Source organism: Bombus terrestris, chromosome 7 (assembly GCF_910591885.1).
Source record: "Bombus terrestris chromosome 7, iyBomTerr1.2, whole genome shotgun sequence".
NCBI classification, from domain to species: domain Eukaryota; kingdom Metazoa; phylum Arthropoda; class Insecta; order Hymenoptera; family Apidae; genus Bombus; species Bombus terrestris.
In genome coordinates this window covers 21,541,606-21,613,694 of record NC_063275.1, presented here as the reverse complement: position 1 = coordinate 21,613,694, position 72,089 = coordinate 21,541,606, and the positions used below count along the sequence as shown (strand labels likewise).

Here is a 72,089-nt window from a genome sequence, read left to right as displayed (position 1 = left end):
TAAATAAATAGATTTAAATATCCATTTTTGTTAATTGACTAGCGTAAATGTTACTACTCATTCTACTACAAAAATAATCAGCTATTCAAGTACAGCAGGAATAAAATGACCATAACAAAATGTAAAAATGATGAAAGAAACAAATGCGTATATTTCTTTGAGATAATTTATGTGTTTATCGTTATCGAAACAGTCGGTTTATTTTAATTTGACTCTGTATCAACGATGTCTTAAATTTAACATTAAAACTGTCATAATGATGAAATTGATCAATTCGCAATTTTTCATAGTAAATTTTATAGATTTAGATCAGTACATTTTCGTGGAACTCGAATGATGTTTTGTAAAATATATGCAGAACTCCTTGTTCTTTTCTTCGTAATAATTTTCATTTTGATTTCTTCGATACGATTTTCGGACTATAGTTATTCCTGCTACGGTTCTAGTGTTCCAGAGTTAATAAGTACACCGACAAAAATATTCTCTAGTGTGGCAGTAATTCAATTCTGCCAAAAGGAAGTTGAAAACCACATAGAAATAGCAATTTGCACTTTTATTGGACAGGTTCGTTTAATTGTTTCCACATCGTGGGAACGCCAGACTCTTTCGCTATGCAAAATCACCCGTGTTGTTTCTCTCCTTCGTTCATACCGCGCTATACTCGACATATCGTACATACGTGGTACATATATACGTTCATATTCTCATATCAACGAGATACGATTTTTCTATGGCAAATAAAAACCTATGGTATTTTAATTGAACCGTAAATGGCTGACGTTTCTTCGACTTATACCATTATACACGAGATGGAATATATCGGGTCATTGAAGGCAATTTGTCCTTCGAACCGGTGCGCGTTCTCTGCCTGCTAATTGGCAGCGTATGAGAGACACTGAAGACACTCTTCGTTATCGCTCGCTAATTGAAAATTCTTCGCCACGTTACACGGTAACGTACGCGAAAGGGCAATAGCTGAAAGAATCCAGTGTTGTTTACTCGAAACATCGGAAACAACGAGGATCGATGAATTCCAATAATCAACGTGAAACGCTCTACAAATATCCAGAATAAGATGATACAGCAAGAATCCTGATTCGATTGGCTACAGACGGTAGATCTCTTTCTGTTGAGTGTAGCTAATTCACCGTTAATTATTTTCTGCTGAGATTTCTACCTATCACCGTTCGAACTATTTAAAAAATTGTATTGATATACCGAACGTACAGATATTTAAATTCCAAAATTGTTACTTAAATCGTTGATAATATAGCATTACGTATGTTTTAATTAACAAAATCGTAAATTAAAATTTCTTAACATTGAAAGCGTTACTTGTGCGTTCAGGAACTTAGGTATTTTAAGCTACGTTATCGCTCGTGGAGTGCCGAAGCACCACGCTCGCGTTTATAAATCCATAATTTAATAGCTTGAAAGTGACGGATTGTTTAAAATTGAACAGGAACTTTAACGAAATAAGCTTTAAGCAAATAACTATATTTTAACAATTTAATTAGAAGCGAAGAAAACTTTTAAACTGTTGCAACTTTTGCGTTACGAAATATGCCTGGTCACCGAGCTCAGCGTTACAACTTTTATCTTCCCTATCTTTGTTTTGTCCGTCTATGCCCTCGAATTTCACATAACAAAATGCAATTTATTTATTGTCCAATAAGAAAAATTGTTATCGACTAATACCAATAAAATTTGATTTGATTGGAGCTTTAGCGTAGAGAAAATCGAGCGATTTATGCCTTGACAATGTTCTTTCCTACGGCAACAAAAGCAAATAAGCAAATTGCAAGGTGATTGTAGTTATCGCCGATAACAATCTTGACACTTAATCAATAAATCTGTGATGAAATTCCTTTGTTCGTTGCATCGGCCACGCTGCTCTACGATTCATTTCTACCGCGCTAAGAAGCTAAGGTGCGAGCTAAAGGTAATTTCACATGACTAACGGTATTAAGGTAGTATTACAATCAGGTTCACGCGGTAGCTTAACAAAAGCTAACAAATATCTAGTGGAAAAGAAGTTCGTGTCACTCGATCCTTTCGAAGATTCGAATAAATCTTAGGTACATTGTCCATTCGTCAATCAATGACGACGAAGTGTGACGAATGTAAAGAAAGACTAAAACACCAGCATATTAATGAAAGATTAGATTAATTAAAAATTGTTTATTGCCTTTTCACAGTCTTTTATCATGTATTTCTCAATGTTATTTACTTAATATATTTAATAAATATAATATTCCAAATTGGCTCAAAATATCACATTGACAGAAGCTAAGGAACGAGTGGTTTATTCGAAATAAGACATAGCAAGAAATTTAATGAAACTAACGTTGTAGTTAAAATTTGAATTTAATTGTCGTTTAAAGTAACTGCAATTTTATATGGACTTCCTTTAAAAAGATATTTTTCCTAAAAATAGTTCTATAAATTTATAGTACGTACTACAGTCTGTATCTCCTTCAACTCGATCGCTTCAATTTCATTTTTCTCGATCATTCATACTATTCCGTTGGTTGAATTTAACGAATGAAAAGTTATAGATATTAATGTGTTGAAAACGGATAGAACGCGTACAAATTATTTTCAAATTACAGAAAATTATAGAGAACGGAAAATTGTTCATTGGGTTTAATTAAAAGATGGATCTAACGAAAGAAACAGACTTTAGACGTTGAGATAAATCTACTCGATTATCATAGTCTTCAATTTATGGTGCCTGCCGATATATATCTACGATACCTGTAACTATCGGCGAGCTTCGAGTAATTGGGATACAATATCGACGACCTGGAGTACTGAAATCATGGGATCCAGTACTGACAACGCTTGTGTAATTGGTGTTCGATAATTGACGACTTTCAAGTGACTAGAACTCGATAACGAGCCACGAGTCATGGAGCTCGATATTGACGACTTGGAGATCACGGAATCCAGCATCGAAGATTCCCGTGTAGTTGCGATTTGTTAGAACCAACTTTTAAATCGTTACCGCCGATCCTGAAATTGTGGTGTTATTTGTAACCTTTCAGATTAATTGTTGTTAACCCTTCAGCTTGGAAACTTTCAAATCGTGGAATTTAACAGTGAACTTCCTAATTTTTTAACGCTGAGGCTATCCAATCTATCAAAGTAACGGGTTTCACATTTCGATTATTAAAACTGGTGCTTTTGGTCAAATTAATGTTGGCTTTTATCGAAATAGAAATTAATTATGTTTGTTATATACTTTTAATTATAGTCGTCTATGTATAATATGCAAATGCTCTTGTTAAATTTATTACAGACCTTTATTGAACTAGAAATACGATGATGTGTATCTATTTTATTTTTGATAAAATTTATTAAAATTCGTTATATAAAATTATTATTGCTAAAATGAATACTGACTTTTATTGAAATAAAAACGTGATTATATGATATCTGTCTTATTGCCATTATATTATTTCAATTACACAGCATAGTTCGTTATACTTTCGTCTACATTTCACGAACATTTGCTAGTTTTAAGCATAAGCATCAATAAAATCGATTTGTGGTAAAATCAAGAAAATATAGTATAATTTAGTTTTTCTTATGTCACACGCTGTTAATAAATATCAATTTCATTTTATAATTACTGCATCTACCTATGTTTCTCTTAAGCGTACTAACAATTTATGGACGACAGTGTATATTATTATACATCGATAGCATCAGCATCAAATTCTATAAATATCGATTATCTCTATGTATGTAATCAGTATGTTGTGCGATAAACCATTTTTAAGTTATGAGAAGTGTGTCACTTAAAAGTCCCAGAAACATTGTCAAAATTGTGATTGTTTTATGTTTCACTCGATTATCTCAACTTCTATTCGTTTCATTTCCATATGAACAGACACCGTGAGAAAGTGGATACTAAAATTTCACTTAGCATATAAGTTTCTGTGTTTCCCCGGTCTCTAAGTAAAACCAGGATTATACCGACATGAACGCCGCTAGTTCCTCTTTAAGTTGCTTTATTTCTCACTAATGCATGCTCTAATCAAAGTTCCCAGCAGCCAGTTCGCGAGTATATTCCGCTACTTTGCGTAAACCATTAATCCCAGCCACTTTATACAACTGTTACGTTCTCCAGTTTCCCAGCCAATTCCTCGATAGCAAAAAACATATAAAATCACTCAAGATTATCGATTCTTTTCCAATATGAACAGATCTTAATGTCAAACGAGCAAATATCTGTATCTCTAGAACTACTCAATTTTACAATCTGTTAGCTTAGAGTAGCTTGATGCGACAGGCCGTGTGAAATTGATTGACCGTGAGATCTTGGAAGATTTTATAAAATTCAAATATAAATGCAACTTGAAAAATATTAGTTTATAATTTGAAACATTCGGATATCTCAAGTTTGAATATTCTTTAACCCAACAAGTTCTTATTATTTAATGTAATTGGAAAATTTTTTATTCGTGGAATCTAGAAGTTGGATTAAACAAATTAAAAGTTACAATTGGAATAATAAGAAGTGTCCTAGACACACGAATTTCATTATAAATTATTGCTGTGTGATATACAAAATTATTTCACATATTTATTTTAAACTCGAATTATTTGCTAGAATCGTTTGAACTTGTAATGGGCTATGGATCCTTCTACATTCGCCTATATTGTTATATAGTAGATATTCCAACAACAAAGTTCCACCAAAATTTTCAAACACCAGAATATGTCATTAATACACTTTACTAATTCACGCGACTCATTAACTCCAACCACTTGCTCTAACAAACTGCTCGAACAAAGTTATCCATTGCCAGTAGACCAGGCCAATGCTTCTACCATCTGAACAATTACGGCATCGATCCCATCTGGTATCTTATCTTTTCTTAAAACTTACAGTTAGACTATAGATGTTCCTACGTTTATGGGAAACGTAGAAGTGTAAAAATTTGCAGAACGTATAGGATATACGAAAATATGGAAACCATCTAATATACCGAAAATATTCAAAATCATCAAAGCATCTAGAGGATGAAACGTTCCATTTAGCTTCCATTTCTTAAAACATGAATTTGCATAAACTTGTGCAATTTACTTATAGCAATGGATCGAGGTGGACAAATCAAAAATCTAAGGAATGCAATGATTATTTAAAAACATCCAAAGTATCCAAAATATTGAAAGTCGTTAGAATATTTAGAGGGTGAAATATTTCATTTAAATTTCATTTCTTTACACGTGTTCCTTAAAATATAAATTCGCGTAGATATCTCCAGTTTACTTATTACGATGAATCGCGTGGAAACGATTATCTGCACAAATCGAGAGAATTTCTCAACGAACGATTCGACTGTCTATGCGAATTATCCTCGAATAATAATCATACTCCTCAGCAATGGTTCACTGCGTGAACAGTAGCGCGCGTTCGTTTACGCCGATGAGTATCCACGATCAAGTTTACGATGTTCCCATTGGCAAGTTTTTCGAGCGAGCATTTCGAATTCCATCGAGTTCGGGACGTCTCGAAGACAGCTGTAGCACAGCCTTTCATTGACCGTTAAATCCTCGGCGTCGCGGCTGTTCGACCGATGATTTGTCAATCGGCCGATTAAAGAGACGACAGAATGCTAGTTCGAAGATCACGCCACCGATAGAGATCCACCATTGAAAATATTCTATCGCCATTTAGCCGCAACAATGAAATCCGTCGGTGGCCGCGTGCTCGTAAAATCCACGTGGGTCACACGAACTGCGTAACGTAAGTTCGTTTACTATGAATCCTGTTTGACGTTTGATTCATCGCGCGCGTACTCTGGCTGTCGATAGTTGAGTATACACGGGTGAAACCGTGGATCGAATAAATCATGCTTATCAGAAAAAATGGTAATAGTTTTATTTGGCACGGCAGAGTTTACAACGTACGTATATGGATGTGCGATATAACAAGAACTCATTTTCTATTTAGCAGAGTTTAGCTGTGGTGTTTGTTACGGATGTAGGAATAATACAAGTAGCATATTCTTTCATATTACTTGTTCTAAAGGTGCAGAATTTTATTCTAAATTCTAGATTAGTTCTAGCTGAGAATCTCAATGACAGGCTTGTGAAAGCATCCAAGAACTTGTGAAAAATTATTCCAAACATATTATACGCGTTGTACAAAAGATTTTATATAATATACAACACGATACAAGCTTATTTACTTCTCAAAAAATTGGATTTCTTAGTCGTCGTGTTATTAGAGATTTTGTGTCAATGAAATTCTATCCTGGTTTTTAATCGTTCATATTTAATTAGTTATATAAAAACATGCACATTAAAATGTATTACATACTGTTAATCGTTAACTTAATTCAACAACTTCCAGACTGAATTGCATAAAACGCATAGAAACGAGCATCGTAATGTTTACGAAAGAGCAATAAACTAGTTCATTTGTGTATTACCTAATCACGTATTGAACTTGAGCTTAATATCGATCGCAATCACGAGTATCGGTATTTGTCTTTGTGTTATAAAATCGATAAAACGTCTATTATTCGTGGCATCCCTGGCATTCGGAGCTCATTAAAACCACAGTCGCACAATGACATTTAAATAAAACGGTTTTCCTTTCACCAGGAAAACACGATTGCCTTGGAAAGGAAAGTTCAATATGCAAAGGGTTAATTCGCTCGTTAGCATCGCGTCCTTTTTCTCGACGCTTTAATTGTCCGTGCGCTCTTCGGCTCCTTTCTCAGAAACTTGTAACTTTCCCAACGATTAATCTCGACATTTCCCTTTTCTTTTTTTCAGTTTATTATTTTTTCTTCTGCATCTTCCTGGTTAAATCGACCCTACGGTTTGCTAATGTCTTTTTTATTTACTTTATTTTTTATTTCCTCGCTACTTTTCATCGCTAATTGAGTTCTTCCGTATCATTCCTTACGTTGTTGAAGACGTAGTTATAAAGAAAGCGGAAGCTCGTCTTTTTTTTATCTTTAAATACAATAAAAATATGGTAATTGTACGATAGTATTGAAAAATCTGTTGAACAACCTTAGGAAGCTTGAGGATAATTTTGGTTGCTACAGAGGATTATTCGGAGACTGTGGAAATTTATGAATTTATAATTAATTTGAAATAAATTAATACCAAAATAGAGAGTTTATTGTCATTTAGATTTAAAAGACGAGACAAATCTCTATGTAGTAAATCACTGCTTTAATTGTTTCCACGTGATATGAATTTCATGAATATTTGCATAATCTTGTTACATTGCCTTTCAAAAGTTTATCTGCTTCTAACTCTAGTTTTCTTTGAACAACCTACTTACACAAAATAATATAAAGTAACGTACATTGTTTTTATGAAACTTCATTTCTAAGTGTATTTCGATATTATGAGTATATTACTCGAAAAGGAAATAAATCTTCGAATAAAATCTATCTTTGAAATATGTTTATTACTTTCAAGTATTATCTACATTACTTCGATTGCTTTTAAACATCGAAACCATGACACTTGCTATAACGTTGATATCAAATTGATGAAATAAATCTCTGTTTAAGTACCCTATCTCTATTTACGTTCACAAGAATAAAAAAATGTGAATTTGCATAAATATCAGCAACCTAATTACCAACAACATATTCATTTTCATATTTTATTCATTGCCTAAAACGACTAGTTAACAAGCTTGCTTATTTACAAAATATTCTATTCTCTTCATTACCAGTGATTTATGCAATCGACTCTGTCGCAAGGAAATACTTGTCGACTGTATAAAACGACAAGCTGGCTTCATCTGGCCGACTTGAATCGGATTAAATCAGTTTCATAAACACACGTCGTGCCTGTGGCTACCGCGTTCTCCATATGCAGGCAATATCATTATTTTTCGTGTAGGTTGTTGATGATTAAGGATCCGGTGTAATCTAAGAACAGAACTCGCAAATCCTGTAAATGAGCCCGAAGACATCACCTTCTGCAGCCAGTTCTAATTAACATAGTTGTAACTGGTACACGTTGGCGGTGAGTTATAGCCGAAACGAGATGAATAATAATATTCAAATGATTAAAACACGTTCTCATTTCTTCTTCAGAGTTTCGATGAATGTGTTTCTACATACGTGGCTTTTTAATCGTTCCGCTTCATGTTTATGTGTATTCTCTTTTCTTCTTTGAACGATATATAATATTAGTTTTCTGTGTAATTATGTCATCACATGGTGAACGTTCTTGAAAAGTTAACGATAAGGATGTCTGTTATAAAACTGGATGATTTCGAGCAAAGTTGATCTGAAGTTATTAACGAGGACGTTGGTTCTGTGTAGTTAATTAAATTCTGTAGTTCGTACACGATCGCTGTAAATGATAATTTATATGATCCGTTTATGTGTTACTGGAAATATCAGTAGTTATATATTTCGGAATTATATATATTACGAAGATTATTATATTAAGTTCGTTATATTTATATTTTTATAACGTAATTTGCATGCGTGTTACGATAGTGATCAATTAACTTATGTTTTAAACAATTATTATTCAAGTTAAAAATGATGATCATTGTAGTAGTAGCATGTCTTTATTCTTCTTAAATTTAAATTTTTATCCCCTTCGCAACTTTGTAAATTTTAAATCTTAAATAAAGAAATATAGCTATCTAAAAATTGTTATTATGCAAAAGAAATCTAAATCTAAGAATTGTTTACATTTAAATTTACAGTCCACAGCATTGGCATAATACAGTAGAATGTATTATTGCATTTAACGTAGTATAGTTTACGTATACATAATCGTAGCGAAAATATATATAATTATGGAAATATTTCATTGAAATTATTTACAAAACCGACAATTTACACAGAAACCAAAGTTGAAGAGGTACAAATACACGCAATCCTCCTAAATATTCATCTCATTCCAATATTGTTCTTCCAAACACCGTTTCTCAGAAAAGCTCGTGCAGCTTAAGATCCACAAATCATTTCCACAAAACACCATGGCGACGTTTATGCTGTCCCTTGCGCAGGGACCGTACTCTCATCGTGAAACATTATGCTCAAAGTATACAGAGATGTATAGGTCTTTTAATGCAAAGATTCTTCACGCAACAATTAAGAAGATCTGTGGACGAGTAAATTCTTTATCACCAGCGACTCGGATATGAGGAAAGTTCTGCGGTTGGCTCGAGCATACGGGAAACTTTTAAGCTCCCATCAGGTATCCGTCGTCCATTTAGGGATGAGATTTCTGGATTATAACTTTCAAGCCACGCGGCTATTAATTCTGTCACGTAATTAATATCTGGCCGATAAAACCAGCGTGAAACTAATCAGTGAACTTCGTCGAGGGAACCTGGTATAAGTTTGTCAATAATTATCGATGAGGCGGATCGGAATGAGACTTAGTCAATGGAATTTGAAAATATTAAACATATCTGTTATTAGCGTAGACTACGTTCTGTTAATGAAACGAAGTAAATATTTAATAAATAATTAGATTTTTATATTTGATAACTTTTTAAGATGTTTGTAGATTTAATTCATTTTGATTGAAATTAAACAAATTGAAACCTAGGAAACCTATCGATTTTCCTCAGTTACGTTTTTAATTTATCAATAATTTAAATATATAAATCGTATATACGTAATACATGTAGCGAATCTTTAAACTTTTATTGAAACTAATCCGAGTATTTGACTTCGGGAACGCAGGAAACATCTTGTAGAAAATGTGACAAAGCCGTGAAGTATCTAAATTAAATATATACGAATTTCTTTAATAACAAACCCAGATAACTTACGCACGAGCTTATAAAGAAACTTCCAAAGGGACTAAAAATTATATCTCGACAAGATTTCCTTGAAATAATTATAATTTTCAATAACCATAGGTAGCAATCCTAAAGCTGATACATTTCTCCTACGTCGCATCAGAAATCAATTTTCATCCCTATCACCTGCTGAACAACAATTCTTATACATAGATCAACGACCGACCAACAAAGCATCGATACAAAAAAGCTCTTCGAGTATCTAACATTCCATTTTACGAGGACGGCTCCAAAAAACTTAAAGAACCATTACAAAGCGCGTTCCACTTCACACTAAACGTCCACCCTTCACCGGAACACTTCATCCTTCACGCAGTACTTTCATGCACTCCACGATACTTTTTTCTGTCCCGACAAAAGGTCCTGTCAAGTCTTCTAGTGTACTTGAAGCGGCTCGGAATCGTTGCACGTATTCGTCACGAAGCAGCCACGAACGAAGACGAAGGAATTAGCGGTCAAAGCGGTTGATTTACTCGCACGACACGTTCCACGTGGTAGAAACAGGAGACGTGGACGACAGGACGCGATCCCATAAGGCTAGACGCGAGCTCGAGCTAGATTAGATCGTTTAATGGCAGGTGAAATCGCGCGAGCCCGCAACGTCGTTAATATTAATTGGTCGCGTTTCACGGGGATTTACATTCTGTTCTGTGATCAGGAAATCGTTGTCGGGACACGCAGAAATAATCGTCACGTATTGTCAACGACGTATTGCTTCTCAGGTATGTTTGCCGTGGGCCGCGGATCGTGGCAATAGGTACGCGTGCCGGAAGTCGAGGTACCCCGTTTTGAATCCTGATTATTCCGTGCCCGTTTTATTTCGTGCCTGTACCGTGTATATTGGTAGATCGTTGCGGCTTGATTAGCTTCTCATTGGAAATCTATTTGCTAATTCATGCGATGCCACTTACAACGAATAAAGATGCTTGATAAATGAGATTGTCTGTTTGGCGGTGCGGTAGGGTAGGTAAAGATTTCTTGTTTTAATATGTAGGTTAATTAAGTAATTTATCTAGTATATATATATTACATGCTAGGTTAATTAAGTCTATTTATTTATAGGACCTTTTCTATATGTAAATTTTTGATGCGTTAAATCGTATTTTCAAATACAGATATAAATACGTTATAAATATTTGGTTGCAATTATTATGCGCCCAACGTATTACTCGTATTATTTATCTTATACTTCTATAATAATTCGAGAAATTTAAAGGTTACATATGAATTTGTTGAAGAAGAGATGAGTTCAAGATAGTAAAATGAAATCACAGTATCCTAGCAGAGTATCGTAGACATGTAACTTAAACTTCGTACATTTTACTATGACAAATGAATCTTCCAAGACTTATGATGGAATTATACGTACATAGAAGGCTTACGTTACAATATAAATCAACGTTAAAATTAAATTACCCTTACTTTGGACGACTATTCACGATACTGATCATAAATAACATAAAAATTCATTCAATTTATTTAACGAGGTACTAATCGTAAAAAACGCATTCAATATTAAACACGCGCTGATATCTGGAACAGCACTTCCTCCAGCTAAATTGCATAACGATCGACGAATGAAAATAAAGAATATCGCACGAAGTCTTTTTCTATACTCCGTGTTACAAAGCCATAAGTAAAAAACTTTGTATAATATTCTTCTCTTGCTTCTATTTGCAGAATAAATTTCTGTAGCGTGGCCAGGACATTTCACAGAGTTGCTTCCACGTTTCTATGAAGTTGCACTGTTGTAGAAAATACGTTTGCGAAAGAAAGACACTTTTCGGACAACCTAATACATTACCGGTTGTTCTATAGCAATGTTAAAAGAACCAATTCATCCCAGAGGATCACCATAAGCAAGGTACATGGGAATAGGCGATATGTGCGCGATTATGCGAATCCACGGCATTGCAGCCGCGGATAGAGAAGCTGGAACTGTTCTAAGGACGAATGTATTATTGCGCCACGAATGATACGGCGCGGGTGGTGTGTTACCTTTAATGATAAAGCCGTTGTTGTACGTGCCTGTTGCTAGCGGCTGCATATGTTAAACAACGTTGTATTAGCATATCCGTCGGAGTTCGGCGCCGTTCTGTTCGTGATACGAAGCCAGCGCTGCGCTTCTCGAGGGCACAGAAACGAGTAATTGAGAATTCGACCGATCGCAACGATCACAGTTCCGCGAACCATCGTATATAGCCTAACTTTCTAACGTTCCCCTGTATCAAACGGCAAAGGGACCGATGCCAGCGGTATTTTGCCAATGATGATCTCGAAATATAGAATAGCGCAGAGATGTTTGTTCCCTAATGCTGTTGAATAGCGGAGAGGCTAGTTCTATCGGATGTCTGAAGACATAAAAGAGTTTCGCGTAGAGAATGGATCGGAGTTACAGGTTGATAGATTGTAATGTTTCCGTGAGGAAATTTTGAGGATAGAGGCTCGGCGATGGTTGATAGTGGAGTTAATTTGTGAGACGGTATGCCGGAAGTGTGGATGGATCTAAAGAATAGTTGGAAGAGGTTATTGTTGGATATGGTTGGTGACTTGATAGTGAAGTTTCATGTTAAGCAATTGGAAATTATATCTTATTTGGTGTCTTAGACGTATCACACAAAGCCTACAAGTACTAAAACTTCCTTATTTTTGATTATTTGGTTGTTGAAGTTCTAATTGTTTTATATTGAGATAACATTACACGTAATAACATTTAATTTCACGGTGAATTCATAACTCAAAGTGTTTAATAAAATCAGCGAAAAACAGATACGTGTAGAACGATGTTCTGAACGTTCGATTTATGCAGCATGAATAGCTCTCAACGCATCTACAGTGTTGTAAGATTCGCTGGTGTTTCTAAAACACGAATGCATGCGAGCACTTGGTTGGTCAAAGAGTTCTCACTAGCAACGGCTTCTTGTTTCTATAAATTACGCTTCTCATACGCGGTGTATCGTCGTAATAGATATAATACACGCATTAACAAGCAGACCAGCCGGCATATGGGAAAGATTTCCATGCGGTTCTGTTGCACTGAATAAGCTCGTTTGTTCGATAAACTGCGCGGGTTGCTTGAAAACGTTCGATCAGCGCCTGGTCGGACTATTAATTAAAAGCGGTTGGGTCTCACTTCGTTAAGAGCATCCGATGCGTCATAAAGGCGCGCACACGCAAGGAAAAAAGGAAAATCGTGACCTCAGGGACGAGGAGGACACGATGCAAATAACCGCGGAAACCACTGCCTGGGATCGTCTTGTTAACGCCCTGACTTATGGCTCGTTCACGCTACCCGTTAGTACGGGGTTTTGATGCCAATGCGCGAGACTAGATTCGATCTATGCTGAATACAGCTAGTGTAGTTACGATGTACAAGATTAATTCGTATTCATAACTTAATTTCGAAAATCAAACGTGAAATTCAAATTTATAGAATCATATTTAAAAATTCATACCTAAGAATTTCGATTGAACGATGCCTGTTTGGAGATCGAAATTTTAAAATTCACGCTGGAAAATTAAATTTAAAAATTCGTCTTTAGAAGTTCATACTTTTGAATTCAAATACGAAGTCAATTTGATAAGTTTGACTACTTCTGATAAGTCAGACTACTTCTGTTCCTCGCTTTATTACATGTATATCAGAGAAATGAATATGTCGAAATATCAGTAGATTGATTTTCGAACCTGGTTCTTGCCGAATTATTATAAATTCAGAATGCTTCAACATGACGAATCGTGTCCTTCGTTTCTATATATACTCCTTTGCATTTCAATTCATCTTAAAATTCTAATAAAACGAGATTCGAATTACAGCTGGAAGAAGGCGTGCTGTCACGCGCGATTCCTGCGTGTACGTACTAAACACGTGATAGACGTCGAGGAGGAATAACGGGCGACTCGCGTTTTCGGCCCGATCGAAAGTTCAAAGCGAAGCGACCCAAGAATCCGCATAACGATCATCGTACCGTCATTCCTCGCGAGCGTATGCGTGCTTGCGATTATGCACGCGAATTCGTGGAACGCCAGTGAAACAAAGAGGATCGTTTGCTTTGACGTGGTTTACTTTTGTTTACGTTGCCACGGAACGAGATTGATGAGTTTAGAAGAAGTATGTACTTGGTGTACTTGTTGAAATTAATTTGATCTAAAGGATTTTCTGTTTGATAGCGAAAGAGGAATGCAGATTATTGAAAAAATGTTGATCGAATATCGCAACCAGCTTTTCCAAAAGTTACAAAACTCAACCTATAATTTCCATTAAATTTCTAATAACCTATCAACAATTTTTTAATCTGTTTATTTAAATTATAAAGTAATGTACTATTTCGATTTTACTATATTTTAGATTTGTTCATTTTTACAAGTCGATATTTGAAATTACTTATATAAAGAGCAAACAACAACGTTAAATACACGTGTCATTAATATTTCATAATTTACTTACGTATGTTTTTTAATACTCGTATTCTTCTTTACACTTTCGCAATTTGATGTCTGAATCCTGTTTATAGACATACGTAAGTATTTCGAACCGAGAAAATGACAGTGACATGACATACTCGACAGAACGTTCTATTTCTCAATACGAGAGCCCGTATGTTTCTTATATTATAGATTCGTTTCACTTTCAGAATTCTTTTCTTATACCTGTTCCAGACATTCTACTCTCTCTATTACGCGACACAAATATCTATTAATAGTATTGTATATTCAGTCTCTGCACCAATTTTTTTCGTACTCTTCAAGAATAAAGCTTGGGCAAAAGATTTTGGTTAATAAAAAAATAAATTTCACCGTCAACTAATTTTTTTTATGAATATCGTCCATGTTTAATTTCTCATTGCGCTCATTTTCTATAATTGGGTGACTATCTATTGAACCCCCTACATCCTCAGTTGTATTATTTCTGATCTTTATCACTGTCTTCGAACTAAATACTGCAAGACTGTTCGAATAACGCGTGTATAAATATTCCCTACAATCGTCGAAGCATAAGTGCGTACATAAAGTTCTAAGAAATAAATATTTTCAAATATCTTCGGAAAGTTTTGAACCTTGAAACCTAAACATATTTAACGTACAAAAGTATTTCGATAAAAACGGTACTTTAAAGTACCGTAAGAACGTAAAAGATGAAAATTAAACCTATTTATACTTTCAAAATACAGTGTTTGCTTTCTTTTATCAACTTCTAATATTCCTGACTTAATCTCGTGTTCATATTTAAGCCATAAAAAAGACCTTGTGACGTGACATTTACGAAGTTTGATTAACGTAATCTACGAGGAAATGGAAAAATAAAGTGTCTCGTGATCCGACCACGGCGTTCGTTCGGCTTGCTAAACACGAGATATCACGCGAGCCGTACGTAACGCGTTAAGATGACTGAAGTGCCGGTGGATGTGGAGTGTTTGAAGAAGGTTCTTCTAGAAATAGAGTTCAGCTGTTCAAATTGAGCGAAGAAATGACTATTTCATGGTCCAGATGCTTGGTTAAAGACCCTCTTTCTCTCTTGATCGAACAACCTGCACGTTCAGCCAGAGGTCCTCAGAAGTTTTCTTGGTGTAAGTTGTTCCCCTCATTCAGACTTGATTAATGCGTTGGTATTGATGTATCTTCGGTGCTCGCGATGAAACACAGTGCCAGGCGAAACGGAGCGGATCATTTTTCAAAACAGCGTGATTTGCAACTGGCAGCTACAATTTCAGCTTGTCACTCGGTAAATTCGTAAGCATATCTGACGTGTTTCTTGCAACAGGATTTCTGATTGGAACCACGTCACGAGCGATTTTAAGCGACGTCTTAAGTCTCTGAATGCCTCGCACATAGAATGTTGCACCGCGAGAATGCAATTATCAGACGGTGAAAAAAAAAAGAACGCGTTTCTTATACATATTCATGAAGACATTAGCATTCTGTAGATAGCAATTCTTTTTTCTCCGATTTTCTTTTTTTCACTTTTGCTGTGTGATACTGTCCTTAGCAACCTTTTCAAGCGCGCACGAAACTAATTTATATGTGAAAAATATCCCGTTTACTTACCGTTCGATAAATCGTTGTTTGTTTCACGTTCAATTTACAAACTTTACTTTTACGATAGGTTATACAGGATTAAAAAGGATATAAGGATAAAGCGTATATACATGTATAAAATGCAATAGAAAATAATAAGGAAGAGTATACATATTAAAATGATCTTTTTAAACTATTAGATACAGTTATCTTCAGAAATTGCCTTTGGAAACGACAGACACAAATGTATGGGAGTATGTATGAGTGTAAAAATCAAACTATAAAACAATAAAAATCAGTAGAATTTACTTTTCAGTAACTTGAATTTCGTAGAAAATTAATACACTAGCATACGAACACCAGGAAGGAAAAAACGATAAGCAAATATTTATTAATTTTATAATATCGATGTTTCTTGGCTAGAAGAAAGTATTTCAACAGTCGAAGGAGACAGCAACTTGTTAAGCCCAAAATCTTTTAAAAAATAACTTTGGCGAACTTCCAAAAAGTGGAAAAAATACGTGCATGTTGAATTCAAAAACTCAGTAAGAACGTGTTTCCGATAATATGCGGTTGGTTGAAAGTATATTAAACTTTGGAGCTAAAGAACTAAAAATAATTGAATTATAATATATCTTATATTTTTTTCCTCTAATGAGCACATATCGCTAAAGATGCAAGAAAATAGCATTACTTATCCCCAACATCCACTGCCTATCCACTCTTTGCCTAATCTACAAACCGTATCCGAATGTTTGTGCATGTTGCGATATCTCAGTCACAAGCGGCATGCAGGTAGCAAAGAAAACATCGCGGGGCCACCAAGAGTGTTGCAGGTGCAACAAACGTGGTTGAGGTTGACTTATTGAAAACCTCCGGCCGGTTTCCGGTTCCGATGAAATCATTGATACAGTGACCAATGGCGGCGCGCCTTCTGCAGAACTTAACCTTCTGGATAGTGTGAGAAGATAACGCTTGTACGCGCCAGTGAATTCGCGTGTGGGAATCGCGAGGGCGTAGCTACACCCTGGATTTCTTCTGTCGAACGCACCGACCGCATGTTCCAGGAAGACAGAAGGGAGAAAAAGTCGCTAGGCGTTTCTCGGCTAGAGAAAGTTCGACGAAACGACCGGCTGCGTGTACGGCTGAAGGGAAAAAGGAAAAGAATGCTGGCATCCTCGATGTTCGAGTTGTTACTCGATGGAGGAAGTAAACCTAACCGCATGGGTTCGACGAGGCGCTGGAGTAAGAGATTTTGTGATGGAAGACTCTATAGAAACGTGTAGTCGTGGATTATATTTAAGAATTTGAGGACAAAAGTAGAGTGAACTATATTTGTTCTACGTATGTGTAGGTTTATTGCGTTAATGAATAAAATGTATCAATCGGTAACTGGATTTTATCAGATTAGCAATTTTTATTTTCGTGGTAATTTGGAAAATATTCATTAGGAAGTAGGTATCGTGTGTATTAGCATCTGTTAGCCTATGTATAATATACTTCACTAGTGTGTAAATAATAAAGTAATAAGTATAGCACAAAGAATAGTACCTTCTTTTTAATTATTTTAATTATCATACCAAATCAAATAGAGTAATATAAATAACATAGTGAAATAAGATGTAACACTTAACATTTTTACGCGGCGAGTTATTCGACTTCTTGAGTATTGAGTTTAGTTGACGTTTGCTGTCGATACATTATTTTTGAATTTAATAGAGCTTCCTTTTTTGAAAATAAAAATGGGAGATGCTTGAGGAGCTTCTTGGAAAAAGGAAGACAAAATAGCGAATTGTCTATTATTAAATATTAGTTATATTTTTGATAATTATAATAGCTATCATAAATTTCGTCCTTTTTGTATCTACAAAATAAGTGGAACTTTTATGAAATAATCTTATTATTAAACTAGAAAATATATTTTCCCTATAAATATATTTCTCGTAAATCTATAAGTCCTTGTTTTTTATATTTTTTACAGGCATTCTGTGGATTTCTGACGTTTTCTAGCTGCCAATTTGATCGAAGGTACAAGAGAAAGTGATTATGGAGTAATAAAGTTTTATTCAATTTCTCACCTGAAAAACTTCATATGGTTATACAAACGAATAAAAAAGTCTGTCGATTTACATAAAGATCAGACAACGATTCAAAGATCATATAAATGTCAGAAGTTATTATATAAAAAATTCTTTATATATTTAGAAAGTACACCATAAAAGAGAATTTTGTAATACCCATGTAACATACTCGACTTTCACCATGTAATTATCTTCAGCTTTCTATGTTTATGTCGCATACGACATAGTGCTTTGACAAAAATCACCAACAGCCTTGCCAGCCTTATTATCATACTATACCCATTTACTTACTCATTTAATAACACATAAACCATACATATAACAATAGTAATAAAACACTACATAACAAAAAACAAATAATACATTTCCGCCATTGATTTGTAAATATAATCGAATCATCGTTAGGCGACCTAAAAAATCGTTATAAAATTCTTAAAAAATTCAAAACTAATGTATTTTTATAGACGCGATATTTTATTTAAAGCAGTGCTACATTTTGAGATACAGTTTTACTGTATCTTCAATGAAAATTAATTACCCAAACTACTGTCATTTATACCCCATACCCTAACATCAATTAAGTCCGAACAATCGAATACTGTATCACTTTCTCTAAGATACACAACTCTACGCTGTTTCCTCAGCCTACAAACAAACTCTACACACATATTCAGCCCAACAAAAAAGAATTAAAAGGAGCCAATTCACAGCTGTTGCTCGTAAGAAGATCAGCTAGTAGACGAACTATACTACGCAGGGGTAAAGGGAAAGCAGGAAGAAATCGTAGAAGTCCCTTCCTCCTGCGCCTCCTCGAGGCTCTAAACGTTTGTACGCGCGCGTGTACCGGTGCAGATACAGCAGGACGCGGTTGAAGAAAAATTTGTTGGGTGTTCCTCGTTCGGCCTAGACCAGGGAAGTGGCGCCGTGGCAAAGGATGGATGAGTGTTCAACGGAGATAGAAGGTGAAAAAAGTCGTAGGTGTTTCTTCCTTCCAACCACCCTGCTCGAAGCAACGGCTCCGTAGGTTGTTGAACAAGGACTCTCTTTCTCTCTCGAGGAAATAAGTAAGAGAAAGAGAAGAGAAGAGAAGAGAGAGGGAGCCATAAGCACGAGCAGCTACAAGGTACACGGCACCACGTAGCGAGGATTAATGATTCGCGTCCGCGACGTCGTTACGAAGCGAGAAAGCATTTTCCATTTTTTTCTTACGCCGCCCTCAGCGTACGCCCCTCTCCTCCTAGAGATTACGCTGCTCCAGGAAGATCGGGTATATACCCGCTCGACTTGTTCGAGAGGATCGCACCCGGGATGCTGGATACTCGGTACTCGGTGGTGGTGACACGTTACTGACACGCATGATACGGGCACGCATCCTCGCGTGCCATCAACCGTTTATCCGTCATATAATCGGCAAATCTCTCGATCTAGATGGTTAATTTATCCGCTCTCGATACATTACTATGTATAACATGAGAAGGATTTCCGGGAGCCAGGATGCAGTTTTTGATGAGATTTATCAAAACTGGTCAGATATGATATGCAGCAATTGCTTAATCCCTTGGCGTGCGATTTAATTGAGATCAGCTCATCATTGGTATACCTTGTATACGATATCATTATCGTTATATGTATACATTGACGTCATTTGAAACCAAGAGGTTATAAATATTATCAGGATGAGTCAGATTCGCTATTTGAAACGGAAGCATTAAGCTCTTTAGACATGTTTTAAAATATTCTAATGAATTGTTGGACTTAGTTGGTTGTATTAATTTCGTCAAGTTAAAGTTACCTTCTTAGCGTTAGTGTTATTTTATGTTTTCAATTATTTTTTGTTTTTTTTTGGGGGGGGGGGGTTCCTTGTTCGCTAAATTAATTCGGTATATCATCAAACATCATAGAATATTTGATTCTTCGCGTTACTTAAACATAATTTCATATGGGATTAGAGTGAAATAATTTACATTTCAAATTGTAATAACTTCGAAATTGGTAGTTATATTGTAGTATTTTAATTAATACTTTTCTATAGGAGATGAAAAATTTGCTCGACTATATTCAATTTAACAAAAAGGATATGTCACATACTGTAGCACAAAGGCGCATGAAATGAATACAAGTATGTGATTAATTCTGTATCGTTTAATTTCATGTTTCAACATTTTTTCCATTTATAACCGTTTCAAAGATATCACTGGTCCCAGTCTCATGGAATAATCTACCTCTGTTCGCCATAAATAATATCATATTATGAAAAATCTCATCTCTTTAACAAAAAATTCTAAAACAAAAGTTAATCTCTCAAAGTGGTGATCGTCGAATATTCTGCCAGAGTTGCCATAATTTTATCTATACACGCCCGATAACCGTGTCCACGATGTCATAATAACGCGATGCGGAGACCAGAAACGCGACGACCGCGTAATTTCACGGCGATATTTACTCGACCGAAATTGCACGCGGCTGAGCCACGTGGCCAGTCTATCCGAAACTGTCGACAAACTGTAATATTACGTATCACGGTTGCAACGTAGTCGTGCAATTATGACCGCAGCAAGCTGGTTACAACTGATTGCCTCTGTGCGTACCGTGTTACGCCGCATCGTTCCCGATAAAGTGGTTCGAACCGTTCGAAAATTAGTGCACCTCTCTGGCTGACCGATTCCGTAAATAGTAGCTTTTACAGGCAAACAGGTGCCACGATATTCATTAATATTCATCAGCCAATCGCAATGAATCGCCTTCGGAATCGAGTTCCACGATTTCTGCGACTTCTACGACCGTGTACGTTCTTCGTGCTATCATTACGATTCGTTTCGCGAGAAAGAGACACAGAAAGTATCAGAGACCGAATCGTCAATCACCGGCTCGATTACGCAGTTCACCGATTCGTTTCCTCTGCTGTTTTATTCTCTTTTTTTTACATATTCCTTTCTTTATTTTCCTTTTTCCTTCTCGTATAGAGCTATACAAACCGTGCTAGAAACGAGATAACAGGCGTTCGATTAGTATTCTAATCTACGGTTCGAATTTAGGCCTGCCACCTGTTCCCAGGCTCGCTGCCGCAACAGGATGTTCTAGCGAACGGGTTTTCAAGCCAGCCAGTGAGTTTTGTGAAACTCGATACGCGTTTGATGAATGTTTACTCCTGTTACGTTTGATGCGTGAAGAAAGTCCGACGATTTTCTATCGACATTATTTAAACCGAAGAAGCGTAACTCATAGAATATACGAGATAGGTCGAACTTTTGAATAGAATTATTACAACTAACATCGTGAAGATAGACTCGAGAATTTCTAACGTCGAGTTAGATTGAAAACCCCTGGCCTAGAGCATCGAACCAGATTTTTCTCCCCTTGACTTACAACGTGAATCGAATCCCTTTAGGGTTGCCTATATCCTTTCTCTAGGGTCTTCTCCTACACCGCAAGCTGCTACGAGGAATGTAATTAGCCGGGGCTGGTTTTATAGAACACGGATTCACCAAACTATTTCTCACGGGTCTCCCACGTTGTTTCTTCGAAAGACAACGTCCAACGTCCACGGGAGAAGGAGAACTCTAAGCGAGATCTTTCGCGATCTTCGCGAGAGAACGACCTATTACGGCCAGGAAATGAAACGTCGGGATATTTATCATCGCGAGCACACTATTCTCTGCTTTTTCCTCTCTTCTTCGTCTTCTTCATTTTTCTTCGTTTCCTTTTTTCCCCTTTTTCTTTTTCTGTAAACTTTTCTTCGCGACGAGAACGCGGAAAGCGAGCGAAGGAAATAAAGTTTGGATTATCCAGAGAAGGTTCGAATGGAATTTATCGATGACACGCGCGCGGAATTTTACTCGACGATGCGGAAATCGGGATCTTGCACGGAATGCGAACGACGTTGCTGTCGTTCGAGGTTGAAAATGGAGCTTGTGCTTGAATAACGATGTTCAAGGATTGTTTCACAAATGGTCGTTGCTGTTAGAATTACTATTTTGCGGTTTCAAGTGGTTCTCTCCAGTTTTGTGTTTTTAAATGAACACCATACGAGGCAATATTGACAGCGATTGGAATTTATTGATTACATTACTGAAACCTTTTTGAAATTATATTAATTGGATCAAATGTTTTTGTATTTTACAGGTATTACAAACATGAATATAGAATACTTCACCTACTAATCTTTTCAATTTACAAAACCATCAAGTTCATATACATACGTGCGCTTCGTTCAACTTTCTCAACCTCACGCATAACTGCCGTCAGTTGCACTTGGAAAAAGTTTTGATTTTCCAATTTTGTAATTCTCATTTCGACATCCAAAAGTACATTGTTCTAAGAAAAACTCTCACGTGGAATTAAAACGAAAAATCATGTTTATTAATAACGCTTCTTCGACGATGGAATGTATTCCATACGAGGCAACGGATTTATGTACAGTTTCTGTAGTCAGGTATATAGAGAAGTGCCGTGATAGAAACAATTGCGCGCCAATAACTTTCGTAGCCGTCGTTATGCTTCTATCCGAATAAAAGTCGATATAAATTTTCTCAAACACGCCTGTGCGTACCCTTTCGACAACTATAACAAAAATAAATTTCTACGATCTTTCACTTTTACGAGTTTTATAATAATCTGCATTGCTAATAACCGATCGGCTCGCATTTCGTTGATACCTGAAACTGGAAGAACCAGCCGATTATTAGGATTTTTCTGTCGCGATACTTTACACACGCGAGTCGTGTCAGGTTCTTCGCAATTATTTTCAATAAAATCGTCGCTCGTAGAAAAGAATCGTTTAATAGACACGATCGTGAGATTTATCAGGCTACTTTGGTCCAGGTTTAACGAGCGGAGAAACAGGGATCCGCTGATCGAGAAGGAAGAGCCTCGCGTAACAGGTGCCAGAACCACAGAGAGATTCTTATTGCTGGCCGATCGATATTAATCAATGATCCAACGAGATGCAGCTGGCCCGTGAGCATAAACGTCAGTCGTTTCAGTTGTAAAATCGCGGATTTATATCTTCTGCCCGTCCTCTGCAAGGACTTTACTTATGTATTCCTTCTCTTCGTTCTCTGCTACCGAAACTCTCTCCTCTTCTTCACTCTCCTATCTTCCCCTCTCTCGTTGAGTCACGTTTTCTGCTTGTCTTATTCCGTTTATTCGATGCCCGCCTTTTTCTCAGCTGAGCCGCGCCGAGTCAAGGATTGACGTCGAATATTTTATGCATGTAACGGGAAACAGGTATGTACGAGCCTTCGATACTTTCGTAGGCGAGAGATACAACGGCTCTCTCTCTCTCTCTCTCTCTCTTTTTGCCAGCCGTTTCCACCTATCGGAGCTAAAATAGACTCCTGAAATCGCCGGAATTCTAGGAACGAGACAGAGATCGCCGAACATGTCGTTTTGTTTTCAATGGATGTGTTGTGATTCGTGGTGTGGAATTCTATCGGTGATACTGAGTTCTATTTTTGGAATGCGCGGTGAACGTTGCTTTAATTAATTTATAGCGTGTTCGACATGTTAGACAAGCTTTCTTTGTTGATGTTTAGATTTGTATTTAATTAGTTAATCGGGAAAATGAGTAGCCTCTTTGTATGGGGATTGTTTTATTTGTACACCTATTTCTTAACAGGCTGTATCGTAATTTTCGTTAAGAATCACGTATGTCATATTTATAATCGATCTACGCGAAAGTGAAATTATTCTATCTTTATTAACCTTGAATTTTAGAATTATAGAAGTTTCTGTAGAAGTAACACGAGTTTTCTTTTTTAGGCATTTTTGCCATTCTTTGCAAAGAAGAATACTTATCCGTGTTTCAACACTATTGATACTTTTCTTTTGGTGACATAATCTTTGAGAATAGTACAAAGTTTCATTTACAAGAGAAGAATTCTTATAACTTTCACGACACTGGCCTTTCTGTCGTTTCAAAATAAAATGAGCTAAAAAATTCTTAATTCGAATGAATTCGATTATGCTGTGTCGTTTGTACTGTTTTTATTACAGTTTCTATGATTTTGAATGAATGTAATGTGTGTTTTCTAGTGGTATTTTATACTTTACTCAATTTGTACTACGGCTATTTGATAGGCATTTTTAAATAATTTATAAATAATTCGCTGTTTAACGTAAAGCGTAAAAAATCCTTCTTGTACGTTCGATGATAAAAAACTGTTAGATCCCCGAATACAACCGATTTACAAATTTGTAAATATTCTTTGAGAGATTTTCCTCCGTGTGTCAATATTTTTCCAAGCAAAAAACCGAGGCACGAAATCCCGTGGCCAGAAAAAATAATTTCGACGTTCGAAGTTTCGTCGTACAAACACGCCTCGAAAGAGACGAAAAGTTCAATATTAACTCATTAACGCGTCGACAAAGCGTCCCATAAACGCGCAAACATCGTTCGGCAAATATTTTTGCCAAAAGTCAACGGCTAACCTGCGGATGCGCGCAAACAGAACTGGAATTCGTCTCAGAGAGAAACCAGGAATGAGAAGAGAAAAAAAAAAAAGAAACAAGAAAAAGAGCAGGGAAGTAGAAAGTAAAAGGAACGGCCACGAAAAGTAAAAAGCTACGAAACGATCGCGGTCTCGCAATCGAACGTTGATCGATTAAATCTTAGCCGCAGGCGAATAATGATCGTTTGACACCATATTAATTAATTAGCATCTGAAACGAAAATCTTGTCTTTGGCGCCAACCTGTCACGTGTTCTCTTCTGTTACACGGTCCAATGATTTCTTATTGATTCACACCCGGGAAAACTCGTTTGCAGTGTATGCGATCCGTAGAGTGTGCCGTGAATAGTAATAACAGGCAACAATGAACAGTTTTCCGCTCGCGTCGCCCACGAAGACCACTGTTTGCCGCTCTGAAACACATTCGTGTCAAGGAAGGTAATTGCGACACGTTGTTACCGTTTGTTCCATCGGCCTGCATCGATGGAAAGGCTGTCCTCTTAGGGCCCGATCCAATCACGATGTGTCATGCTGTCTCTTGGTTGAAACCTGTTCTTGTTACTGATATTGTGATTATCGTAATTGAACGGGAACGAAGTTCAGTTAATAGGGATTTCAGTGGAAACGATCGTAATTAGGGTTCTAAGTTTGTGTCGCGGTAATATTTAGGTGTTTTGAAGAGATTCGTGACAATTGGAATCAAATCATGGTAGCTATACACGTATGTATCTGTACGTATGTTAAACTGAATTATTAAGAACGTGCATATGTGAAATTGCTTTCCTTTTAACCCGAAGAGACATTTCTTAGATTATTGGATCGAACTTAAATGTACAATTTAAAAGAATCAAGCTTTCGAGATAGGTATAGGATACACCTGTATATCAAGGAATCATCATACCCTGTTTCATTTTTAAGTTCCTTTTGAGGGTTTATACAAATACAAGAACGATGGTGAAAATATCGAACCTCATCCTTGTTCTTTAAAAATACGGACCACAGTAAATTATACTTCGCTTTAATCTAGCTCGACAAACTGATCAAACATTATCAGCTACTTTTACGACGAGTCAAACAGAAGTTGTTCTTTTTTGCGATTTAGAGACATTTTTCGAAGCTTCGTAAAATCCCTTTCTTATTCCTTTAAATTTCGATCAACATCTCGTATGATCTTTATTTGTAACAAACGACTTTAATAAAAATTTCATTCTTAATAGATTAAACTGTAGAAATCTGCGATGCATACTTCCAACACCTGCTATCCATGCAGCAACGATACCAGTCCCTACGTAATTCCATAATTTATACTCCGGCTTACCAAAAATTCGCCTTTCGAAATACTTCGCGTGTTAAACTTCCTCGAAACTTGGATTCTTCGAAGCCAACCGGCTCGACCAGGTAACTTTTCAGCCCAACTTCTCTTCCTCTCGGACGAAGTCTCATTACTTCGGGACGTTATCTTCGCGGTAGCAATCGAATCGCCGAAAACGTCGAACTTCAATTACCATGACACGCAACGCTTGTAATCTGGTATCCGGCCCGCCGTATAAATAGTCCACGGTCTTGCTGCAACGTGATTCGAAAGGGATGCTCGGTCCGCTAATAAATACGCGCCAATAGAGCGTGGCTCTACAAAAAACCAACGGCCGCTAAGAGTTATCATCCTCTTTGGCCGTGGTCGGTTGCCAGCGGACAATAAATGTCTGGTCGGTCGGTATCTCGAATTATTAAGGAATAATGACGCCATTTGTAACCGGCATGAGGACCTGGCTAGAGAATCCCTTGACCGAGGCGGAAAACGAGGGAGAAAAGGAGAGGCGAGCGCAGATGCGTTGGAGGAAACGCGTGTTGAAGGGATCCAGAAGGTTGAAGGGTGGAGGAGGGCAGAGAAGACAGAAAGCACAGCGATATTATTACTGATTGAAATTCTTCGTGGCCGGAGTTGACTTGCCGCGCGCACCGGCAGATTGCGCGATCAGTTTACCTTCTTCTCGTGGCAGTGCGCCAAGCAATCCTTTTTTTTTCTTTCTTCTTTTTAACTTGTTCGTCCGCTGTACTCCTCTTGTTTCTCTGCTCTTCTCCGCGTTGGATGCATCGGCCTGTCCCGCGAGCTGCCCTCCAAAGACCAGCTCGGTTCGCGACCCTGGAGCGCACACTGCGCGCTCGACACCTGTTGTTTGCGGGCCACGCTAAAGATTTACATAAAGGATGCAGGCTAGCGAATTTTGTCACGTAGATGGCGTGTATGACTAGATTGCAAAGGTTTGTGCGTTTTATATTAAAGATGCAAAAATAGTGTACAGGCTCCTGGAAGTATCCAGACACCTGTAGACACCTTTTATGAATACAGTACGTGGGTTATACGAAACATTTTGAAATTTCATTAGCGCTGTTATGAAACTCGATTATCGTAATTATGTTGGCGTAGTTTGAAACTTTTGAAAATATGTGTAGAAATTACGAGATATTTGGTAGAAGCATATATTTCGCAGATATTATACGTTAACAAGTATCTCCATATTTGGCGAGCTTATATTTAATGCCTATTATATGTTTAGACTATCCTAATCCTAATTTTTTATTAAATATACAATATTAAATTTACAATAAACATCTCGTAAATTCTATATACGCTTACAGATTCGACTATTTCCAGATTATCGATAAGAATCTTATCGTATCTTGTTCAGATATCAGATATTTCATAACGTCGAAAAAATAAAGTATTTACACGTTGTTGTGTCAATATTATGTCTTTATCTGTATTTTACATCTGTAAAAGATAACACCTGAAGAACAGATCAGTAGGGATCATCTTTATCTTTCTACATCTCGATGCGGTTTCTCTTTCCACGCACGTCACAGACACCAGCATGCTCACAAGGAATAAATTGCATATTTATCGATGACTATAATTACGCCACGTTCGACATCTACGTTACGCCTGTCAGTTACGTCAACGTTTCCAGTGGGACTGTGATTTCCTGTTAATTGCACGAACGACGCTCGCTTCCGTCGTTGCATTGGTAGCGCGGCATAGTAACGTCCTCTATTTCTGTTCCTTTATCTTAGCCGTCCATCTTCAACAAGAGATGAGACTCGTTTTCATTCAATCCTAGTCGATGATCCTGCTGTTTGCATCGGATGACGCAGTCACAGCGTGAAGGTCGCATTTTTAAGCAACTGCATCATCCTGTTGACACTATTTGTTTGTCGATGGTCAAGAACAATACCGGCTTATTTTTACTTTTCCATATACTTCTCCGCGATTTATTTGAGGAGACATTTGGCAGATTATTGAAACAGTTAAGATTGATAGCATGAGGTTGGCGTTATCTTCATTGAAACGTCGTTATAAGTTATGCAGAGTTTAAGTTTATTATTATTATATCTATACATAGTAAAATTATAGTAGTAGTTTCATAATGGAATCCCATGGTTTCTTCTTTAATTTCGTAGTGATATAAGCTTCGTACACTTTTGCTGTTAGCCTGTGTCACAGCAGTCTCTGCTCATTTCTCATCGATATCGTTGCTCTTTGCATCGCTGCTGTTTCGAACCTGGACAAAAATAGCACAGAGAAATTACTGCTCGATCATCAAAGTGCTGTAAATTTATATGCATTTATGGAAAATTTAATGGAATCTTGGTGCAAAAAAGCATAGAATGCGCCTAGTCGAACAATTCTCTGTCTAAGTTGCATTTTCCAAGTTACATTCATAAATGACGAATTTACATACGTTGAAAGAAATGGTATGGTGTTTTTATTAGTTTCGATTCTACGCGAGAATAGATCATGAAATTTGTAACAACGGTAGATAGGGCAGCATCATAATTTCATGGAAGACGCTAGAAATTCTAAAGCGAACGATGTACGTAGTCTGTTCGCTTTAGATCGTTGCTGTTCTTCTTCGCAACGCTGTTATTTCTATTCGAAATGAAAATAGACTGGGAAATTTCTAATAACGAATGATAACAGTGATAGTCTAAAAATATGAGGAGTTATGAAGTTCTTTGCAACGCTATTGTTTCTATTCTAAACGAAAATGGACCATACAATTTCCGACGATGAAGAATAACAAAGATAAGAAGACAGGAGGAAGTTTGAAGCGATCGATTCGCTCTGTTTGTCTTGCATCACTGCTATTCTCCTTTGTAACATTGTTATTTCGATTCTACATGAAAATACACCATGAAATTTCTAATGGCGAAAGATAACAGCGATAATTTGAGAGCACAAGGAATTCTCAAGCTATCGATTTGATCTGCTCGTTTCAGATTGCTATCGCTTTTCTTTGCACCTCCGTTGTTTCGATCTTGAATGCAACTGGGCATAGAAAATTATCCACCAAGAATTTAGATTTATTTCCGATCCTGCCACTTTACTAGCTCCTCAGCTATCAGATTCAAAAGATCGGTATTCCAATACTGTTAAATATAGAGCGGTTAATAAGAGCAATTATCGACAGATATATATAGTACACGTAAATAAAAATATCGATTGCATCAACGATTTGCATATACGAATAAGATACGAATAATTATAGCAATAAATATCAAGTTATCACATAATAATTACCAAGTTATCAATTATAGTGTCCAAACCTATTTGCTCTATTCCGCTTGAAATCTTTTAAAACCTGTTTAACCAGAATTGCTGGATTATGTACAAAATTCTATTGCAGTATTTTCATTATAACTCAGCCTACTTCTAAATTAATTCAACCTTATTTCAACCAACTACTGTGATCATGTACTTTGCTATACGCTAACGGTTACAGTTTCCTTCGATTGATAATCACTTGTATCAGTCACTATCGCTTCTTTACAACCACGCAGCGACTACTTCCAATTACTATCGTCTGAATTTTTCTTTAATTCTAATCGAATTAATGTTACCTTACGAAAGGAAGTAGATGGTGCGATCGAATACGTTGCAACGCCGTTGTAGCCATTCTTCGATCGTAACGGCGGTAGACGCAGCGCCCGGATGCTCAAAGATCGATCTATATGTCGAACAGCCACCATAAACAATCTTTCACGCATGTTCTGCGCAGCGTATAAATGATAAAACAATTCCATAGCCGAACTAATAATACGTGTTCGATACAGAAATTGATCCATAAAGCCTCACGACCGTCTTATTACCGCGTACGGAAGATTATTAAGCACCGCTTAAAATTATTAAACGCCAAGAAGAAAGACCATCGAACGAATTCTCGGCCGTTATCATTTGCTCGCGCCATCGTGGCTGGCACCGAGTGCGTTCGAACGTTTATAAATCCAATCGTGCACTCCAGGAGATATTCTTGCCTCCTTGTGTTCGTCTCCGTACGCGCACCGCCACCACAGAAAATTGATGCGACGCAATTTAGATTCGATTTGTAGCCGGTGCGTGTATCGCGGTTAATCCGATCGACGGAGTCCTGGTTTAATGTTAATTAAATAGGAGAAAAACGAACCGAACGGCCACACACGAGTCATAATCGCTTGCTTGCCCCCGCGGTCGCGCCCGTCCCCTGATGAACTCGAAGATTACTTACATCGGCGCCACCCACTTGCTCCTCGCAACTATAAGACGCTGTGTTAAGAGTCTTCGCGTTGTCGCTTCTTCCGGTATGTACACTCTTAGTCATAAGTCACTGGGTACTTGATACTTTTATTAGAGGCTAAGAATGTTCGTGTAACTTTCACAGTGTCGAAACGACGACATGTTTTGTTATTGGCTTAAAGCATTTGATCGTTGTTACATTTGATAATATTTTTCAACATTTAACGATTGTTAGTTTGTATACTGATTTTAAAAAGATCACGTTAAAAAGGTCTGTTAATCTAATTGACAGGAATTTTCTCAATTAAATGGCTTTAAATCGATTGAATCCTAAATTAATTAACTGCACTTTTTTAAATCCCCCAACTTCATCATCTAAGTAGATGATTAACGTTCAATTTTTAACAAACAGATAGCTTGCCTGCATAGATTCATTTGTGATACAAATAACAGTGCATTCTTACATAAATGTAACAAAAATTATGTTTCTAATGTTCTTCTCTATTTTCCAATTTATATAAGTAATTCGCATCCAATATATGTTTGATATGAAACACTAAACTAAACAGAACTAAACTCGGACAAAATCTCTTCGTCAATGAAATTTCTTCCAAACGAATCTGTCTCAAAATCGACCAAATGATACAATTAAAAATCAACGAGTTACCGAAAATCATCCACAAAACAATCTCCTTACGATTTCTAGATAACGAAATTGTCGAAATCGTGAGACGTGCGCCGGTAACTTGGCTGTGATAATGAGACGAAATCGCGAGAGCAGGAAATAGCCGGTGATTGTTGAGGTACACAGCTTCGAGGGTACACGGAGAAAGGTGTTTGCGGACAACCTTGGTGGGCCCCGAAGAACGGGGGCCCCGCATTGTTGGTAGGTGTACCGCCTGTCGCTGGCCTCTGATTCATTGCCGCGCCTTGCAATTCATCATTCTACTTCTCGTGTCCTAGCGTCGTTCTGCCCTTTCTTCTTCCCTATTCTTCCTCCGTGCTTCTCTTTTCTCCCTTCTTGTTCTTTCCAACGGGCAATCCGCTGCTGGCACCAATGGTAATCACCGGTTACTTTTTCGTGAAACATTTCATTTTCTTAATTATTCAAATGTTAGATAACATCGTCGAACGTGAAAGTACTGAGTGGAAAATAATGTGTATAATTATTTGTTACTTTATTCTACTTTCTTTTTTATTTTGTTATTGGAAGATGTGTACGCCGTAATATACTTTTAAATGGCGGGTTGAATGGAAATGTTGTGCAGATGCATCTCTTTTCAAAAGAAGAGATAAATACAGGAAACGGTAAGTGAGACGTTTGATTGTACAGAGGATCTTCTGCAAATTTCCAAACCTTTATGAATATTTATTTACGCATAGTAATATGCTTTGATGTTTGACTATAGTATGCTTTGATGTTTAATTTTAGCTACACTTATTTTCCCACTTGTACTACTTCTCCTCCGACTTTCTCAAATAGAACTCTTAATTTATCATGTGGACGTTTTATATACGTATCTCGAGAGGCTCACATTTAGCAATCGAGTCCAGGATCGAAGAATTACGTTTGATTGTTCATATATTATGTAAACCGCTTGAAATTACAACATATTTATATGAATGACGATGTATGATATTATTGACTTATTGTTTGCAGAATTGATATTACCTTGAATATATTAGCTATATATTATTCAATGATAATTAAGGAGTTTTCACGATATTTTACGGTATTTTGAAGATAGAATACCTTGAAAGCCAGAATAAAATAGATATCTGCAACTCTGAGACAATAAATCTTCGTTTCAACGTAATCCAAGAATTTCTACCCAAAGCAAACGTCGATTTACGATACTTTTACTGTCAACCATTCCGTATGGAGGGAAAACTTCTTCATTAACTTCTCCCACGTGCAAGTTCCACCAGGTATCTTGTCATTAACGACGATCGGTCGAGACAAATGCAGGAGATTCCAAAGGTAAATGCACGCTGTGAAATCTCGCGAGAGAGAGAGAGAGAGAGAGAGAGAGAGGAGGGGGAGGAAAGAAGAAAAACAGAATTCTTTATCATGATATGAGAAGACTAATAACGAGAGGCAGAAGAGGATCGTAAAATCGAATAAGGTTGGGATCGTGCGTCGATCGCCGAAGTTGACCGGCCTAGCTCTTCTACGCAAAAAGATAAAAACTGGCAAAATTAACGAGGAGGTCGTAATATGTCGGTAACAGCGTGCAATTAGAATGTGATTAAATGGTGGCGAGATAACAGCGAACGAAGGTAACCTTAACGGTATAACGGGGACCAGTGGAGTGGAGAGTGGTTTCTCGTTGAATTTCTTGGATTCATGATCGAGATAGGAGGTGCACAGCCTCGTGGACGTTCATTCCTTTTCGTGGATCCCTTTAACTGATAACGATCCATCGTGAGGTCCCTCGGGGTTCCTGCTCGTACTATGCCTAGGTATCTTTGAAATCGCGAGAAGTGCGATTCGTTACGATTGCTGAACTACCGTCTACTAAATGCTGTAATTACCATCGTTTAATGGCCCATCGAGGTAAATATACGTCTCACGGCGCGGGGAAAGGTCATACATATCTCATAGCGCGATTAGCCGCGGCTGTGAATAAATCTGTGCATCGAGAAGGGAAAAAAAGCGGCGAAACCGGCGTCAGGAGAGGTTGGAATGCGTCTTTCGAATATACGTGCGAACCATTAAGGAGTTACAACGGTATAGATCGTATCTGGCCGGCATTTAGGATCTGGTTACGTTCAAAGACAGTTTTACAGGGAACGATAAGCTGATACGTAAAGAAGGTAGAGTTTATTCTCGACGCGGAATGAAATCGTTGTTACTCCAATGATAGGTTCCGTGCTGGATCATTGCGTTCCGTGTGTATTATTTGTCTAATCGATGTACTTGCGGGTTCTTTGATAAATTTATTTTCTCTATACTGTAATTGTTGCTTTAATACGTGAAAGTTTGGAAAAGTTCAAAGTTAAAGCAATGCAACTTCGGTGTATATTATTTTCTGTATTATGCACCTATACTACCACTCGAATGTGTTAGGACGTCCCCTGTCGTTAATGAAACCTTGGCGTTTGATGTAAATTGAGAATTACATATTGCACATATGTTTTAGTAAAATCACTAGTGCAATTTTGTCGGATAAATAATATTTGCTTAGCTTTTTCAATTTTTGTATCTAATGTAAGAATTGCTGTAAGACTTTTGAACGGGGGCATGTGTCGAGAAACAACAATGACTTTAATTTTTCATGTGAGAGGTAAAAATATTATTTTACAATAGTAGGGTAAGAATTTTTAGCGAATGTAGAGTAAAACATATACATCCTTCGGTATCATTCGCTCTCGTTACAAATAAAAATAACGACCAGTCGATTTATTTTATACCAATCACATATCCAACCGGTGTCCTTTATTAACATTTTCCCTTAGTAGTCATCTCCGCAATCTTTCCGGTCGCGTTATTTTTTCGCAGACACAAAAAGTTGGGAAAACTTTTACGAAAGCTATGCTTCGCACCACAGCAGAACCGAGGATTAAGCAGCGGAAACTTCGTGAGCATGGATTAAAACTGCTAAAATTAATTCGCGTAATTGCGGTGGAAGCGATGCTGCTTGGTTGCACTCAAATCTTTAGTTTTCTGGAATCGAAGGGATTTCCTCTTGGCTAGCTACAAGAATGTTCCAACGGGAAACGTCCCTTTATGTAGAAACAAGTTTCAAATGTACTGAAGTAGCTACAAGTTTGAAAGTATATCGTTGGATTAACCATATCTTTTAAGCTTTTGTTTGAATCGCCAGCTAATTTGCTGCAGTACGTTGTAGTATTTTGTTACGAACTATACAAGTTGTATCGTGTGCTTTCGAAGAATTTTAGTACCATATGTATAATAGCATATATATACCTGTATTTATAAAAATATTACGATTGGCAATATGTAGGATAAAATTCCTCCTCATTTATCATTTATCTACATCTGTTATACCTCACTTCATTTTTATCGTTAAAGGTAAATAAGGATACCTTGCTTTATTATCGACACATAAGGTTTTTGATTAGAATAATGAACGGTGGTGTGATTGTATCGTTACAATCTGGTTAAAACTGTACGCGTTTAAAATTCAAATTATTCAAGCAATATCGAAATCGTATGAATAATTATGAGCGATAGCGTGCATAATATATTATTTTAATCTGAATTTCATAATTTTTCTTTTTTAATCTTCTTCTGCAGTTAATGTTAGGGAATAAGTGTGAATCTATATTTTCAGTGTATTTACAATGTATGTATCAGTAAGATATTTTGAACATTATTAATTATTAAAATCTAAAATTTATCTGTGACATATTTTGAACTTTATTAATTTAAGATATCAAATTTATCACAATGCTGTCTATAGTTTCTCGGCAACTCTTGTCGATTATATTCTGATACGTGTTTCCATCTCTTTCTTAACTCTTACTTTTTACAAAACAATTTCAAGCTTCACCAATAACATACGTAATTTCTACAGATAATTCTCAGATGCAACTAATACACTAATTTCTTTGTAACTACTAATTAATACCTCGAGCAATCGCGAAGTGCAATTTCAAAATAATGAATATTAAAATAATATCTTATACAAGGTTTCCGTCTGGTTCGTCTTTACGGTAATCACGTTGAATTCTTTATTACATTAAACCAAGCAAACGGGCTCCTCCTTTCCGGTTTTTGTCCTCTTCAGCTGACGACGCTCGAGGAGTCTCTACGACTTGGGTAAACTCCTATCTGTCGCTTCGCATTAATTAATTAACGTTCTCTTAATTGAATCACTCCGCGAAACAACGTCGCATTAACTCAATCGTCCCTCGCGGATACTCTCACTCAAGTGAGCCGACGACATTTCATTTGCTTTTCACTCATGATTCCTTACCAGTTGTTTCCATTCCGGGAGAGCGTCGAGTGGATTTTCATTAGAGACGAGTGTCGTACCTTCGTATACACCTCGATTAGATTCGAGACAATGCACAGTGCGCCATTTGAGTGATGATTCGAGACAAAAATCAAAATTCTCTGGCCATGTTCGCCACGTTTGCAGATCAGGTTCGCACGTTCGCGGACTAGGTTCGCATATTTGCAAGCTACGTTCTCATGATCCACAGTGTGGTATTTGAATAATGATTCGAGACAATGATAATGTGCAGTTTTCTTGAAACTCGATATCAGGGGATTCGACGTGGGTAAAAGTGTGTTTGTCAAATCCTTGCTAGTACTATTCCTTGCTCTTACTATTCCTGGCATAGTTTAATTATCTTGAATATTTATTTCTTCGTATAACCACACAGGATAACGTTCAAGTAAATAACACCGATATCGGGAACAATTTTTCCATTTGTCGTAAGAGCCACTCAAAAATAATTTATTATTAATTCTCTATCGATTGATATTGTATTTTGTATATGTCATATATTATCATGATGATATCGAATAATAAAATCAAAATTAAACGGCGATTATTTCGATTTTTGTCCACTTCATGCCACTGTGTGCAGCGTTTAAAATTTTACTGACAAACGCGGTAAAGCAAAAATTTCACATTCGAACTTTGTAAAGGAAATGAAAATTGTATGAAAATTTTCAAACGGAAAAATTATAAGTAAAGATATGTATATATACGTATATATTGATTTGTACTGTGAAAATTAGATATCGAATTTAGGTATGACTTATTTATTTGAACATTTACTATAAAAAATTTTATGAATATGTCACGTATTTTATACAAAATAGTTCTAAATTTGTAACGAGACGCGACTATCGACAATATATCGGTAAAGTTTGAAACCAATGCGAAATTGTACATGGAAGTTACGAGATATTTATTATCGCATACAAAAATATTTCAACGATCAATTATCCGGTGTATAATATTAATAAGCCTCAACAGATTTAATAAGATGATCTTTATATTATTTAAAACGATTATTCAGCTGTATTGAACGCACGTACATACGTTTGCAGTAAATGTGTTTTAGCTTCTGTACATTACCGAATTTTTTATCCATATAATCATGACGATCGTGCCTCCTTAGAAAAATTTTACAAAATTCACGTATATTCTATTATAAAAATACAAGACACTTCTAATTTTTTTATATAAAAATATTCCTCTTATTGTTACCATTATCGTCATAACGTACAATTACACTACAAATACAACTAAATTCAACTTCAATTCCACGGTGATATCGGAACACATGTTTCGTTGAACAAAATTGAAAGAACACCACAATATGAAAATCGACGTTGTTCTCGAGAAAATTTCTAGAAAATCGCCTTACAGCTCGCGAAAGCCACTGCCACGGCGGCGAAGCGAAATCACATTACGCGGAAACGGGTGACGTTTCTCTCCAAGAAGCAACGTCAACAACCGGTAAGAAAAACCGTCGCCGTCTCAACGATCATTCCACGACTCCGACAAGTCGGTACGACCGTCCTCGGCAACATTTTGCAATTTGTATCTATCCGTTGCTCGCCCTCGAAGAATCTGCGAAAGAAAGCATCAAGGGGAGAAACGAAAGCAAAAGGCTAGAAACCGAGCCGAGAGACGACTGTTCGCAGGAGAGAGGTGCAGATGCGCGCGAAACATGAATTATTCCTGGCGACGTGCTGTCCAGAAACCGCGGGGATCCTGTTTCCCACGATTCATAACGCGTTATCAATAATTAATCGCGTTTGAGGAACACAAAAGCTCGGCGAGGACAAGGCCAGAAACCGACGCGGTTGTTTCTCGCACAAAGACGAGAGAAACCGCGTTCTACGGGAACCTTCAGGTTGTGTGGAAGCGCAAAGGCGATCTTATTCCTGGAAAATCAACTTCCCCGTAGTCACTCCCATAAATCTCCGCCGATGACAGATCAGTATGCGATCCTCGTTATCGATGCGCGCGCCGATTTTGCCGATACACGCGTCTCAGACGAGCTGGACTTTCGATCCTTTCGAGAGATTCTGTCGTTGCTTGAGAGACCCGATCGCGAACGTGGAATAATGTTTGGTGAAGATGTTTAGCGATTGTTCCGGCACGACGAGCATTCATTTGCAGAAAACGATCGGCGCTTCGCGTAAATGCGAGTGCCGGTCGCTCGTGTGAAATTTAACCCTTCGTGGTCTGGTATGTCTGTCCTCAGCTACCGAAACGTTTTTACTCTACAAGTTGTATTCGTAGTCACCGAAGCAAGGAATCAGCCCTAGTAAATAGGATCTTTAATAAAACTTTACGAGTTAGCGTGGTTAGAAAATTTCGCCCCTTAAAATATTTAGCAAGAGATAGCTTTATATAGCAAAAAGAAAGTTAGGAAAAAAACGGATACCGTGAAATGTAAAGTAACGACGATGAATTTTATTTTCATTCTTCGGATGTCTCCTCTTATTACAGTAAGTTCGATAATCGTATTTCGTTATAATGCTACTGAGATTACAAAATCTTTCGTACAACACATACATTAATATATTCATAGAAGATTTTCTAAACACTCGAATACTTCATGAGCTAATATAGTAATATATATGAGTTTAGTTTCGGAAAAGCGATCGATTTCAATGATTCGTATTCGATGAAGATCGGTATAACGGGAGATGTTGCTGTGGATTTACCTGGTTGGAGGATTGCGGCGAGCGTGGGTGTTGAATAAATAGTTTCGTCGTTGCGTACTGCATGAATATTTGCGGATATTGTAAACACGATGATATGATGTTTTGCAACATTGTAAGAGGATGTTGCTGTATGTGGAACAACATTGCTGATATTTAATAAATGATTCTATTTCATGGGGATTTATGGTAGCAGGAATGTTGCGAGAGAACCTTTTAAAGATAGGAGTCGATGTTGAGAAAAGGTGAGATAATGTCAAGGAAAGATGTTTAACAGGCAATTTCACTTATGTAATAATATTAAACTAAACGTGTATGGTATGTAACTAAGTGTCGAGGATGAGTATAACTGAATAAATAAGGTGCGCTAAGAAACAGTTACTAAATCAGTTATGACTAAAAAGATATGAAATAGAGAAAGAATTCTTGTTTATTACTAACGTAAATTATTATGTAGCTTCCGCCGTTCAACATTATCGTAGACTTCTAACGAAGAATCAATTTACGATTATGTCCGTTTATTTATATTTCACGTAGCTATTTTAAAAGCGCTTTCTTAACTCTGGTCTCAAATCTTCCTTAAAATTCATTCAGCGGTATTTTACATTATGAGATTTATTCTCTTTCAACCTCCATTGTCGACTGTAGGTATTTTATTTATCTATAAACACAGATACTAATTCATCATAAATAATTTTGTGCCTATTAATACGAGATAACAAAGTAAATTCGAAACGTTAACTTAGATACTTCTCATCTGTGTCTCTTGAAATATAAATAAATAAAACGATATTTCTTCCCCGTAGCATTTATTTAATCATCCATATAAATAGATTATTTTTAATAAATTATGATACTTCAATATTATCAGAAATATTTTAATATAAATCTTTTTCTGTTGCAGGTAAGAGTTCCGGAAGTACAATAAGGAAAAAGCATGAAAGTTCGTATAATAATCTTGTTATTTGATCGGCGTAGATTATACATTACAGATAGAAATTGATATGCAGATTCTCTCCCATCGATTCTAAACTAGTTTCTCGGCATTCCGGATATTTATATACACGTGTGTACTCAAAATAACGACATTTAATAAAAACATCTCATAAAATATACTGCAGTCGCAACAACAAGACATACGGTAAGCACGGATCAGGCTCGGTAAATCTTGACGAATTGCCGGATTACTACACTATTCTTTTTTTCATAAATTCTCCAAAAAATTGATGTTGAATACGCTTCAGTGCATAACGTTTACCACACGATCTTTACGAGCTTACCTCAGGCTTTAAATCCCCCCCAAAAACTCACTTCCTTTCTTAAAATGAAACCAAGTATAGAATCACATTCGTACGTACACACACAGACAATTTGAATATAAAATCACAATAGATTTCGAAACAGATTCCAAAGACACGTTCGCTCTTTTCCTTGAAATAAAATGAGAACAAATCAGGATTGTATGCGCATACAGAAAACTGAATATGAAACGAAAATATATTGCTATTTTGTGGCTATTTGTAAAAGTTTCGTTTGTAAATGTTTCACTATTGTACGTCACGGGCTGAGCTGCAAAATATTCGCGCTAAACGAGAAAGGTATCATAAGCGTTCGCCGCTTATCGCAGAACGGAATTGTTAACCGGTGCTGACTCGACGCGAGAATCGGCCGTCGATTGGCCGACGCGTTTTTCGCGCATAAATTACCGGTTACCGCGCGCGCCTCGGATAACAAATTTTCAGCACGCTGCACGCGCTCGAATTTTTCCAAGCGCGTTTATCTCGCCGCGAACGATCCCATGATATATTTATGTACCCTGGCCGATGTGTATTTATACGCGGTTCCAGGGGAGCTGCGCGGAGGTTCCCAGGAAAGCAGCTTCACGGAAGCTCGAGCTATTCAACGAAAGGTTATACCCCATGTTTGAACTTCGAACCATGCTAACGAAAAATATCGAGTGAAAAAGCAATTTTTTGAGGTGTCCTTTATAGATTTTCATTTTATGTAGTTTGTAGATTTTCTATGTGTTTCTGGTAAATCTTTATAATTTTAAATAATATTCTTTTCGTAGTAATGAAAATAAATAGAATTTGTTGCGTCTGATTGTACTGAGTGTAAAAATTACATCGGTCTAGATCTACTGACTGACTATAAAAAGCCAGTAGAACTTGTTTGTTTGATGACATAAAATTATTTTTTTTTACATAATGCCATAATGCCAATCCCCTCATTGAACGAAGACAAACTGCTATCGACACTGATGCCTATTTTTAGACATTTTATGATATCCAGTGAATAACATCATAAACATTCGAAGATTACACGAAAAAGGCACGATAGGCATATTTTTATCTGACTTTTTTATTCTAGTGTCAATAATTTTTATTGTTCTGTAGAAGCCAAAGATATAACTGTTGGAATAAACTTGAAGTAACGTTACAGTAAAGACGACCATTTTGATAACACGAGATTAATTAACAACGTAGTTAATTCATAATCATCTAGATGCAGAATACTGAAGTATACGTATATTGGTAATTTTAGTCGATCGTCGTTAATTTGTGCAGATTTGTTAAGTTTTATAGGAGAATATTAGAGAATCTTGCTATGTACGACTCTTTCTCTTAATTCCATGCAAGTGTTATGCTTACACCACAAATCTTTCTGATTATTGAATTTTTTTTATTATTTACTAAATTATGGATCATGTATTATACATGATCATGCATAGTGTCGAAGAAACTGATCAAAGAAAATTGTGGAATATAATACTACAGGATATTAACGTATTCTTTCTGCGCAGCTTTCATATGAAAATGTTTAATTTTCTCTCGATCCATTACCATGACACCGTCGAAAACACAAGAAACTTCTTACCTTAAAATTCACCACTCTTTCGCTCTAACCAATCTTCTCTACCTTGATTGTATAAAATCGCGGTCCGCGAGCCGTTCCATCTTCCACGGGTCCAAAATTACAATTACGCGGTCCCCCCATCCGCCACCCAATAAATAACACGTCGGCTCGCCTCGACCCGATGTAAATCTTGTCGATCGTTAAATCACGCACCGGCGAGATTACGCTTTCGCGAGGATCCCGCGTAATGATCTCTCATTGCTGATATTTCATCGCGTTAAGTACAGCCGGACGTTTATCGCCCGCACGGCCGAACCATTCGCGCGGTGGTCCGTTAATTTCGTTACGAAAATATTCCAGCATCCGACGGGAAATTGCCGGTTCGCGAATAGAGACGCTAGAGACGCTCGTTTCCACGGGAGGGATCGCGATTATTGGCATTCGGCCGGGCGCGTCTCATACCGCGCGTCTGTTTACGAAAATGTCCCTTTCCACGGTTGTTTGACTTCCGGTTGATCAATGGCCGCGCGCATTTTCCACCGGAGCTCGTTAGCTGCATCGGTTCATGCACTTAGAAGGGTATATTTATGGAGAAACGGCGCATCGCCGCGAAAATATGATCGCGCCAGCCGAGTGTTGTTGAATCGACCGCTGCCGGTTTATTGATGTTCCGCGTGCCGTATACTCGCGCGTAAAATGCGCACCGGAACGCGTAACAGCCGATGCTTACAAGATGTCGCGCGTCTGTTACGTGTCAGAGTAATTCCTTCGTAACTGTTCGTTCCTTGGGTTTTTGTTCCTGTCGTACGACTGAGTGAAATAAATGGAGGGCTGAAAATCATACCGCGTAAAGTGCAAGTAAAAAAAAAAAAAAGAAAAAGGAAGGTTTGAGAAGTTTCATTTAGTCGTATGTTTCGCCTATCGAAATTACCATCTATCTGGTTTCGTATTTAATAAATACGTGTTATAATTGTATACTCTGGCGCGATATGTTTTCATAAGAGGAATATTTCGCTGTAATGATGAATATTATTTTGTAAAAATTAGCAGGGGAATAAGTAACACGGAGTATTTAGCCGAGGAATAACTAACTGGCTTTTTAAAATACTAAAAATACCCACTACCTTTATATGGTTAAGAAGAATCATATTCGAGGAATACTTAATGCTTTATGCCGATAACATCTTCATATAAATATATGCAACATGTATGAATTTAAATTACGCTTTGATAAGAACCAGCAGTTTACAATGTATCACAAAGTTAATTAAATTCGCAAATAAAAAAATTTTTAATACATAATATGTAAGTATCATGACTAGCGCTGCTTTTGAAAACACACGTTATTAAAATGGAGTTTAATATCTGAAACAGTAATTACGTGGAAAGGTAGGTCACTCGCCCAACGTCGCTCACACTTCTAATTAAAATAACCCAGCATCGCGTGCATTTCATTTCATAATGTCCATAAAAATATGCATTCGCAATTCACTTAAACGTTACATTGTACCGTACACGAGTCTCCTTTTACAAAAACATCACCTTTCGCGGTTGACATGGTCAGGCAAAAATATCATGAGGCGCGTATTAACATTGCCGTGGAACACGAAACGTTTAACGATGATAGATACACGAGCATAAACGGGCCAGTCAACTTGCAATGCACATTAACCACGTTAGTAATTACCATGAAGTGTCGTGTATTTCAGTTGATTGCACTGGCATGCAGGATTGTACGGAGATGCAGCGACAGAATAATAATTATATTTTCATCCATTGACCGCTGGGAATAATTAAAAAGTCATATCGGTCACTGCTTCGAGCTATGGATCACCGTTAAGGAAATAAAAGGGATGCACTACGTTCGTTTGTAACGCGAATGATGTCCCTGTTTATCGGAGTAATTATCAAAATTAGTCGATTCCCATTAAAGATGTACCCGTTTCTAAACGCTTGTTATGGTTCATGCTATTAAAGTGAATATAGTGTAATTTGTTTGATACATCGATGCAACTCTATACGCACTAATACAATAGGTGTTCAGTGATGATAAGATTAAATGACTTACGCTTTATGACTGCGATTAGTTCATTCTTGCAGTATATTGAAGAAGTTTCAATACCTTTGTTTGTATAATCGTTAAGGGTAGGAGTGGCAAAGCGATTTAAAGTTATACGACGAGGAATTTTTGAAGCAGATATTAAGCTTTTAGTCGAGGTAATTTCTATTTTTCCTCCGTTAGATTTCTTTCTTTCTTTCTTTTCAATATCATTCGTAATTCAATTTGAATTCAATTCTTAAACTTTTTACATTCGATAAGCAACGTTGTACTTACTTTAAAGGGTTATCTGCTAGCGTGCCAATTTTCCAGCGACCATATGATGCAGGATATTTGAATCAAGAAAGACGACAGACGCGTCAACAAAAGGAACTCTAATTCTTTCCTCGTTAAATTCTGAAATCTCATCTTGAAACCTATGAAGAGACAAGCTCTGTTCTATCGTTCGTAACTTGTGTCTATGTTACTCGAACGGAAGCCTCCGATTGGATGACGAGGCGTTTTAATAACGCTCGATATCCTCGCTGGAATACGATACACGTCAGCTCCGAGCGGCCGTAATAACTGCAAAACGGGATCGCGGGTACCGATTACGTTCAAATTGCCTGCAAACATTTAATATCGGCAGTGCACACCACGGCGCGGTAAAAGCGTATCAGCCTCGCGGAAATCGACGATTCTGCGAGAGACGGTGACAGGATCAACGGATGCACCGTCGACAGGATCTCATGCACGTACGTGCACTGTGCTGCCCTATCCACGCTATATCTCTATTTCTCTTTCTCTCGTTGCAAAGGCGTGTACACAGCGGTATAATTAGCGATTCGTGCATTTTATTCCCCTAATTACGAGTACATAGAACGCACGCGAATGTTTACACTCGTCTGGTATTACGTTATTCGGGGTAATTACAGGGTGCACGCCATTCCCCATGCATAAATGATGCGACCAGTAGGGATGGTCGGCGAATAAAAGCGATTGCTGCTGCTTGTTTGATCGAGGATGAACGAAAGACTCGTTGTTTCATCTGAATAGAACAGATTTTCGAGAGGCATACTGATTTTGGGGAGAATGTTTCTGGCGGTGAATGGGGTTTAGGTTTTTCATGTTTATTTGATAATTGCACGAGTATTCAAATAAAATAATGGACGTGTATGTATGTACTTGATCGAGTGAAATATACTTACAGATTTGCGTTAATTTTCATTGCTGACAATTTAATCATTCTTTTTACAACGTGGAAGATAAATCGATTAATAAGTTTCTGGTTAGACCTAAAATTCGATGTTAGTAAAATTTCCATATATTTTCAATTGACCGATGCCCGATAGTTACCGCTATTAACCAATGATATATTTTTACGCTACATTTTTCAAGATATTCCAATTATTTTCAAACACCCCGACGGAATAATACCAAAAGTACATAATACTATATACTACGATCAACTACCTAAACCTAACAACAGCAAAAATAGTCAGCAAATTTCTACAATTCCTAAGCTCGTATTCTTTTCTTATTCCTCCTCTTACCAGACTCAACCAAAGTATCTAAATCCTCAATTTCTAAAAAGCAGTAAATTCATCCACCATCGAACCGTATCTTCTTCGAATCAACCGCTAAAAGCACATACCACGGTATTCCGTTAAAGCCATCAAGAAATGGCAAAAGCCCTGTCTGTCGGCAGACAAATTCATCCTGGCGGGGCATCTCTCTTTCTCTCTTTCTGACAAAACTTCGAAATTACAAGACACACGCTCGTCGCGCAATAATCAGTGCGTACACGGCATACATTACATTCTCGCGTTCCAAGCTGGACACGAGCGCGAGCGCGAACTTAAATGCACGCGCGTGTCCAGTCAGCAAGCAGCCCGGCCGTAATGGCCGATGATTGCCCTTTATTACAGCAACGGTCAAAGCACGGCCCGGAATCCGGTCCACACGGCCCGTACGCGGGCCGAACGCGAACGACGGATTCGTCGGTCCATGAGGATGTGCCTGTTGGTTCTCTACTCGTTATCCGAGGCGTGCGTGTGCCTTCGCTCGAACGCACGCTCTTTTCGACGAAATCAGTCAGCGACACGCGAACCACTCGTTCTAGGGCTCGCGAATGCTCCTCGACGATCGTTTCGAGGAAAAGGCGTTGGTCCTTGGACGATACCTGCTGAATAGATAGAAGCTTTTGATTAATTGGTTTCTTAATGAAACTACGTGAATTGAAAAAGGTAAAAACTGATTTGAATGAAGATTAAGTAGAGAATCGGTGGTAAGGTACCGTTTGGTAAGATTTTGGAATGTGTATATAGTTGGAATCTCTAAAGAAGGAGTTCAAATGGCGTAGATCTCAGAGACGAAGATTACAGATGAGAACGAAAGATGTTTTGCCAATTTTGGTATTTATACTTGGTATTGTTTGTTACTTGAGTACCGTAACTCTGTTGAATAATTTTCATTCGATTTTGTTACGTTTATTACGTTTGTAAATTAGAGCAGTTAAAGGATTTATCTCGCGATAGCCTTGAAAGCTAAAGTAAATTCTTCTACATAGTACGTATAATTTTTGTCGTGGAATATTTCATGGAATTTATATTCTTCGCTACCAAAGAAATTGTTTTGCTCTTTTTGTAGCCCCTTGCATCATTTGCCATTTTAATTGCTCAGATGTAAAAGTGAGATACGGTCTTTTTTTATATGCCTGAGAAGTTTAGAATTATTCTTCGGAGAATTTTTTCATTTTTTGACATTTTATCAGTTTGATTAGTCTGAGATCACGACGATAGACTAATGTTAGATAGCAGCCGGACAAGTTAAAAAATTTATGTATTCTTAAATGTTTGAAATCGTGAAGCAGTAAATATGAAATAGTTATTACACGATAGAGAGGCGAATAAAATTAAGCAATAGTTTTGTAGGAACCTACAAAGCGAATTGAGATAAATAGAATTCTAAAATTCAACAAATCCATAATTCATCTACTCCCACTTAATAAACGTCTCCATTGTGTCTTCGTTAAGACAAGAATTATATGAGAAATAAACTATAATACATCGCCATGACACATATACATCACAAACCAAATGTAACACTCATAGCACATATATACACGCAATAACATGTGTATCTCGAAATTGCTCACTCTTTTTATAATCTAAATTACGATCTCAACTTCGATTTCCATGTCTTATCACGCACACGCAAAGAAACCGACAAAACTACCACGACACCATCGAGTGTAATTTTCGTGTCTACATTGTATATGGTCAACTATATACTTTGCGCGGACTTATTTTAATAAAAAGTAACAGGTTAGGTAGTGTAATAACGAGTCACCAAAACAGGAGCGAAAAGAACGCACGATCCAGTACATTTTTCTTCGAAGGGCTGATCGCGTGGAATCGTCAGTTAGCAAAGGATTGATCATCCTCGATCTTCTCCACTATAATTTCGCCGGGTATCGATTGATTCGCGTCAATACCGATTTCAATCACTTTTAAATTTGTAACAAGAATTTTTTAATCATCTGAGAACACGCGACGAAGCGGCTATTGCAGAAGATCGACTGTATATTTTGGTTGCAAGATTCCAAGCTGAACATTGCAAAAAATATACCATAGAAGCTTCTCTTCTACATTGATCAAGTACGAGTGTTTCTCACGCATTCTTGCGTCTGCGAGTGTGTTTATGTAAATAAGAGTTTTTAATCAGAGGCTATCTCGGGAAATCTGTAATGCCTGATGAAACATACGGTATCGTGTAATTGATACCAAAATCTGCACGAATTACATGCAGGCTTTGAGGATGTTAGCTCATTAAATTTAATCAACATTGAATTTAACAGAGTGATTACCGGGATTTTGTTATTTATTGCCTGACGAGGCTCAGCCTAAATAACTGGAAGTTGAAATTGCTGTTATAACGTAAAGCGCCTACTTTCGGCTGTCAATTAGAATCTTTAAAATTTCATCGCACACAGCAGTACGGAACAGCCAAACGTTTTCACAAAAGTAGAATTAAGTGGTAGACGATCGTATAAATTTTGTACGAGAATTGTTAATAGTTATATCTAAAACGAAATAATGCTAGTGTATCTATCCTTATTGAGACAATTATAGTTATAAAAATTTGTTTAATTAAATCATTTTAAATTGCGTCCAATTTAATAATTTCTGCAGAAATGAAAAACAAAATGCCCTGGTGCAAATTCTCATACCAGTGATATATAGCTTCGTTCATAAGTATTGTTACACCTGCTGGTCTTGTACGGAACATGATAATGATAATTGATCCAAAGAAATAATTGACCACTTAGAATTTTGTGATTGTATGACAGAGATATGCAAAACTATTTGCAAGATTTTAGAATAAAATAATGGATTAACAATTACATGTTGGTGTCTATGGAGTTCTCTGGTTAAACATCGTTAAAAAATCTAAGACGAACTAAGTAACCTAGAGCCTAAGTCTGATTTATAGAGTCGTTTACAATGTGCAACTAAATAACTAAAACATAATTAAATATCTAATACAGATATACTAAATAAGGACCTAATAATACAAATAATGGTCCAAAGATACGACGCACACAAATAAAGGAGACACCTAACTTTATTACATCAGGTTGTCCCAAAAGTTCCTTTTGTTTTATAAGGAAGTAGTAGATGCACAACATTTTTTTGTTTTACATTATTTTATTGAATTACGTTTGATCCATTTTATTTTATTACCACAAAATGGATCATACATAAATCCATAAAATAATATAAAATAAAAAATGTTGTGTATCTATTATTTTACTTATGAAACGAAAGAAACGTATTTTACTTATAAAACGTAAGTAATATTTTTATTACGGTGTTGAATATTGAATTTTTTTTACAGTTTAAGCTTTCAGACGATGATTAATAGCCCTTAAATAGTATTTCGAATTTATTAAATTTTTTTATACGTTCCAATACTCATTAACGGCGCTGTATTTAATTCCATTAATTTTATTTTTATATATAAACCATCCTTTCAATACAAGTAAGAAAAAAATGTAATACAACACGCGTTCAATGAATTTTCATCTCTTGTGAGAAGTTGAATGTAAATCGAGAGAATGGAGGATACATCGCGGCGTTCCACGACGTCTCCGTCGCAACAAGTGCAATGTACACGCAAGGTGGACCGACTGGCAAGTTTCCAGGCCGTTTTCGTGCAACGACCGTGATATCGTTCCCATAATTTTGACCATCCTCCGTGACTATCCGTTCGTTCTTTCGTAGTTCGAACCATTCGCTCGACCACGTCTCTTAAATTGATTATCACTAGCACAGCTTCCAAAGTTTTGGCTTATTGAAAATCTATTTGTGACATTTACATTTTCTGTTGGTTTTATGGCAATAAGCAAGAGAGTTTTTCGTTGCGAGTCTGTTAAAGATTTTTCTGTACTTTTTGATTTATGCAGCTGACCAATGTCGCTTCTAAACGACGCTTATATTTATTTAAAGCTAGAGAAATCGAAATACTTTAAAGCTGAAGGCTAGAGATTCTTTTCGTTACAGAGGAGTGTGAATTATGACATTTGCTTCAAAATATCACATTTTGAAATTAAGAGAAAGAGACGTTTAAATGAGTGTTTCAAGTGAGATTACGAAGAAAGTAAATTATTTCATATCAATGGGTGTAAATTCGTTAGTCGGCAATTTAAAAACAGATACAGTAACTCGTCGAAATATTTGAAAATGTATAGAACTTTTCATGCATATACGAAGCGCATTATATCAACCATTTTGAAATTTCATTAGTTTGCAATACGAACGTTTCCAACGTAATCACGACAGTACCAATAAAATTCCAAAATGTTTTTTTTATAATGTACATACGCTATACCCTATAAAACATTTCTATGATAAACGTTGAAATACTTTTGCAAGCCATTATGTACAAAAATATATCTACAGAACTTTACCTCTAAAATAAACCATCACGATTTTTCGAACGAGACCCAGATATAACTGAGCATTAAATACGATCATCGCTTGGAGCGAACAATTATACGACTTTCTTACTTTTCCTTTACTCGATGCAATAACCTGGTTTCTCAGACCACAACACCGAACCCGCAGTTTCTCCAAATATTTCATCTGAACCACGCCAATCGATACATTCGTACGAACCTTTACACATTCGCACACGTGTACCAAAAAAGACAAAAAAAAAAAAGGAAGAAAGAAAAAAAAACGGAAGAAAGAAGAATGGAACGAAAAAGAAGCAATCATTCTCTCCATAAAATCGCGGGCACGATCGGTGCTGATCTGTAATGCAGCTGGCCGAAACGAAATCGAGTCCCAAAAATGGTATCCGTATCGACATCGATATCGCGATCGGGCGCGAGTAATCGCGATCGCTTTATCGGTCGGACGATATTAACAAGCGGGAATCTGACCAGCAGCTTTGGCAATGAAAGATGGGAACGGGGCTTTCTGGAGGCTGCAGAGAAGCAAGAAAAGGAAGAAGGACAACAGAGTTGGCAAGAAGGAAAAGAAGCGAGGAACGTATCGCTGAAAGCGAGCGAGAGGAGCTCGAGACGAAGAGGCAGAGGCATGCCTGGCCCGCCTCGCGCTTGCTACTCTCCGCAGCCAGGTTCAACGACACGCCTTGCCTTCTTTGTAGTAAACAACCTGGCGTAGACTCGCTCGTTGCCTTCTAGCGCGAGTATAGTGGTTCTCAGTCGATCTTCTCTCCGCCTTGCTTAATTAGCAACCACACCGGCCAAGAGTGACGTTCGGGCTTCTGCTCGTTTCTCGCAGATTCTTCTTACGTTGGAGAGTTACAGCTTCTGGAATGGGATGTTTCTGAGATACGCTTGGGATACTTGCGAATTACACCGAGAAGTTTAATACAAGCGCTACCGGCCATAAGCATCACCTGGTGATATTTAATACAAATTAAGCGTCTTCCACTGCTTTTATCCTCTACTTATTTTACTATAAATGTGTTCCTGTTAATCTAAAATACTAAATAGAGTAAAACTTTTTGCAATTTTCTAATAAATGCAACGGCGTAGATGTCTTGGTAATTATGACTGGTAACGTATACAAGTTTGTTCATAAGTTATTGTACACTTGCTAAATTCATATGTCGGTATAACGTTTCTTAAGAACTTGCGATTATCGAGAGCTATAACGTGAAAGTCGGACCAAAGGAGTCGAAATGAAAAATGAAAGAAAGTAAGATTCGAGACGTATATTTTAGAAAATATCATACACGTGTCAAGAAATGAATCGTGTTATGAAATTTCTGTGGGAAATTGCGAACTGTTCGTTCTGACCAATCCGGTAGCTGTAATGTTGGCATTGATTTGCAATAAAATCTTCAAAATATAAGATAACTTTGTTTGTAATGCAAATGATTAAAAAGTGGCAATTTTATCTTGCAATTAAAATGTTCATTTATCCCTATCCTAAATGTATTAATATAGATGTCTAGAAGCATATGGTCAATTTTTAGTAAAACTTTTTGTAATTAATTATGTTATTGGTATTTGATAATTTCTGATAAAATCTGTATTTTTATTTACACAGTTATTTTTTATTTATTATTTTATTTATGTATTTTGAAATATGCATTTATATTTGGAATTTTATAATTCAAACGTACTGTATCTCAAAAATTAATATTCTATAACTACTCGGAAAAGTAATCAAACGCGCATGATAATGATAATGCAGAAACACATATACGTATACATATAATATTTCAAGCTCTTTCAACAACAATAACTGTGGTCAAAGTAAAGATTCCAAAATATACATGACAAGTATTAATTTTTATTATCCATACCAAATAGTGAACCTCGCAAGACCTTAATAAATTTAATAGTAAATTTCTTCTTAATTATAAAATTCCAAACATCTTAAATTTTACCTTGTCTATGAAAAACTACCACATTTCATCGTTAATACAGATTACAATAAGCTACACTCACTTTGTATTCCACACGTAATTTAATTTTCTCCTCAGAGCTCTACGTGTGCGAACAGTTGCGTATGTTTTAAGCCGAACAATAACCAGTATTGACCAGACGTGATATCCCTGGCAATGCAGCTTGTAATTAAAAAGACGCGAGAAGCGTCGCGTTGCCGAGGCACGGCTCGCCATCGATCATTTCACAGCCGACTAACAGGACAACTATTTTCTATGGCGTGTTTACTATAATGAGGCCAGGCGATCGCGCAACGACTCGCGGCTCCGAGGGCAGGCCAGGTCTTCCTTCCTTACGGCCAAATTACAAGGGAGAAGGGATTAAGAAGGCTCGTGTCCGTGGTTTCACCAGTTACATTCACGAGGCGTGTAGTTTAAATCGGTCCTCGCCCCGTGGGAATTGCGGTGTACGCGACACTTTTTCTCTTCCTCCTAACCTCTTCCACCTTCTCTCCTCCTTCTCCCCTTTATTTTTCTCAGCATTGTGACTCGGTCGCCGACGCAATCGCAGCGATTCTCAAGTTCATCCGTGCGATATCCCATGGACCTATCGTTATGGTTGGTCTGTTGACAAGTTCCATTTTTTATTCTGGAATTTCTATGATAAAAGTGAGATTAAAGATTAATAAGGACAAGATTATTTTGGATAGATCGACTTTGATCCGGTTAAGATATAAATGACGATGACACGATTAGTTTCAGTGGAAACGAAACAACGCATTAGCAAATAGGGAAATGCGTGGAGACTGCGAGTGTTGACGGAAAAATTCGTATTTTTACAAACGCCATTGAAGCAGCAGATCTAACGAAATACAGAAATTTATTTCACTTTTTGAATATTATAATGGGCATTCTGCTTTGAATATTTCATGTACTTTTGCATTATACGCGCATTCCGTACATTTTTGTATTCTTAAAATTTACGATCTACCTATATAGAAATAGATCTATGTTAAATCGATATATTTATCCACAAACAGAGAAATTATTACGTGGAAAAGTTTGGAAATCCAAATGAAGAGCTATTAATTTTTTCCGATACTTGTGTTGTCATAATTGTTTTTGTTACTTAAATGTTGCAATATACGAAAAATGTAAAAATATTAAATCGGATTTAGTGATTTTTAAGTTGCAAACCGAGATTAAATTTTATAGCGAATTCGATTCGTTTCTACATTTAGATCCTGATCTACGTTTGCGAGTGTTACTCGATGTTGCAAGGCAAAGGAGTTAATTAATTAAGGAGGCGTGTTTGTCTCCCCATGAAGAGACATTGTGGATTGGATAATCGATCAGGACAATCTACGCCCATGGAAGCCTGGCGTTTCGATAGTTAGCAAGCTCCGAAAACCACCCCTTTCGCGTTTCCGACTACTGTTCTGTTTCTGTGTATTCTCAATAGATCCTTTTAATAGTTAAGGATATCCTAATCTTTTTAACGTCACGATAAATACTTTAATATAATAACTTTTGTATACAATAAAATCATTTTTTATTCCTACGTCATAATAAACAATAAAACGGTATGACTAATCTCATTTCATAAAAGAATCTTTCCAACCAATGCAATTTACTAAAAGTTTCCAACATCTCTGTTGAAGATACGTGTTGTATATTAAAATGAGTTATAAATTAAAAGAATAGCTCCTCTATATGAAAAACCTAATCGCGCGCAAATTCTCGATCATCCTATAAATATTATCGAATAATAATCAGCAGATGTATTTTCTGAATTTAAATTATTTTTTCCTATCTAAAATTTGATCAAAATTACCTAATCAAGAATAATAACCTAATTGTTTGACGTTCAATGTTCAGAGTTTAGAATCCTTTTCTATCTGTCGTTAATAATCAGTTATCAATTAATCCGTTTCCGAAAAGGACCATAAATAGCAGCTGGTGCTTATTATACTATGCAATATGTAGCTACGCAACATTTCATTCATCTTAATCTGATGGAACGCCCGTAAATTTGGCTAAGGAGGCGCTAAGACGACTTTGGTAATATGTAGCTAAGAGCAACGTTGAAAGGTATACGAATGGAATATTGAATATACGATTCAAAGTGTATACTTAGTTGCTCCTAATCGCGAATGCTACCGGCGCTTTTATGGAGCTTGGCAGCCAGTATTCGTAACATCTGTTACTCAAGTGTCGAGTTAATGCGGTGTTGTGTTACAAGAACAAGGAACATTGTATTTGAACAACATCGAGATAGCTGGAAGGGTGCTGTTGTGGTGTAGATGATGATCGCATTTGTTATATTTCATCTTCGCAATGAATCGTAGATGTTGCTGTTGCACGATGTGCACAATGTGATTCTACAACAGCGCGAGACACGTTGAAAAACGACGAAAAGCTTCAGTAGACACAACCTGTACAGTTTCAACGTAGAATTATGCACACAACTACTATGCAGCTTCGGTGTGATTGATGCTAGGGAGTAGAATGCATGTATTTGGTATTTTTAAATGTATTTTTAAATCTTGACGATATGATTATATTTTATATTTTGGAGGAAGTGTGGATTTACATCGAAGCGTCAATATGTTTGTACTTTTACTGATTCGAACGGGAGATACACGGAATCTATCAAATTGGTCGATTTCAACAAGATTTTAATCATTCGATTTCTGAAACGTTAGATAACAATCGCGAGTGGTTTTTATAGTGTAGCATGTAATTGATACTATAGCATTTCTATTACCTCTATTACTTCTATTATTATTCTATACTTCTATTATTATATGTTGTTCCCTATGATCATGACGGAAATGGATCTTTTTAATGGATCTTATATGCGAAAAAGTTCTGTGCTTTAACTTTCTGTGGTAATAAAAATGTAGATGCTCTTTTACATCTTGATATAACTTTCATAATATTTATATTAATGACAAAATATTATGCTTTGTAACTAACATTTTAGAAATATCTACGGATCTCGATGTAATCGTATAATTCTCATTCCAGGGGAAACGAAGCACCTAATGAATATAGAATATTTCACAACTGATTATACCATGACTAAAAGCATCGATAACACAGTAAATAACACAGTCGGAAGTATCGTTGACACATTTATTGCAGAGAATTTCATTGAATCGCCGTTGTCATGCCTTGCCCATAAAACGTAGATACTTATCAGTCATGATTTACAGTCGTTAATTTACTCTTGGCCATTAATTGCCAAGTGCAATTGGATGAAACGGACAATGTTTCTCTTAATCGTCTACCTAGCGACAAGTTCCATTACAAACCGGCCAATATTGTTCATTTAAGAGACATGAAATCTTCTGTACTGTGCAAAATACGAAAATCATGATACGCGATCGTTGATATAGCCCCATAAATCATGATGTCGTCTGTGGCATCTGTTGCTCAAGTATGCAGCCACGATTACCCCGTAATGCAAGGGTGAACCAACGTACAATTACACAATAGCAAGTTCCTCGAGTCTGCTCGTCAAAGAGCGTGTACCTTAAGCCAGGGATCTACTGGCAAAATAAGGTAGACTATGCTATGCTAAATTTAAAGATATTCGCTTCAATGCGTGCATATCTATAACGTCATTTCCAAAAGCAAAACTTAAACTACGATTTGTTTTAGGTTTGGATAAGCTAAATTGTATTAAATTTTACTTTTTACAGTCAGAGATAGAAATAAACGGATAGGTAATGAAAATAGGTAAATATATCGATATTTATGTTAATTTCATGTATATAGCATGATTACACAAAAATGTAAATATCAATTTTAATTATGTATTAAATGATCTATGTACTATAAGAATATATATAATAGATAAAACTTAAGTTCCAATACTAATACGATTAAATTGTATTCATACGTATTTCCATTATTTGTCCATTAATTCTTGTCGTCGACTCTATGTACCGAAGCAAATAGTTTTTAAGTTAGCATAACATAGAACAGTGTAACTTAGCCTACCTTTCCGGTGGATCCTCGCCATAATTCATAGTCTACAACAATGTTGCTGGTTTTCTGTCCGTTTGCCAATGCAGATCGCTATCTAACTGCCACTTATTGGTAGCTGAAGGCACTTCGTTCGAGCGTGCAAAATCGAAGAAATCGTAGGGCTACAGTTTAGTTGCGATATTAAACGACGTCCTCTTTATTAAGCCGATATGGGAGCTGATAAGGCGATAGGAGGGGCTCAGTTAGAACCTGCATAGGTAGAAGGGAAGCTATACATCACACTGAAGGCTTCGGGAACAGTAATGACTAAATTGCGAACTTCCAGTGCGCCTGCACTTTCGTGCCTTGATTCGGTCTGGCATTTTTACGCGGAAGGGACACCGTGTGCCCGGGCTGCATTACATTTTGCCGACGACTATACAGTGACATCAGTAGACAATTTTCGTCACTGATCGTTGACTCGTGATTGTAGATCACATCGAAAATTATAGGAAAATCATTTTAATTCGATTGAAGTATAAGTACACGAAATAGAAGAAATTTAAAGGTATTGAAAGAATAATGATGATGATAACAATAAAATTACGACTTATATACTTATGGGCATATAAAATTACGACTTATATACGATATACTTATGGGCAAAAGGATGTTACGAATACACATAATAGATAGAAATAATAATTTAGTTAATTTCTAGGTAAATCTGACTACTTCTTATTCCCCTCCTAATTTCAATAATAACGCAAACTATCTTTTATTAATGTTAACTTAAAATCTAATTCCAATATGGATTTTCAATGGTAGTTTCAAGACTCATTGCAACACCCATTAAAATACAAATTCCGATACCTAATAATCGAGCCGATCAATTCTATGTTTCAAAGACTTCTTCATTTTTATATTCGATACATAACTAGTTTTTAATTTTTTCAATTGTAACATTGATTTCGATATCGAATAATTCCACCAAATTTTATATTCTAGACACATATCCATGGAGAAACCGAGCCTCGCACGAACGCTGCAACAGAATTATGTCGATTGAATATTTAACAGGCTGAAACATCATGTTAATATTATTTAATATTGTTGTCAATTGTCCACATAAACTTTTTCATTTGCCTCAGCACGAATACAAAGGAAGAGGCCGGGGCTCGTCCGAAAGCAGCGCTGTGCGCGATTCCGTCAGTCGATCGCGCGAACTTAATTAGAATTTATGAAGAGAGCACGCCGCGACCGTACAAACACAGCGATATCATTTATGCAGAGGCGCGACGTACCGCGGGGCGCAATTAATATAAATGATGGATTATTGCTCGGCTCACTCGACAATGTCGGATGCGTGTCGCATGAGAGACGCGCGCTCGCATACACATCTGTTTAGCTATCATGTACGTACGTAGAATCTGTCTAAAAATTGCAAGCGACCTCGGTCGGATGTGTTCGTTTAAAATATGTACGGTCGAGACTCGTTCAATTTTTTTTTTCACGCAATTTTTTAACCATTCGGTTGCGTTCACAGCTTTTACCATTTATCGATTGCATGAAATTGCACTTTACATTCCTTTCTCGAAAGTAACGACTCGGACGTCGTGATTATTCGTTTTTTAATGTAGTGCGTGAGATATTCAACTAGATACAATATTCGGAATCTCGTACCTTAAATATTCTTTTTATTGATTGTTTGGGTTATTAGTAGATACGATGAGTAATCAGTGACTCGATTGAAAACATACGTTAAGTTATATAACTTTAGGAGGAAGATTAGCTTCTTTTGAAAATCTTGGCAGTGGAGATATTTGGTTTGAGTATTTTACGTTATCTTGCATGGAAAAGGAATTATAGTAATTTGTATAATTATAGTGGTTTTATATTTATTATAGTGATTTATTTTAGATATAATGTCACGTAATGCTGCAAACAATACGGGTAGATCTATTTTGTGTAGTCTATCTTGTTTTTGAAGTTTGAAACTGAATCCTGTCTAGAGAGAAGGATCAAGGACCTCTTGATTACTTTTATAAAAATTATATCATTCACAATTGGCAATCGTAGAAGACTTGTAGATTTTAACCTCTTGTTACAGTAATCCTTTGTTTGCAGTTTCATCTACGAAATGAAATATATTTTGTGCGTTTATCGCCAGAAATATAAGAAACTTGTTTGATAAAGGAATACTTAATACACTGTGAAAGAATTACTGAAGAATGCGATGTAGTTGCGTTAGAATTGTATTATAAGTAGGAAGTTATGCTAGAACCATTATAGGATAATTATAAATAATTTAAGAACGTAATTTGAACATTTTTCAAAAAATAGTGGAATCGAAGAACATCACTTGAGAAATAATTTGAGGTTGAGAGTTTGCGATATATTGAAGTTAATTAACACGCTAGGCGAGAGTAAAATAGAGAATTCTTATAAATATTCTTATTCGTGTCTTTCTCGTGAAATTAACTAAAGAATAAAATTGAATTCGTGTTTCTTCATTTTAATTAGTTGAATCATTAGTTTATCAGATTTCTTACACGGAGAATTATATATACATATTATCTTGGTAACGAGACTATGTTAAAACGATTTTAACAGCTGATGTAGTCCCCTTACGGATTGATAAAGATATAAAAAGGAGGAATACTCGACGTGTTTCTTTATCGGCAGTCTATTTTTTGCCGATTTAGAGAATGAAAAATGAGCGCAACACACGAAATGTTGCAGGTGGTGGCGTGAGAACTGTATCAGAGGATGGCTCGGAAATTTTTGCTTGTTCTTCACGCGTGTTTATTTATTCATCAATGCGTGGAAAAAAATTTTGTTTCCCCTTTTGAAATGGAAGACTCCAGCTGTGATACTCTGTAGTACTGTAGCACGGTTAATTACGATTTATGACCAACTTCGTATTTTTATATAAAATTTAGTAAATAATTGAATAACAGAATTATGTTCGTATTTATTTATTTATTATCGCAAAATTAGATTTATATTTCACATCGTTAATCATATTATCAGCATTGACATGTGTTGTATTTTCTCACCAAAACGTGCGTAAATAAAGAAAATACTTTTGAAGCAACTTCGTAACTTTAGTAAATACGTGACACTTGTTTACGTATCCTTTTTCTCTCATCGTTACCTCGTTAAGGACTGAGCAGTAAAATGACGCATAGAAATTTCGTAAACGTGATGTTATTAAAAAACATAAATATAGAGTAGTTTATATATCGTACGTAATATCCAACATTACATAAAAACCAGATATAACTAATCTTTACTTGCATTTCTGTTCTTTCAACTTTCTCAGGAGTCAGTCAAGGCTAACTAGAACCTGACTCGTGCATGCATCTTTCACGATATTTATCCTTGCACCCGCACATTCTCTCCCTCTCACCCTCTCCCTATGCCTCTTTATCCCTCTCACTTAATTCAGGAAAATTCAGTCTGTAGCAATCTCAATGCTCGCATTTACAATGAGAGCGTGCACTTGTTGTCGAAACGAAAGTGGAATATACATACGATTATGCAAGAATTTTCATGCGTACGATTGAATATTTTCTTGAAATTTTTTTACACGACTCTCCTAAATTATTTTTCACCGTTAAATTTCTATGTTCTGCCAATGATTACGCCTTTTTTAACAATGATAATTCGATAGCGATAACGATAATTAACGCGCTTTCAAAATGCGTATTGCGTCAGTGTAACATTAGTCGCTAAAGGGTTAAGGACGATGATCGATAAAAGGTCTCCGTAGCCAGCTGCAGGTGCAGAAAGATAATAAGGCAAAGTACCGAGGATCTCTCACGCCTCGATCGTCCGCCTTTTTTCTCTCGCCGACTTTCTCTCGCCGTTGCACGAAACCGAACTACGTGTTACCTGGAAATGCGCGATCTTCTTTTCGCGAACCGACGATCCTGAGCCGATCGCGCCGTTGTTTACTATTTATTCCAATATACGAGCAGGGAGGCGAAACAAGCATCGCGTCACGCGAACCTCGCGCCTTCTGTAACTTCGAGGTTTATGATCGTGCATCGTGGTTCATTAACACGATTCTCCAGGATGTACGCGGGCTTCTGGGATGGTCATACCTTTTGATCGAACTGGGAACGACGAAATAGATTTATCACAGTCGACTAACCTTTCGATACTGGGCTCTTTTATCCTTTATAAATGTTGCAGGAGGATTTTGCTACTTGAAGAGTTTGATGATATTTTTTCAAACCTTGTTTGTTTGATTTCGATCGTTCTTTCGAAAGCTTTATTTTGTCGCTAATTGTAAAACAAGAAATCAATCGAAGAATCTTGAGAAGCTGATGTACTTTTCATCATTTCGTCAAGAAAGCAACAAATTTTAGGATTTTCCCTTGTTTCGTAAAAAATGATTAGGATGAAATGGTCAAAAGTGAGAAAAGTTGTGAAACTTCGCGATTATTAGGATTTTAGGATCCAAGAAAGAAAATTGTAGATGAAACAGATAGCAAATACTTTGCTGACTTTCTGTTCTTTGAATGGATTCTTTGACAGCAAAGGATGAATCAACTCTGACTCACATAGATTTTTCACGTCTACTATTCTTTAATTTGTATTCTCATATTATTCTGTCGATTTATATCGATTTGAGGAAAAGCAAATTTTTCTAAAAATCAACTTGAAATAGGAGATTATTAAAATTCATCAATGTAACGATAAAGAATTACTAATGCTTTTACTGTGTGACGTGTTTGTCGTGATATTCTTAGAAACTACTCGTTCAGTTTGATTGATATGCTGGAAGCGTAAATAATAAGGATAAAGAAAATGTTCATAAGTATACAGTAGCATAGTTTATCGTAGTTACTAACTGAATGTACTTGTTTCGATCAGCCTATTGATCGACACACAGCAGCAATGAAGTTAGAAGTTAAGAATACAAACTCGATAGTAAATGATCTATCAGATATGATTCAATTGAATCCTGAAATTGACTTAGGCAAATACAACGAAAACTACATACGAGTGAAAGAATATAGCTACTGTGAACTGCGTTAAGATCGAGGTTATTGGAGAATTCTTTTCTTCTCCTCGTTTCAACGTTCATTGAAATAAAATGCAATTAACTACACGTATTTAAATAAATAGATATTGCGTCCGTGTAATAGTTCTGTCCATAATTTCAAATTTATTAGCTACTCAATAATAATTAATAATTAACAAATTAAGTAACATTCAATCAATTATCATCAGACTACGAATTTTTTAAGCAAATATTATACTTTCACGAACACGACTAAAATAATGAAACTTAAATACAGATTCACGTTTCATCATTTTGTATAAATATATATTTGCATATGAAAAATATTCTGCGCATTTATACATTTAAATATCCCATAAATACTATCAATTAACGTCTAAACCAACATGTACCATGGAAAAATCCATCTGCCCATATAATCCTCCCATAACTCTAATACCAGCTTCTATTTAAAATAATGAAACTTAAATAGAGATTCACGTCTCATCATTTTGTATATATATATATATATATATTTACATATGAGATATATCCTGCACATTTATACATTTAAATATCCCATAAATACTTTCAATTAACGTCTGGAAAAATCCACCTACCCATATAGTCATGCCATAATTCTAATACCAGTTTCTATCTGAAACCACTCTGACACTTAATCCAAATCAAAACACACCCCAAGTACCCATCTACTTCACTTATACAGCGTATTACTATCATCTCACGGAACTTCGTTCCATCCACCGATATCCCGTGCTCGAAACCGCCTCCGCAATTAATCCCATCGTGCGTCGCCGATGCAACCGCGGCGCTTACGAAGCGGCGCACTCTCGTAAAAGCGTTGGCAAGTAGGGTGCAGAGAGGGAATTGGCAATATCTGGCCGGCATAAAATTCATCGTCGTAGAGGCAGCACGGTAATTGTGTGCCGGTCGCTTGCTCGGTGTTGACTGGCTACGTCACGCCATCATTTCCAGCGCGTACTTTTAATACTACAATACGATATTGAAAGGTCGCGCGAGCGCGAAAACAAAGCGTGGCGGTTTTAAAAAAAATATCGTCTCCGTCGTGTATACGACGGTTGCCCGGCTCCTTTCATTCGCCACATGTCGAGGCGGTATACAGCGAGAGTAAGTAGAATAGAAAGAGAAGGCGACAGTAAAAGGGAGAGAAAGAAACAAGAAGATAGAGAGAAAGAGAGAGAGAGTAAAAGAGGAAGAACGGTGTTCCACAGCCGGCGCCCTCGTCGTCCGTCTCGTTTCACGAGATACAGAACAATAGGGCCAGGCCATTTCGACAATCCCGTCACGCGGTCGTCGCGAGATAGAATCGCGGGGAAAAAAATTTTTTTAGCGGCAACCCTCGCCTCTGCTGGACGAAGCGGGTGAGACCGTTCGTGGGGACGACGTTGGTCAGAACAGAGAAAGAATATCTACGGCTAACGTGTAACGACGAGGACCACGGTACTCCGGGGCCTCTGTTCTTCTCTCGTCGGCCCTCGCCACCGAGGAGCAAGCCACCCCTTTTGTACGGCGAGAAAGAGGGTGTGTCGTTGTATACAGCCGCGCCCTTGATAGCCGGAGAGATTGAAAATAATAACGGTCGCAAAAAGCGCGCCGCTCGAGTAAGGCGGGGAGGGAAAGAGTGCAGAAGAAAAAAAACGTGCGCGTCCGTACTTTTTAATCCGCGCGCGGGGAACGCTCGCGGTCGTGATATGCAGATTTCACGAGCTACCTTTTCCTCGTCCCGCACGCGTGTCCCCTGCATTTGCCCTTTTTTTCTCTCTTCCTATTTTTCTATCTTTTTCCTTCTCTCTCTCTTCTCTCTCTCTCTCTCTCTCGCTCTATTCTTTTTTCCTTCTTTTTTTTTGTCAGTTCGTTCATCCCTGTCGCAGCCGCTCGCTCGCTTTATCCCGCTTCACATCGCGCGATCACCTCGGTTCCGACACTAAATCAATCGACCGTTATCCTGGACAGTCAAATGGTAATATCGGTGAATAATCGCGCCTCGACAATTCGTACTGCAAGCAATCCGATCGTCAATGGATGGAAGTGACTTTCGCCAGAGGATGTTGTCGATTGATTCGCGCTTTCGATCTGTGAATATGGAGCACGGTGGTTGATGACGGGTGTTTTTTAGGGGGAACAGGGCTTGAATTCGTACAGATCGGACGGATGTTTCTGTGGTGACTGAAGTGATTGTGCACAGAGTGGTTCTAGGATGATTGTACGTGGACCAGAGATGAATTGCGATGAATTGCAATTTAAAAGTCTCGGGATATTCAAGTCTACGAATTTTATTTGACAGAGATAACTTTAATCTTATAACAGCGATGTCGAGATTTAAATGTTAATTTTCTTAGACGTATCGTGAACGGTATTTGAATATGATAATACGTTATTTTGGAGATGTAATTTATTAACGCGAAAGATAAAATAAGACTAATTGTCGTTTTTGTTAATTTTGGTAGTTCATAAGGCGTTCTTTCCCGAATGTTACTTCGTAGTATTAACTTGTTCCATTGGACTGTATTGATCACACAAAAGTTTGTTTTTCTCCAATTAAAACCAAGAAACATAACAACTTCAGTTCCTACGTTGAATATTTTGTACTCGCGTCGAACAGCGAATTCCTCAGTTTTTTTTTTTTTTTCTTTTTTTTGAGTATTTGGTTAGTCCATTTTTCCTCTCAATGCCTCGTATAATATTTTTGAATTTGCCTCGTTTAATTTAAGTAAATGAAACATTTTTCCGCGTCTCAAAGACTACGATTATTAATGAACCGTAAATATAATATAATGTAGCACATTAATCATCGTGCGTTATAAATCGTGTGTCTTTTTTTCGTTATTCATACGTCTACTATATCGTGTCACGTGCTTAGTAAAGAACTTCACGCTGATGAAGAAAGATCGTCGGTGCTACCATTAAATATTTTCGAGTGGAACGAAAGTATCGAGAAACGTTTTCGTTGATAGTAATACCAGGAACCGGTATTTCGCGCGAGTAACGAGAGGACTCCGGCGTTCGGATTTAATAACGAGTCGCGGATCATCGGTGTTAAAATATCATTTTCGCTCGAGCAACTTCGTTTCTTTCTATTTCAGTTAGCTCTTTCGATTACCGACTTGTCTCTGTAAATTCGTTCAACCGATGTAACAGGTTGTTCTTTAATGCATGGCCGGTACTTTAGACAAACGCGACCTCTTTGAACCGGCCTTTTCGAATTATAGCATGTTCTTCGTGTTTCATTAACGGTCTCCTTCCATAAACCAGTTTCTTCGTTGAATTTTATAGCTTCTTGAATATTCTTAAGTATAAATTCTCAAATATATGGGTATAAAATCACAATGTTTTACGTAATTTACGCACTGGCCTAGAGTGAATATTTCTTCCTTTGTAGTAATTTCGTGCAGCTAATAATAAAGTAAATTGGGATATTGGTATTTTGAAAATTAATTTTTCATACGTCTATTATGCATCAATTTTAAGTATGTAAAGTAATTCGACGACTTGTTCAAATGGAATTTTTAATCTTCACTTAAATTATATGACATCTCTTTAAAATCTTCGCAAGTAAGAGATAATATTTGTATTTGAAATATTTATATAATATAGTTACAAGTGATTTATATGCCTAAGAAATTTTAAAAAACGTAATAAACGTAACATACCTAATATAATATTACGTGTAATAAGCATCTGGGTCATTACATGATAAAACTACAATTTTTTCATCGTTATAATAATCCAAGTTTCTGTCTTTTAATAATATTGGAATAATTGTGATAATGAATAGTTTTATCTTATCTGCTAGTACTAAAAACGATTAAATATTAAATTCCATTTAGAATACGAATAGAAATAAATTTTTATCAAATTTATTTCCATAGAAAGAAAGAAACGGAAACTGTATGATGTAAAAGTATGAATGTTGCAGAAATATTCGCGATTATAGATGCGTATATCCGTATTCAAAATTCTCGAACGATTTCTTCAGAATACTTGTTAATCTACACATTTCAGATTGAACTAAAAAACCGTATTTGATGATAATTTTCTTTCCTTCTTACGCATAAGTGAAACAAAATTCTATTTGCACAACGTTAACACCATAAATATCGCCAATGATACTTAAATAGTCACGTACCTTCATCATCGCGTTACAATACAAACGTATGTACCTTAAGCGAAAGCGGCCTCGATATCAATGAAACCATCTATGCGAGTCGATCGCGGGCTTTTAATTTAAATTTCAGTCAAGCTCGCAAACGCGTAAAGTGTTTCGGCAAAGCGTATTACGTTGCGTTCCATTAATAAATATGATATATCGCCGGCGCGCCTTCAGGCATCAACGATGAATCGCTCATCCGTATTTATCGTGGAGACGTGTAACGCCTTGAATTCCAATAAGCTTCCACGCCGTGGAAACAATATAACGTGGTATTATCATTCGTTACCAATTTTCCCGTTTTCGTCGAGCAGCGATGCGAAAACGCGCCGATTTTCGTCTCATCGATACTCCGCAAATCGTATGAGATTCCTCTCGATTCGTCAGAAATTCGCACGAATGAAAGCTGCCGTCGAAGATGTAAGATTAAGTTCCTGAGCAGTTGGAAAATTCGACGAAACTTGACGATTCTCAGTTTCAAATTTTATTAATATAATCTCGACACATTGTTCTAATTTATTTTATTTTACTACGTATGTTATACGTGTTATGCACTGTTATTTGTACATACGAAACACTATCATTATGACCGCGTGTTATATTAATCGGAATTAATTTTCACGGAACGATCGTTAATGTATTCCAATAATACGATATAATCGAACGAAACATTCGAAAAGTCAAAATGGCAGGGAAATATTTTCGCGAACCGGTGTATATAAAATCCTGATACATGTAAAATCCAAGTGTAAAATATTATCCTCGCATCTTCCACGATGCGAATCCTCCGAAGTGCTCTTAGACCGAGTCCTAAATTTCACCTCGGATCCTCCGCGTGGCGTTCACGCGGCCGCCAGCCAGCAACGGTAGAGAAAGGGAAAGAGAATTTAATTCGAACCATGGTCCGGGGGTTATATAAGCAAACAGACAATGGTTGTTATTGTTTGAGCGGGATGAAAAGGACGGACGGGACAGCTGTGAACGTGGATATACACGGCGTGGCCGTGACTGACTGCAGGGACCGTATTTCTGGAGCAAAAAACCATGCTGCCGGTCCAAGAAGCTGGCCGTAGCATGTGCATTCGCATGCACACGCGCTGGTTCGCGCGTAGGACCCGCATATTCAGCGAGATGAGCCAGCACAATGACAGCTTTCACGAGGAACCGACGTTCGTCGATGCGATGAAAGCGACAGCGCGGCGGGTCTGCCTTCTCCCGTCCTCCAATCCCCTCGTTAGAGCTGATGTTTTACTTAAGCCGCGTCTACACGCGTGTTCAACAATTAAGTTGATTTTCTTGCTACCGAGAGAGAAGACTTGGCATTCGAAGCTTGCTTGTATTTTCAGAAACAGCCGATTTGGTTGCTCGAAGGTTTGGTTGATGATGTCATCTGGCATTATGAGGCATATTTTAGTTAGCGATAATTAAACTGTGGATTTTTGTGATCATCCTTTACGAATAGAAATAAAAGATAGTATCTAAATAGCGATTTGTTTCATTTATTACGTATTCTAACAAGTATTCTACCTTGAACATTTTTCTATAGTTTTGCACGTTGTGCGTATCTTCATCTTTGCACCAAATTTCCTCTAAATGGACAAAAACTCGTAGTTTAGTGATAACGTCAGGGCGAAACTATAGGGTTGTTGATAATTCTACGAAATTTTAATATTGTCCCCAGAGGTATAAACAAGGAAAGACTATGGCTCTAAATATTATATGTATAGCAGACGTCCGATATCATCAAATATTCGAACCATGTTTGTCCGTGCTCCTCGTAACAAATAGAGATGTTTGCGATAAAAAAGGGGCAATTTCATTGGTACGATAAAATGTCGAAATGCTTAACTATTGAACGATCTCGTTCGAATGAAATATGCAAAAGTAAAAAAATAAATGTTCGCACATTCAATAACTTGTGAAATATTGTACGGACAAATAATGGATTGCGTTTGTCGAAATTGGCAAAATGAGAGTCACTGACGAAACGAGCAACGACCTATTGGTGAACGCGACGAAAACATCGGGTTTCCAGTGAGTGGATTAATAACCGGATGGCGCTGGTTCGTTCGAAATATTGCCAGTGCACCCTTCCTTTGCCCTTCGACCCCCTACGACTCATTTTTTTATCACGCCGTGGATCGTTTGTCTCAATAAACAACGTCTCATTGCGCGTATCGCTGGCAAAACAGACCCTACTATTTTCGACCCGAATCCGTTTCCATCGCTTCTTTTTTCGCGAAGTGTCTTATGGAAGAACCGAAATGGGGTTGCGTTACAATTTCATGCGTTACGCTCCTATCGTTATTAATGGTGTACATATGAAACATCTCAAAACAGTTGATCTTCATTTTTCGTTCGCTCTTCTAGAAAAAAAATGAATATCTTGAAAATTCATATAGAAGCTTGGTAAATAAATAGACGCATTAAAATGTAAACTAGAAAAATGACCATGAAGATAACTGGGAATACATCGTTTAGTGAAAATTCAGATTCTATAAAAGATGATGACATTGAGAAATATTTTCGTACTTCATTATTAATTACATGGTCGGTAGCATACTACATTTCACTTTACGAATAGTATTATTTCAATTCAAAAAGGCGGTAATTGCTCGTTCTAACGACCGCCACTTTGAGCAGATCATCTAATTAACGTAAGCCTCCTAACTACTTCAGGTCACCGATCTTCTAATTACACCAAGCGGTTAAATTCTCCAATACTGTCAATTAACTATTAAAACCCATGCTTCATTCGCTCTTCTACAAATCTTCTGTTTAATAAGTTATTAAACATAACCAAGTTATTATTAATAACCAGTCAAATGCATTGTGTTTCTCGTGTCGCCAATTCTCAGTTTTGTAATGATTACTTCAATTAACTTTTCTATACCTATATGATGAGATTCAATTCGACAAATTCTTAATTACGAACGTTACAACGATGTTTGTTGCGTTCGCTATCGCGATCGCTTAATGGCATTTTATGAACGTAATGTGCATACGCGAAGATTCATGGTCGGTCGGTTTCGAGCGGATTCGAGCGTCGATGCACATGGCCCGAGCCTGTGCCTGACGTAATTTGTCCCGCGCGCAAAAATTCGAGTTACGAATGCGCGAGACGATGCAACGAATGAGTGGGATGAAGGAAGAGGACCCCTACATAACGAGTACCCCCTAATGAATGCTGCAGCATCGTTTTTGTTCCGAACGCGGTTTCTTGTACATGTTTTCTGCTCGCTTTTATGGATCCTCATGTGCGGCCGAATTCTCGAAAAATTATGTTCGGAACGTTCCGTCATGCAAATCGATGGGCACAGCTCTGTGATTATAAAAGAAACATCTTTTTTTTTACTATTAAAACACCTAATGTACATATGGAATTTCGGTTAATGACGTATTCGATTTATTTCTTGCAAGTTATTTTACGAGATATTTAGTGGTGCACATTAATTTGTAAACGAATTAATGGAACGTATGTGTTTGATACAGCGTGGAGGAAGAATTAAAGTGGTCGTAGTATGCAGGAAGTTACGTGGTAATGATTCAATTGAAAAAGAAAATGGCAGTTGTTTATAAAACGTAACCTAATAAAGTCATAGTGCAACGTGTGATTAAAAAAAATTCGTTATTTGATAGCTTTAAATTTATACTTGATTTAGTTATAAATCGTTAATCGATTGAAATCTGCCCTATGCTTCTGTTTAATCATATTATTATATATCGTTTATTTCACATTTTTACATCTCGTTTTAAAATAACAATACGTAATTTATTTTAAATTTATTTTTTATGAAGATGAAACAACCCTTATTTTAGAGACTTCGAAAAATCTTGCTAAAAAAATTTTCCATTAAAAGAGAATCTGATTTAGTTTATAGAAATCACAAGAATCTAATGTAAAAATAATATAGAAATTTAGTTAAGTTCGTTCTCCCTCATAAGCAACGTGTAACATATTCGACGTCTCTTCGCAACTCGTTCCATTCGCATTTCGATCGAAACCGCATCCCGATTATTTACGGCCCGGCCGATAAACAGCGTAGTCGAGCAATATTAATTAATTAACAAGTGTAATGATCACTGCGGCAGTCGATAAAAATATCTTGGACGAGCAGCGAACGGACCAGTGTACGCATGGAAGATTGGATCGACGTTTTAATGACTGGAATACATCGGACGATGAGGATAGCGCGTTCCGGCTCGCCAAACAATTTGATTTGCATAAAACATTCCTATCGACCCTAGCCCCCGTGCTCCCGTTATCCTGTGGACCATGCCCTCGACGCTCGTAAAAACGTCGAAAATTCACCTGGACGACGACGCTGGACCGTGTAATTTCGAATCCGTGTCACGACGAAACAACCAACAACTCGATTCAGTCTATATGTCCACTGAAAGCTATTCCTTGAATCTTTGATGATTCAACAAATCGGTTAGCGATCGTCATCCGGACGTGAACGAATTGGAAAATATCGTATTCAGTTGAATTTCAACGAGTGATTCGTGTTGGTCGTCAAATGGGAGTTCGTTTGATGGAATAGGATTGGTAAGAGGCGGTTGAATTCTATCTGTTTTTAGTCCTGGTGATAGTGAAAGTGTCGTGTAACTCTTAATTAACAGTTGAATGCTTGATGACTCATGAAAGTTGTAGAAGAGAAGTGTTATGTGACGGGGTTTTGGTATTATTAATGTCACTTCTATTTGTACATTAGATTCGAATTATAATTGTGATTTTATTTATTTAGTATATCTAATTTGTTTAAAAAATTCCATACTGATCATAATCTTCCTTACTTATGTATTTTATTTTCGTTATTTTTGTCCATGTAGATAGTAGTTTTTGTATCTCAAGGCCAACTAATAAAATGCCATTCGTATAATATTACTTACTATTAAAAGAACGATTAAAAGAATTTTTCAATCATAAAATTCTCCTTGTTAAATGGTATAATTTTATTGAATCATTCTATAAAAAAAAAAAAAAAAAATAAAACACTGCACTTCTATGTTAATTTCTGCAGATATTAGATGTCTCTTTCCTATTAAATCTCCAACATATACTTTACACAAAATCTTACGAGCAAATAAATATAAACAGGTATAACTCTGAACTCTCTGAATTCCTGGATTGACGAGGAGTCTTGGAAGCATAGAGAATCGCGCAAACGAAAGGCTCATAAACGGGTTACCAGCTTGTATTCGGTCGATGTCGGACGACAGACGACAGACGACAGGACCCCCGGCGGCAGCAACAGCAGCAATTCTCCTTGCTGAAGGGTCCTCGTCCGCGGATCTCGGAGCCGAGCCACCCTTGAGCACGACTCGCTTCTCTCTTCGTAGACCCCTTGTCTCATGGCGTCTACGTTTCATGTAGGCAGCCCAGGCCCCTTTAAGCATATAAATTATTAGAGCCGTTTTAAGGGCCACTTGGAATCCGCCATTGTTGCCAGCCAGTATATACTTATATGCCCGTAGGAGAAACGTCCGTATCCTACACCTAAGACGTGGAGAACTAATTCCAGGAACCCACTCGAAGACGTACTCAACGACTCTGCACCTTCACGACCTGGCCTACAACCATCATGCATTCGCGACCTTTGATTCGTTGCTACTTGTCCAGATCTTACGACAGACATTGGAATTCATTTTCTAATCGTATTTTATTGCTTTGTATATTACCTTTCATTATATTTTATTATGGACATTTTTATTGTATTTTATCGTTCTTTGGATTGCGCTGTACGTTCTTTAAATTGTTGTTTGCCGTGTAAATAGTCTTTGGGATATTATTTCTAATTTCATTTCTAATTTGATTTATTATTTTTAATTTATCTTATTGCTTCAAAACATTTGTATCGCTCTGTGTTTACTGTGTACAATTATGTACTATTGGCACACTGAGTATGTACTGTACATGTATGTATCTATATGAAGGAAAAAAGATACATCATAGAAGGTATGTTAGGTAAAATAGGAAAAGAAAGAGTTAGTATTTCTACAGGTATTTATAAATGTGGAAATGTAATTGAGGACTCGAGTATTTAATTGATTTCGAGGAGAACTATCCATAGCTTATCGTTAAATCTTATACATGTATGTTTGCATATTACGTGCATTATGTGTATGTATATTCATGTATGTTTGTTGTATATATGTGTTATATCTGTATTAATTCTGTTTTACGTTAAATATCTTATACTTTCTAATTGTAGATATTTTAAGAAGTTTGATTGATTTCATTTTACCCAACAAATATCTAATATCTGTTACGTAGTATATCCATATTAATTTTAATTTATCTTAAACCTTTCATATTTTTTAATTGCAAGTATCATTTTAAAAATTTCGATCAATTTCAATGGAATTGCTCTTTACTTTCCGCCGAATCTCTCAGAGGCTTATTCGAAAACTTATAACGCACCAAGTTCGTTCGAGAATTCACTCGAAAACACTCTGTTCGTTTCTTGCATCTGTGAAAATAGCTACAACGATATTGTCGCGATGTTTCTCGATAAAGCGATGTTTGGAGCATTTTTTCCGAGAATGATTTATATATAGCGTTTTGTTACGAATCTCCACACTTTTATGAGTATTTTTGTATCTACGTATAATGGTATGCTTCACTTTTTAGAACCATACAAATCGTCATACAGATCATGGATAATTTTCTTAAATTGGAGATTTCGTAATTGCCAAACCATTCAAGCGTTCTAACATTTCTGGACATTAAAATCTAGACAAATAATTTAAAGAACAAAGTAAATCAAAATTACACATAACTTCTTAATCGTGTAATTGATTAAAATGAATAAAATGAAACTACCACAAAAGGTCTTCGTTACACTAAGAACATATCAACGAATATCCCTGATCTGTCACGAGTTCAGATATCTTTTCGATTTAAGAGCAAAACAAATGTAGAGTGACAAATTTGACGATGAAGCAGCGAGAGATCGTTGTCGGTCTCGAGTTCGTGTAGTCGTGCAGGACGAAAGAAACACAAATGCGTAGGAGCCATAGCGTCGACAGGATGCCCCGGGAACGACTCCGTACTCGAAGGCACACGCCGCAATCATAATTAATTACAACGAAGACAGGCGTAATAATAGATTCGGTCCGCTGACAGACCCTTCACGCAGAAAATCTTCACAGAAAGAAAGCTCGCCGTTGGTGGTATCTCTCGACTCTCGCTGAATCGAGAGTCACCCAGGGATCGAAGACAGCGTGCAATAGCCACGTGTCGCCAGCTAACAGCGTGAATTTCTATCGTAAATTTTGTTAGAACTCCGAGAGACTCGGAATTTATTTTATGAATAACTGTTACGTTTGTTTTATGAATAACTGGATCTGATTAACATATGTACATCGTGACTGAAATTAGTCGGAATTTTTCCTGTTAAATTGGCCATTTGTATAGGAAAAATAGGAAACGGTTATCTTAACGCGTAATTGAAATCTTGAGGCATTTTGTAAATGTCGAGGAGAGAGTATTCATATTGGAAATGGTTTATAATATTGGTTTCGATATTTGTGAGCTTTTTGTACGAGTATATTTCGTATGGGCAGGAATATTGATATTTGCTATTCTGTCTGTAATAATTCATATATTTTTGTAGTATACATAGGAATGTAAATATTTTTGTTGGAACGTAGAGGATTTGTTGTTATGTAGAGGATAAAAATATATCCAGTTTCACGCAATGAAAATATTGTATCAACATATAAGAATTTCTTGTAATTTTCATGTTCCATCCAAGTTTTAATCTTTAAGATTATAATTCTCATTTAGTTGTTCATAATCTTTGTGTCTCGCATACATTTTTTAAGACCGTAATTCTTCTAATTGATCAAGAAAAAAAAAAAATTCATAAAATGAATTTCGTGCAAATATTGCCAAATCTAACACTTGTACTTGCACCTGGTATTATAACTTAATTTTTATTTGCGGAGCATAATTATTTTTTAAATTTCATAAAAGTGGATATACAATACATATACGAACGAACAGGCATTAAGGCAGTCATTGTTATATAATATATTTAGAAAAAAACAAAATTTTCCAATTATCTGTCACAAGTACAGATACAACGCCAAAAGAAGCAACTGAAAATCACATATTTATGTGCCAATATACATATCTCACCGTTCAATATACATATTTCATGGTCACCGTACAGAAACGAGGATCGAAAAGCAATTCCATATTTTCTCAAGTTCATTGCTTTGCTCTGTTATCGTTGCTTGCCATTGCACCCGCAACAATTTCTCGACTTTCAAAAATGTATATACACCGGAGCAGCATAAAGTATGTAGGTTTAGGATCCACGAGCATATCGGTTAATAGCTGATCAGAACCACGAATTAATTTACGAACGCTGGCGTGGTTTCTTGGTGATTTTATAGCAAGTCGCTAAGTGCTTTAATTAACCTGGAACGAGGTGAACGTACTGGCGGAACCTGATCACTTTTTCGTGTTTTACCTTCCTCATTGCATAATGTAAAGCGTATAGATA

The 72,089-nt window shown here is 36.8% G+C and overlaps 1 long non-coding RNA gene across 2 annotated transcripts; it reads right to left on the bottom strand.

Moving 5' to 3' along the window:
- Positions 1-27,620: 27,620 nt before the first annotated feature.
- LOC125385384 lies at positions 27,621-54,606 on the bottom strand. Of its 2 annotated transcripts, none has more exons than XR_007224566.1 (4): positions 54,404-54,606; positions 49,153-49,310; positions 42,767-44,654; positions 27,621-27,924 (listed from the first exon to the last, which is right to left on the bottom strand). It is a non-coding gene; the product is annotated as an uncharacterized LOC125385384 (long non-coding RNA). The 2 variants fall into 2 exon arrangements; XR_007224567.1 differs by having other exon boundaries at positions 27,622-27,924; positions 42,767-44,651.
- Positions 54,607-72,089: the final 17,483 nt, after the last annotated feature.